We start from the raw sequence: 72,089 nt of genomic DNA, 5'->3' as shown, positions 1-72,089 counted from the left end.
TCATCTGAACAACACATAGACAGTGAATTCCAGTTCACTGCATTCACCCCTTCCTTCAGAATTGAGACTGTGGGTGAAAAACAAGAGGCCATTCATTCTAAAAAATTAATACTTTACAAATACTTACAAGTCTGTCAGGGGGTCTGGTGATTCTCGTCGAGCACTGCAGTACTGGAAGACTTTGGGCTTCTTGAACCCCCTGTGGGGGGTCTCGAAGGTTCCGAGTCTGGTCAAGGGGTGGATTGGACCACTTCCCGAGCAGTGTCTTCCAGGACCCTGAGGGGGGTACTTGGTAGTTCCTGATCAGATCCTCAGTTCCGGCGGGTGCCAGGTCTTTGATCGAAATGGTGTCCTCTCTGCCGTCAGGGTATGCCATGTTGGGCATACGTTGGGTGGGCGTGCAGCAGGTGCACCCTCTCGATCAGAGGGCCTGTTTTGCTCCTCCTCACGTGCCTTCTCAGCAGGACTAGACCTGATGCCATTAGCCAAGCTGAGAGGGTGGTCCCGGATGTGGCTTTCCTCTCGAACGTAAACATAAGCTCGTGAGAAGTTGCGTTGGTCACCATATAGAGGAAGGACCTTGTGGAATGGAGCGCTGTGGGTAGGACTTCTTCCCAGTGTGACTCTGGAAGGCCCTTAGACCGGAAGGCCAATTTCACTGCCTTCCATACAGACACATTCTCTTTTTCAACTTGTCTGTTCCCCTGGGGTGCAGAGAACAAAACAAAGGACTCTACATCACCTTTGTTGACCTCACCAAAGCCTTCGACACCGTGAGCAGGAAAGGGCTTTGGCAAATACTAGAGCGCATCGGATGTCCCCCAAAGTTCCTCAACATGATTATCCAACTGCACGAAAACCAACAAGGTCGGGTCAGATACAGCAATGAGCTCTCTGAACCCTTCTCCATTAACAATGGTGTGAAGCAAGGCTGTGTTCTCGCACCAACCCTCTTTTCAATCTTCTTCAGCATGATGCTGAACCAAGCCATGAAAGACCCCAACAATGAAGACGCTGTTTACATCCGGTACCGCACGGATGGCAGTCTCTTCAATCTGAGGCGCCTGCAAGCTCACACCAAGACACAAGAGAAACTTGTCCGTGAACTACTCTTTGCAGATGATGCCGCTTTAGTTGCCCATTCAGAGCCAGCTCTTCAGCGCTTGACGTCCTACTTTGCGGAAACTGCCAAAATGTTTGGCCTGGAAGTCAGCCTGAAGAAAACTGAGGTCCTCCATCAGCCAGCTCCCCACCATGACTACCAGCCCCCCAACATCTCCATCGGGCACACAAAACTCAAAACGGTCAACCAGTTTACCTATCTCGGCTGCACCATTTCATCAGATGCAAGGATCGACAACGAGATAGACAACAGACTCTCCAAGGCAAATAGCGCCTTTGGAAGACTACACAAAAGAGTCTGGAAAAACAACCAAATGAAAAACCTCACAAAGATTAGCGTATACAGGGCCGTTGTCATACCCACACTCCTGTTCGGCTCCGAATCATGGGTCCTCTACCGGCACCACCTACGGCTCCTAGAACGCTTCCACCAGCGTTGTCTCCGCTCCATCCTCAACATCCATTGGAGCGCTTACATCCCTAACGTCGAAGTACTCGAGATGGCAGAGGTCGACAGCATCGAGTCCACGCTGCTGAAGATCCAGCTGCGCTGGATGGGTCACGTCTCCAGAATGGAGGACCATCGCCTTCCCAAGATCGTGTTATCTGGCGAGCTCTCCACTGGCCACCGTGACAGAGGTGCACCAAAGAAAAGGTACAAGGACTGCCTAAAGAAATCTCTTGGTGCCTGCCACATTGACCACCGCCAGTGGGCTGATAACGCCTCAAACCGTGCATCTTGGCGCCTCACAGTTTGGCGGGCAGCAACCTCCTTTGAAGAAGACCGCAGAGCCCACCTCACTGACAAAAGGCAAAGGAGGAAAAACCCAACACCCAACCCCAACCAACCAATTTTCCCCTGCAACCGCTGCAATCGTGTCTGCCTGTCCCGCATCGGACTTGTCAGCCACAAACGAGCCTGCAGCTGACGTGGACTTTTTACCCCCTCCATAAATCTTCGTCCGTGAAGCCAAGCCAAAGAGTAGCTAGTCGTCCTGCTTGGGGCAATGCCCCTTATGAGCAGGTACTGGTATAGCTCTTCGCTCATAAGTGATGAGCCCCAGTCGCTATGGATATAGCTGGGATACCCAAACAGGGCTAAGATAGAGTGCAAAACCCTGATGACTGTGGTGGTGGTCATGTCAGGGCAGGGGATGGGCAATGGAGAACACCCACACTGTATTTCTTGCATCAATGTGCCTCGAAAAAGTTTTGGGAAGATCTAAACCAGGTATTAAATAAAATCACAAAAAGCAACAAACCAAAAAACCCAGAGATCTTCCTTCTAAGTAATATAAGAAATAAAGAATTTGGACTCGATTTGGATGGAGAACGAAAAAGATTTCTTATGATAGCCCTAGCTGTAGCAAAAAAATGTATTATGTCAACCTGGAAATTAGAAGACAACCTGAGAATACAGCAATGGTACATGGAAATGAATAAATGTATTCCATTAGAGAAAATAACATATAATTTAAGAAATAACATCACAATATTCAAACAAATTTGGGAATCGTACATGGAACACAATAGAGAAATCCTACCCGGACCTCCACCCCCTAAAATGACAGAAGGAGAAGAGAATGAAATGAACTGATCCAGTATTTTAAAGTAGATGACGCAAATTTCTTGTTTATTTTTATTAAATGACGACATTGTTTAACGGGTTTAATGTATCATATAGATTGAACTTTGAATAAATGGGGAGGGGGATGAGGGAAGGAGGGAAAGGAGGGGGGAAAAGGGGAGAAAATGACACTATATATTCAAGATAAAAAATGACTGTATGTATTTTGGTCAGTATGGTTCAGAGTGTGAAAAATTTAAAAAAATTAAAAAATGTGCCTCCCAAAGAGTGACACCATTGTACCAGTCTCCAGCACCACCCCCTGGCAAGGCATACCAGGCACCCTCTACTCTTTGTGTAAAAACATCTTACCCCTGACTTTTACCCTGGATGAAATTTTCATCCCCTCCCCTCAAACGGGTGTCCTCTGGTGTTTGCTACTCTGGCCCGATGAAGAAGATACTGACTGTCCCCCTATCTATGCCTCTCAGAGTCTTGCAGATTTCTATTGTCAACTCTCGTCCTCCTTCGCTCCAAAGCTCCAGCTCTGTTAACTTCACCTCCTCAGACAGGTTTGCGTGGCGGTTAGTGCAGTGTGCATGTGTTTGCATGTATGTCTATTTGTGTATGCGTGCTGGTGTCGCTGTAGCCCTTTACACATTGGCTAGTGGGTAAATTGGTGGGTTTAATGAACTGATTCAAGACAGCGGTTTTGCTGTTTGCACAGGAGCAATTTTAACTGCTTCTCTGCTTCCTTTCTCACTCACTACCCAACATCCCAGAACAGAGGGGCACCTATCCTCCAACGGTGAAGTCCTGCTACCCCCTATCCCTTTCACACCCTCACTCGCCGGTTCATCCCAGGGGCAATCTGACATCTGCGTGCCAGTTCGGAAGCGTACTCACTGGCACGTTAACCAGTAGACTGCCGGTTAATTACTGGGTAAAAGTGTCAGTGTGAATGTAGCTTATGTCTTTGCACACGTAAATATCTGAATATGTGTGTATATTGGTTTATATGTGTTTATGTGAATAAGTGTGTGTGTGTGTGTGTGTGTGTGTGTGTGTGTGTGTGTGTGTGTGTGCATGCATGCGTGTGTGGGTGGGCGTGTGTGTGTGTACATCCAGACCGACAGAAGTGAGAAGACAAAGTTATTTTCCAATTAATCAGAATTAAATCCTCATTAACAGTCCATCAGCCGTGTTGCCCACACTCCCCCTGGTGGTACGTAGTTTCCATTACAAGTGGCCTTCCTCCCTCTCCACTCCAGTGATGTCAACCCCACATCAGATCCCCAGCCCCTGCTAATCTTTACAATCTCATAAAACTGTCCATCAACCAATTAATTAATCACCAGCCCTGAAGTTTATGGCCCAACTTTTATTTTAAGAAGTCATTTCGCAATTATTTCTCCATTTCTGGACAGCAGGATATTCGAATACCAGATCTGATACAAAATGCAGAGCAGATATTACATAGTTGTCTTTCTCTGAATATTAATTTCACTTTGAAAGAACTATTTATATCCTTTTAACTCATATCCCTCTGTCTCAGAATCAGTACAAGAAGCTTGCAGGTTGAAAAAGGCAGATGCAATGTCGGCGTTCATTTCAAGAGCAGGGAGGTGTTGTTGAGGCTTTATAAGGCACTGGTGCAAACTCACTTGAAGTATTGTGAGCAGTTTTGAGCTTTTCATTTAACAAAAGATGCGCTGATGTTGGAGGGGGTTAAAAGGGGGTTCACTTGGATGATACCTGGAAGCGTTTGACAGCTATGGGCCTGTACTCACTGGAATTTAGGAGAATTGTGGGGGTGGGGGGTTGGGGGAGTGTCATCGAAGTAACATAGAACATAGAGAACAGCACAGTACAGGCCTTTTGGCCCTCAATGTTATGTTGACCCATATATTCCTAAAAAAAGTACTACCCTGAAACCCTTCATATTTCCTCTATTCTTGTGCCTAAGAGTCTCTTAAATGCCCCTAATATTTCTGCCTCCACTACCATCCCTGGCAAGGCACCCCAGGCATCCACCACTTTCTCAGCAAAGCATTCACCTCTGATGTCTCCCCTAAACTTCCCTCCCTTCTCTTTGTACAGATGTCCTCTGGTGTTTGCTATTCCTGCCCTGGGAAACGGGTGCTGTCTGTCCACCGTATCTATGTCTTTTAGAATCTCGTAGACCTCTATTAAGTCTCCTCTCATCCCTCTACGCTCCAAAGTGAAACGGCCCAGCTCTGCTAAACTTACCTCATAGGACTTGTTTTCCAATCCAAGCAATGTCCTGGTAAATCTCCTCTGCCCCCTCTCCATGGCTTCCACATCCTTACTCTAATGAGGTGACCTGAACTGAACACAACATTCCAAGAGTGGTCTTACCAGAGATTTGTAGAGTTGCAACATGACCTCTTAATTCTTGAACTCAACCCCCTGTTAATGAAGCCCAGCATCCCATAGGCCATCTTAACTATCCTATCAACCTGACTGGTGACTTTGAGGGATGTATGGATTTGATCCCAAGGTCCTTCTGTTCATCTAAACTCTTAAGTAACTGACCGTTAACCCTGAATTCAGCCTATTTTTAAGAAAATTCTATAGATCCCTTGCTTCAAGACTTTCTGAATGGGTTTCTCATGGGGGACCTTGTCAAATGCCTTACTAAAATCTATTTAGACTGTATCTACTACCTTACCTTCATCAATTTTCTTTGTTACCTTCTCATAAAACTAATTTAGACTTGTGAGGCCCGACCTTCCCTTCACAAAGCCATGCTGACCATCCTTGAATAGATTATATTTCTCCAAATGCTCATAGATCTCATCCTTAAGAATCCTCTCCATTAGTTTACACACCCCTGACATAAGACTCACTGGTCTAGAATTCCCAGGATTCTTCCTATTACCATTTCTAAACCTCTCTATCCCTGCCTTTGGCTCTAAAAATGATCTGGAATTCATCCAGATTCCCATTCTCCAATCCTTTGGCACCTCCCCTGCAGCAAAAGAGGATTCAAAGATCAAAACTACTGCCCCAGCTACCTCTTCCCTCACTTCCCACCAATCAATGTCTTTAAGAAGGTCCAACACTTCCTCTTCCTTAATCTCCACCTTGTCCAGTCCACAGTCCTGTTCAATTTTGACCTCACCCTGATCAAGGACCTTTTCTCTTGTGAATACTAATGAAAAGTATTCATTTAGGACCTCCCCAAACTCCTCCGGCTCCAGGCAGATGTTAGCTCCTTTATCCTTTAGCAGCCCCACCTTCATTTTCCTCATCCTTCTGCTCTTAACATATGCCTAGAACGCCTTTGGGCTCTCCTTAATCCTACATACCAGGGCCTTCTCCTGCCCCCTTCAAGTTCTCCTAAATCCTTTCTTAAGCTCCTTCCTGGCTGCCATATATTTCTCATGAGCCCTTCCTGTTTCCTAAGTCTAATGTCTGCTTCCTTCCTCCTCTTGACTAGTTGCCTGACCTGTTTCATCAGCCATGTTTCCCTTTTCCTACCATCTTTTCCTTGTCCAAGTGGGACAAACCTAACCTGTACCCAGTACTTGGTTCCCAAACTTCCTTGACATTAGTTCTATGCTTTCACCCTTGAACATTTGGGGGCCTATAGGCTACTCCCAGCACAGTGAGAGCTCTCTTCCTATTTCTGACTTCCATCCACTCCGACTCAGTGGACAATCCCTCTGCAACATCCTCCTTTTCTATTTCCTGACCAGAAATGCTACACCCTCCCCCCCTACTTTTCCTACTTCCCATCCTATTAAAACACCTAAACCCTGGTACCTGCATCAGTCAATCTTCCTCCAGCCAAGTTTCTGTAATACCCAAAACATCATAGTTTCACATATTGGTCCACGCTCTGTTCATTCCCTTTATTCCTAATACTCCCAGCTTTGAAATAGACATATTTCAGCCCCTCTAACTCCCCTCTACATTTATGTTTTGTCCCCTATCCGTCCTTCCTCACAAACTCAGAACACATGGCATCCTGCTTTTGATCTTTTGCCCTAATTTCTGCCCTCACATCTGGTTCCCACCCCCCACCAAACTAGTTTAAACCCTCCCCAACAGCTCTGGCCAACCTACCTTCCAGGATATTGGTCCCCTGCCAGTTCAGGTGCAGCCCAACCTTTTTGTACATGTCAAACCTTCCCCAGAAGAGATCCCAATGATCCACAGACATGAACCCTTGTCCCATGGTACCAACTCCAACCACACATTCATCTGCCACAACTTCCTATTCCTACCCTTTCTGGTGTGTGCCACAAGCAATAATCCTGAGATTACCACCCTTGAGGTCCTGGTTTTTAACTTCTTTCTAACTCCCTATATTCCCTCTTCAGTTCCTGAGCCCTAATCCTATCTACGTCATGGTCCCCACGTGAACCACAACATCTGGCTGCTCACCCTCCCTGTCCAGAATGCTGTGAACTCGATCAGGGACATCCCTGAACCTGGCAACTGGGAGGCAACATATCATCTGGGAGCCTCAATCTCATTCACAAAACCTCCTATCTGCTCTCTTCACCAACAAGTCCCAAATGTCCATAGCTCTCTTCTTCTCCCCCCTTCCCTTCTGAGCTGGAGGCCAGCCATGTGACCACTATGGCTTGTCCCTGATAGATTATCCCCCACAATGTTATCTACCTGTTGTGGAGGGGAACGGCCACAGAGGTGCTCAGCACTGTCTGCCTCTTCCCTTTCCCTCTCCTAACAGTCACCCAGTTACCTGTCTCCTGACATTTAGGAGTGACTGTCTTCCAGAAACTTCCTCTCTGTCACTGCCTCTGCCTCTCGAATGATCCAGAGTTCATCCAGATCCAGCTCCAGTTCTTTAACTTGGTCTCCCAGGAGCTGAAGCTGGATGCACCTCTTGCAGGTGTAGTCATCAGGGACAATTGTGTTGTCCCACATTTCCCACAATTAGAGCATTCCACTACCCGAGCCGTTGTCTCCATTAGCTCTTCTTAATTTAAATTCAAAGATCTTACCTCATTGAATTCAACCTTGTCCTCAGCCTCTGCTTGCTCAAGCCTTGTGAGCCAAAGCGTCTAAGTCCCACTCCTACCCTGAGCCACTCACACACTGGCTGCTCTCTGCTTCAACAGTGTGAGCACAACCTGGGACACAGAGACTGGAAACATTTCCATCGTTCAAAGGCTTGGACAAAGTAGACGTAGAAAGGTTGGTTCTCAGGGTGGGATGGTCGAGGACAAGAGGGCAAAACTTCAGGAGTCAAGGCTGCTCTGGAAAATTAGATCACAGAACAGATTGAACAGATTGAAACTTGGCTTCATGGAAGAAAGCAGTGGGTGATGGATGGGAGGTTGTTTTTTGCAAGGAGACCTGTGGGATGCCACAGGGTTTGGTGCTGGGCCCATCTAATAAAGAGTGTCAAGCAACCTTCTTTGGCTGGACCCTGGATGGAATCCATCTCACCTGCCAATCAAGGTCATGTCCACCCACTTGTGAGGGCACACGTTACAAACGGCTCTCTTTAACACCTAGCCTTATTTGGGCACACCTGAACCGGCTCCACTAGCTGGGTTGCAATATAAAGTCCGCCACATGGAGCAGCTCTCTCTCTTTTGCCCCTGGGAACAAACCAGGTTTCAAGCCATGGGCGATGCGGGATAGTCAATTGTAAGGTGAGTGCCAGTATAGGTTGGGGGGGGGGCTATTGTGGTGCACACCTGGGAAGGACTGTTGTGCCTTACCTGTTATTATCAGTGTAATGGCATTCTGTAGTTAATCCAGGTGCCATGACTACAAGTGAGCAAGTGGTGGTGGGTACTGTATGTTTCATCCTCGTGTTTAGCTGTGAGAATCGTGAATTGTAGCGAAATGTCGGGAGTAGAAGGTATCAGTTGTTTAGCTGTTTCAGATGCACATGAATTGTGTGTGTGTGTGTGTGTGTGTGTGTGTGTGTGTGTGTGTGTGTGTGTGTGTGTGTGGGTGTGGGTGTGTGTGTGGGTGTGTGGGTGTGGGGAGCTATGGGTGTGTGTGTGGGGGGCTGTGTGTATGTTTATGTATATGTGTGTTGGTGTGTGTGGGTGTGTGTGTGGGGGGGACTGTGTGTGTGGGTGTGTGGGTGTGTGTGGGTGTGTGTGGGTGTGTGTGTGGGTGTGTGTGTGTGCACACATGTCTGTGTATATGTGTATGTCTGTGTGTGTGTTTGTGTGTGTGGGTGTGTGTGTGTGGGGGGTCTGTGTGTGTGTGTGTATGTGTGTGTGGGTGTGTGTGTGTGTGTGTGGAGGGGTTGTGTGGGTGTGTGGGTGTGGGTGTGTGGGTGTGGTGTGGGGGGGCTGTGTGTATGTGTGTGCGGAGGGGCTGTGTGTGTGGGTTTGTGTGTGTGGTGGGGGCTGTGGGAGTGTATGTGTGGGGGGGTGTGTGTGGGGGGGCTGTGGGTGTGTGTGTGGGGGGGGCTGTGTGTATGTGTGTGTGTGGGTGTGTGTGGGTGTGTGGGTGTGGGTGTGTGTGTGTGAGGGTGTGTGTGTGGGGGATGTGTGTATGTTTATGTATGTGTGTGTGGGTGTGTGTGGGTGTGTGTGGGGGGGTTGTGAGGGTGTGTGGGTGTGGGTGTGTGGGTGTGTGTGTGGGGGGCTGTGTGTATGTGTGTGCGGAGGGGCTGTGTGTGTGGGGGGGGCTGTGTGTGTGTGGGTGTGTGGGTGTGTGTGGGTCTGTGTGTGGGTGTGTGTGTGTGCACGCATGTCTGTGTATATGTGTATGTCTGTGTGTGTGTTTGTGTGTGTGTGGGTGTGTGTGTGGGGGGGTCTGTGTGTGTGTGTGTGTGGGTGTGTGGGTGTGTGTGTGGGGGGGCTGTGGGAGTGTACGTGTGGGGGTGTGTGTGTGGGGGGGCTGTGGGTGTGTGTGGGGGGCTGTGTGTATGTGAGTGTGTGTGGGTGTGTGTGGGTGTGTGTGCGGGGGGGCTGTGTGTGTGGGTGTGTGAGTGTGTGTGTGTGGGTGTGTGTGTGGGGGATGTGTGTATGTGTGTGTATGTGTGTGTGTATTTGTGTGTGTGTGGGTGTATGCGTGTGGGTGTGTGTGTGGGTGTGTGGGTGTGTGTGGGTGTGTGGATGTGTGTGGGTGTGTGGGTGTGTGTGGGTGTGTGGGTCTGTGTGTGTGTGTGGGTGTGTGGGTCTGTGTGTGTGTGTGTGTGTGTGTGTGTGTGTGTGTGTGTGTGTGTGTGTGTGTGTGTGTGTGCAATCCCTGTTGTGACATCACCTCACGTGTGAATACACATCCTTGTTTATGATTACATTGTGTTCAGACTCGTCAGTACTTGAACCCTCTGAACTTGTTCTCCTCATCACAGCCCGTTGGTGTTTGTTATCGATATCAATGATTTACACGTTCGGTGATGATGTTAGTGCCTGGTATTGTTGACAGTGAAGATGGTTGTCAACATTTGGAGTAGAGTCTTAATCGGTTGGGCAGGTGGGCAGAGGAGTGGTTGGTGGAGTTTAATACAGGGAGATGTGAGATGGAGCACTTTGGGAAATCTAACATGGTAGGACCCTCACAGTGAATGGTATGGATCCGGGGAGTGTTGTAGAGCAGGGGGATCGTGAAGTACATGGCCCCTGTAAAGTGGTGTCACAGATGGATAGGATGGATGAAGGAGCTTGTCCATGAGCCCTTGGCTCATGGTCTTCCATCAGAGAATTGTGTATAGACGGGTGGTCTTGCTGCAGTTGTATAAGACTGAGCAGAATGAGGCCATTCAAGACTGTTTCACCATTTAAATCATGGCTGATGTTTTTTTCCTTCAACCCCCTCTTCTGCCTTCACTTATAACCTTTGACACCCTTACTAGTCAAAAGCATCAATCTCTGCTTTAAATCTACCCAATGACTTGCCTTCTGTCTGTGCCAACGAATTCCACCACACTCTTGCTGAAGGAATTTCTCCTCCCCTCCATCATTTTAAACTGAAGCAGTGCTCTCTGGTCCTAGACTCTCCCATGACTGGAAACATCTTCTCCATGACCAATCTTTTCAATGCTGTTATGATTAGATCTGCCCTCATCGTTGTAAACTGCAGTGAATACAGACCAAGGGCCATCGAATATTCCTTCTCATCCTAGTGATCATTTTCTAAACCCTCTGTGGACCTTCTCCAACACTGGCACATCCTTCCTTTAATATGGGGCCCAAGATTGCTCACAATGCTCCAAATGTGGTCTGACCAACGCCTTACATTTTTGCCTCTATATTCTACCACTCAATCTACAAGTTAACCTTCAGGGAATCCTGCATGGGGACTTCTAAGTCCTTTCAGACCTCCAGTTTCTGAATCGTCTGCCCTTTTAGACAATAATCTACTTCTTTATTCCTTCTACCAAACTCCCCGATGCTGTAGTCCACCTGTCACATCTTTGCCTATTCTCCCAAGTCCTTTTGCAGATTCCCTGCTTCCTCAACACTTCCACCCATCCCGGGTCACCCGCAAACTTTGCCACAAACCCTTCAATTCTGTCATCTAAATACGTTCAGTGTGAAGAGTAGCGGACCGCATACCAACCCCTGCGGAACACCACTAGTCACCGGCAGCCAGCCAGAAAAGGTCCTCTTTATTCCCATGCTTTGCATTCCACCGGTCAGCCAAGCTTCTCTCCATGCTGGTACTACCATGGGTCCCTATCTTGTTTTGCAGCCTCACATGCAGCACTTTGTCAAACATTTTCTGAAATTCCAAATAAAGAACTGCATCTCCATCGTTTGTTCTTCTTGTTACTTCCTCTGGAAACTCCCAACCAATTTGTGAGGCAAGACGTCAGCCTATTTTATCTTGCGATTTCAAGTATCCCAAAGCCTCATGCTTAATAATGGACTTTAGAGTCTTGCCAACCACCGATGTAAGGATAATTAGCCTATAATTTACTGTGATAGATTATGTTGTGTTTGTATTGGATAATAGATATAATTTGGGGAGATAAATTGGGGCAGATTTTTTAGTGAAGGTCACATACAGAAACTTCGAAACAGATCTCGTTTAATATACTCAAGCCAGACAGGGCAGCTCCTGGGGGCCTTTGCAAAAACATTGGGGAGTGCCCAAGGGACTTCACTAATGGATTGTTGTTTTGAAAAGCAACAGAGGAAAGAGATTGGAGGGGCAGTTTGGAGCCGCAGGGTGTCTGGAGTGCAGCTTGCTGTTCTAAGAGGGTCATGTGGTTTTTCAATTAGAGAGAGTAAAACAGACTTTTTTCTCTGAGAGAGAGAGAAAGGGGGGGGGATCAGTTCTGCAGTTCTACAGTTAGCAGCAGCAACTGGGACTGGAACAGGACAAGCTGGCAAGCTTGTGGAAAACCCCATTTGGAAGATGGGTTGTGGGTGCTTAGTTCAGCCTGGACAAAGCCCTTGTGGTTTATACAAGAGGAGAGGACTGGCTGTCTAACGTTTCACTTGAAATAAGAGAAACAATAAGGAACTCTGTGGTGACCTGAAAGAAAGAGGTCATCATCTGGAGAACCCTGATGGTGCAAGTTTCTTCAGCAAGACACTGAAGGGGCTGATTAAAACGGAATCAGTTTGTGACCAGCAAACAACAAATATCTCTCTGAAAACTGATAAGAACCTTTCTGAATGGTAACCATTTACCTTTCAAGTGCCAAAGCCTGGTGAACTTCATAAATGTTAAATTCTGTGCATAGTCTAAGAATTGCCTGCAACCAGAGAACTGGGAGGAATGAGAAGTGAGATTGGACTGTGAATGAAAGAACTTTCCTGAACTTACACACACATTACACACTCATGAGCTTAGAATTAGAAGGGGCTTGTTAGGTTAGATAAGTTAAAGTTTGGTCTTGTTTTCATGTTTAAAGATAATTAAAATCACTTTTGTTTAAGTAACCATTTGTCTTGGTGAATATCTATTGCTGCTGGGTTTTGTGGTCCTTTGGGCTCATAACAATGTGCAGCTCCTTATCAAACGTCTTCTGAAAATCCAAATAAAGAACTGATCCCCTTTGTCTGTTCTTCTTGTTACTTCCTCTGGAAACTCCCAACTGATTTGTCAAGCAAGACCTCCCAAGAAACCATGCTGACGTCAGCCTATTTTATCTTGTGCTTTCAAGTATCCTGAAGCCTCATGCTTAATAATGGACTTTAGAGTCTTGCCAACCACTGAAGTAAGGATAATTAGCCTAACTTTATTGTCTTTTACCTCTATCTCTTTTTAAAGAGTGGAGTGACATTAGCAATTTTCCAGTCCTCTGGAACTATTCTCAGCTCTGGTCATTTTTGACTGATCACTACGAATGTATGCACAATCTCTTCAGCCCTCTCGCTCAGAATCCTGGGGTGAAGTTCATCCGGTCCAGGTGACTTATCCACCTGTGCCCCCCCCCCACTTCATCTTCCAAAGCACCTTCTCCATGGTCGTAGCAACTGCACTCACTTCTGCCCCTCTGATGCTCTCAAAATTACCTCAGAGTGATGCAAAAATACCTGTTCCAATCGAGCAGACATTCCTTTTGGTGGTCCTGGTTAGAGTCAGGGTTGTACAGGGAGGGTCAGGATCCTAAATGGTACACAGTGTCTTTGACCCACTACCATCAGGAAGGAGGTGCAGGACGGCCAGGCTGGGAAATAGCTTCTTCCCATAGGCTGAGAGTTTGATGAACTATTTCCTGTAACTGAGCAAATCACCCCAAATGTTTAGATACATTTATTTTAAATTGTATCTAGGTAATATAGTCATTTATTTCAATTTTTATGCATATATGTGATTATTATGTACTGTGTATTTTGTGTGTGTGTGGTCTGTGGTCTCATTGTGGGGGAGTCTAGGACAAGTGGACACAACTTCAGAATTGAAGGGAGCCCATTTACAGCGGAGATTCAGAGGAATCTCTTTTTAGCCAGAGATCGGTGAACCTCTGCAATTTGCTATCACAGGCTGCTGTGGAGTCCAGGTCGGGGTGGGGGGGGGGGGGGGTGGGGTGGGGTGTATTTAAGGCAGAGATTGATCGGTATCTGAATAGTCAGGGTATCGAGAGCTATTGGGAGGACCTTTCTTGGTTTGTCCTTCAACACGTTGCACTTGTCTTCATTAAATCCCATTTGCCATTTTGCAGTCATTTATTTTTCCAGATCCCTATGCAAGCTTTGAAAGCTTTTTTCACTGCCTACCAAACCTCCAGTCTTTGTGTGATCTACAAACTTGCTAATCCAAATGACCACATTATCATCCAGAACATTGATATAGAAGCCAAACAACAATTGATCCTCGAGGCACAGCACTAGTCATGGGCCTCCAGTCAGAGAGGTGATCATCCACTGCCCACCCTCTGGATGAGGACATGGGTGAAGGGTGAAAGGAGCAATGTTTAAAGGCACCATTAAGTAGGCCATCTTCATGCAGGAAGAGTGTGGAATGAGCTACCAGATGAAGTAGTGAATGCGGGCTTCATTTTGACATTGAAGAACAATTTGGAGAGGTGGATGGATGGGAGGGTTATCCAGGTACAGGTCAGTGGAAATATGCAGATTAATAGTTCAGCACCTACTATATTGGCCAAAGGACCTGTTTCTGTGCTGTTATGTTCTATGGTCAGAACCCTTCGTCAAGACAGGGAGATGGCTGGCATAATAAAGACAAGGTGGCAGGCATGGGCAGGGGCCAGTGGAGGAATGGTGATCCAGAGAGGGGTCCTTTCCAATCCCAACATTTAATTAGAACAGTACAGCATGGGAACATGCCCTTCGGCCCACGTGTCTCTGCTGAACACAATGTCCAAATCAAACTAAAACTCTTCTGTTTGCACTTGATCCCTATCCCTCCATTCTTTTCACATTCATGTGTCTATCTCAAAGCCTCTTAAATGCTACTGTTGTACCTCCTTCCACCACTACTGCTGGCAGCCCATTCAAGTCACCCATTACTCTGTGAAAAAAAATTCCCCAACATCTCCTTTGAATATGCCTACACTTTTATATTGTTACATTCTAAACCAGCAGCCATGTCAAGGGTATTTTCAAAACCAATCAGTTTTATTAACATCTATTAATAACATAACATTTCTCACTTACCTCTAACTTTAACTCTAACAACTCCACTATGAACAAATGTGTGTGAGTGTGTGTGTGTGTGTGTGTGTGTGTGTGTGTGTGTGTGTGTGTGTGTGTGTGTGTGTGTGTGGAAACCTTAACCAATACAGTTTAAGCTTGATTCTGAAGAGATGATTTTTAAAGTTGTCTCAGAAAGGTTTTGTGTTGAAACTCAGTCTTCACTATTGTTCAAAAGCAATTATGGAGTAAATGTGAGGCATCAGATTTCTTTAAAATGTTGCTCAAAAGCAATTGTGAAGTATTTTGAAGCATCATATCATCAGACATCTTTAAAACTCACAAATTTCTTGTACAGTGATTGTCAGAGCAATGTTTCTTCATACGAACGATTTTCTCTCTCTTGCAAGGTAATTTCAGAATCTGTGTCCCACACGATGAATCCGTCCTCTTTTCAAAGTGACTGTGAAGTGGCTATTCCCCTTTCATAAACCCAGACAAGGGTTAAACGAAGTGCCAAGATCGAAAAGGACACCTTAACCTTAAAGAGACAGTCAGAAGTGGTCTTCCTTCTTCTAAAGCCATTTATTCTATCTTCTACTTTGACCAGAAGTAACATGTAACAGTATTTTTTGTGGTATTTCAATCCTGTTTTACTCACAGGATGGCCCAGCAACTGCTTCTGATTTCAAAATATCTCTGGTTCAAATAATATGTTTCTCCGAAAAGTCGCAACACATGATGCGTGATATCTTTTCTGTCTTTGAAGTTCCTAATGGTTTCTTCAAAAGTATGAATCATATGTCTATGGACTCTGATCTGTCTGCTAAAGTTCCTTCAATCATTTCACATCTATACGTTAAAAGTGTCTCTGCCCATTTAGACCCATTTCAAAAGTAAATGAACCATTGTTCTGATTCCATGGAATGTTTCCACTGAACAATTTCCACAGACAACTCGTCTTCAAGATTTTCCAGTTGCAATTTCAAAGGATTCTCTGAGAGTAATTGTATTTGTAAAATGAAAATGTCCCTGTCCACCCAAAAAATAACTTTATCATGAAATATATATGTATATATATATATATATATGTGTGTGTGTGTGTGTGTGTGTGTGTGTGTGTGTGTGTGTGTGTGTGTGTGTGTGTGTGTGTGTGTGTGTGTGTGTGTGTGTGTGTGTGTGTGTGTGTGTGTGTGTGTGTGTGTGTGTGTGTGCATTTTAATTTTAAAGATTAATGCTAACAATAATACAATTCCGTCACATATTAGGAAAATTGCTAATGTCACTCCACTCTTTAAAAAGAGATAGAGGTAAAAGACAATAAATTTAGGCTAATTATCCTTACTTCAGTGGTTGGCAAGACTCTAAACTCCATATATCTTTCATTCACAATTGCAATCAGCCACAATTCTTTTTAACCCCTCTTCCACTTGTTTCACAAGTAAATGCACATGCTCCAGCATTGTGTTATTACTTCAACCACAGTGTTTTCTTGTTTTACTGCTTGTTTCCAACGCTAATTGACCTCATCAGCAACACTGATGAGTCTCAACGTGGACAAGACGAGGGAGATGATCGTGGGCTTCAGGAGGACCAGGAACGACCACCCTCTACTGCACAACAACAACTCTATAGTGGAGAGAGTGGAGAGCACTGGGTTCTTTGGAATTTACTTAACTAGTTGGCTATTGTGAACACTCAACGTCTCCTCACTTGTCAGGCAGTCACACCAAACAGCGGCTGCACTTCCTCAGAAGACTGAAGCGGGCACCATTATGTCAACCTTCTACAAGAGCTCTACCGAGAGCGTCCCGGCCAGCTGCATCACAGTGTGATTCGGTTGCTGCCGAGAAATGGATCGGAGGTCAATCCAAAGGACCATAAAAGCAGCTGAGAGGATCCCTCCTCTTCATCTCATATTCATGAAACAATATTTATTTGTTTATTTATTTATACATATGAATACTTATCCTGCATATGCATTGTAAGTCTGTATTATGTCCAGTTGTGTGTCTGCGTGTTATGTGTCAAGGACCAGAGAACACTGTTTCTTCGGGTTGTACTTGGACAATTGGATGACAAGGAACCTGACGACTTGATGTTCAAAAGACATCTGGACAGGTATATAGAGAGGAAGGGTTTGGAAGGATACGGACGAAATGCAGGGAAATGGGAGAAGCTAAGGATGCCAACCGCGAGTGTGGACAAGTTGGGCAGAAGATCCTGCGCCGTGCTATCTGATTCTACAACTGTTCCTCCTGGAGGTTCCAGCCGCGCTGCTGATTTACCAGAGTTTTCAGAACATCTCGTGGCCGGGTGGCCAGCCCAGGGCAGGGCAGGCCCTGCGCTAGGAAGGTGAGGCCTGGTTTCGATTCTCCATTTGAGGAAAGGGCAGTGAAAGGACAGACTCCGATTGAGGAGGTCTGAGCAGGAAGGAAGAAAAAGGGCTGTATGAGGTGGAATCCTGCAGAAAATGACGGGGCTTTGGCCCAGATGTCTGACACAAGCGAGGGAGAGGTGCAGGCTCAGCCCTTGGTGGGGCAGTGGAGGGGAGAGACTGAAACCTGGAGCAATTAAACACTGTTTACTTAAAGTCTTTGAGGAGATTTCCACCTGTACCAGAAGCCTGATATTGCAGCAAACAATTCAGAAAGAGCATCATAAATATGCCACTGATTCTGAACAGGATATGGAGTTTATTAGGGCCAATTATACTACCAACATAAATAAATCCCCTAGTGAGCCAGTTTATGGATATAATTGCATGGATACTAAGGGCTCGTGACATTACACATGGAAATCTCAGCAGATTCAGTTTCCTTTCAAAAGTGCTGGCTTTGCTGTTAACTCTTCAATTGCCAGGTGAAAGCCTGGTAATATGGTCAGTAAATGAATGAGGATCAGCCTTTGTTCACGTCGAACATCGAACATTACAGCACAGTCTAAGCCTTTCAGCCCTCAATGTTGTAAGCCTTCTCAACGATCTAAACCTTCCTGACACAACCACCCTAACCTCTATTGTTCTTGCATCCATGCGCCAAAGAGCCCAGCCTCCGCCACCACCTCTGGCCATGCCTTCCAGCTACCCAATACTTTGTTCGAAAAGTTTATCCCTGATGTTTCCCCCAACCTTTCTCCCTTAATCTTAAACAGATGTCCTCTGGTATTTGCTGCCGTCACCCTGGGATAAAAAGGTGCTGGCTATTCACCTTATCTGTACTTCTCATAATCTTGTAGATTTCTATTAAGTCACCTCTCATCCCATTTCGCTCCAAAGGGAAAAGTCCCAGCTCTGTCAACATTGCCTCAGAAAACACATTCTCCAATCCAGGCAACATACTAGTAAATCTGCTCTGCACCCTCCCCATATCTTCCACGTCCTTCCTGGAATGATACGACCAGAACTGAACACAATACTCCAAGTGTGGTCTCACCAGAGTTTTATACAATTGCAACATCACCTCATGACTCTTGAACTTAATCCCTGACTAATGAAGCCTTCTTAACTACCCTATCGAACTCCGAGAAAACCTTGAGAGATCTCTGGATTTGGACCCCAAGGACCTTCCACTCTTCCACATGGTTAAGATCCTAACATTAACCATGTACTCAGCCTTCAGGTTCAACCTTTCAAAGTTCATCACTTCACATTTATCGAAATTGACGTCCATCTGCCATTTCTCCACCCAACTCTGCATCCTGTCTATATCCTGTTGTAACCTATGACAACCTTCTACACTTTCCACAACACAGCCAACCTTCGTGTTCTGGGGCATCGCTGCCTAAGAAATATATGCACTGTTTGGACAAGGGGGGATTTCTGATGGAAGCAATGTTTGATGTGACTTTGAGTTAAAAAAAAAACATAGAAAATAAATGTAGGAGTGTAGGAGTAGGCCTGATTTTCAAGGCTGTTGAGGAACTGAGTCACAGGGAAAGGTTAAACAGGTTAGGACTTCATTCCCAGGAATGTCGAAGAATGAGGGGACATTTGATAGAGGTATATTACGATGGGTATATAATAGGGTAAATGCAAGCAGGCTTTTTCCACTGAGGTTAAATGAGATAAAAACTAGAGGACATGGGTTAAGTGTGAAAGGGGAAATATTTAAAGGGAAGCCTTCTTAACTACCCTATCGAACTCCGAGGAAACCTTGAGAGATCTCTGGAATGAACTGCCAGCTGAAGTGGTGAATCCGGGCTCAATCTCAACATTTAAGAAAAATGTGGCTAGGTTCATGGATGGGAGGGGTATCGAGGCTCTTTGGTCCAGGTGCAGGTCAGTGGAACTAGGCAGAATAACAGTTTGACGCAGACTAGATGGGCCGAAGGGTCTGCTTCTGTGCTGAAGTGTCCTATGGTCCCATTCGAGCCTGCACCATCATTCACTGTGATTTTATTTTGTGGCTGATCACCCAGCCTCTGCTTTCTTTCCACACCCCATGATCCCTGTAGTCATAAGGACCACATCTATTCCTTTTTCAGTATAATAAACTGGCCTCACCAACTTTCTGTGCTAGAGAGTTCCACAAGTTCACCACACTTTGATTGAAGAGGTTTCTCCTCATCTCAGTTCCAAATGGCTTCCTTCCTTATCTTTACACTGCAATCCCTTGTCCTGAAATTCTCCAACATCTGGAACACACTTCCTGCATCTAACCCATCCAGTAATAGAGTTGTGCAGAATGAAGCAGTTCCTTTGGCCCAACCTGCGCATGTTGACCCAACAAATCCTATTTGCCTGCGTTCAGCCCATATCCCTCTCAACCCTTCCAATCAAGGTTCAACAGTTGCATTTATTGTCACAAAATAATGTAAAAATGTAACATGCATGACATATTTTAACTTTTGGATGCTGGAAAGCAGACAAAGAATTGCCTTTAGTGTTGCTGGGTGCCTCTTATGGTCATTGGGTGTCCGAGGATTCACCTCCTGTGCTCCCACAGCCTCTGCAGCCGCACAGATCCATCAGTGACTCGAGCTCCAGATCCAAACGATCAGGAAATCTACAGGGCCTGAAGCCCTTCAGGAGCCCTTTCTGCCCTCAGCACCCTCTCGAATCCCGGTTCTGATATCTGGTCCCCATGAGCCAGGCTCCAGCTGCCCACCCTATCCATGTACACGTTCAAATATTTTCTAAATGATCCCATGTTTACCACTTCCTCTAAAAGATCCTACAACCCCCTATGAGAAAATGTTGTCACTCATCTCTTTTACTGAAGTGTGCAGGGGTACTGGCCACCATCATGTCAAACTTCTACAGGATCTGGCCGGCTCCATCACAGTGAAGAATGGTTGCTGCAGAGAAATAGATCAGAGTTGAAGCCCAGGACCATAAGGGTAGCAGAGAGGATCACTCCCCTTTCCCCCATTGACGTGATGTGCATTGTCCGCACAATCATTGAACATCCCTTGATTCACACGCAGCGTTCTTCAGCTGCTCCCTCAGACAAACAACATCTGCAGGACAAGTATATAAAAATAAATAATATTAATTTTGTACAAATGGGAGTCTCGAATGGTTACTGTGAGCAGTTCCTTCGGTCGTTCAGCATTCTCACTGCCCGAGGGAAGAAGCTGTTCCTCAGCTTGGTGGCGCTAGCTCTGATCCTCCTGTATCTCTTCCCCGATGGAAGCAGCTGAAAGTGTGTGGGGTGGAAGGGTTCCTCAACAAGTTGGCGTGCCCTATCCAGATAATGAACCTGGTAGGGGCAGGGAGACTCCAGTGATCCTCTCTGCCACTCTTATGGTCCTGTGGATTGATGCACGATCCATTGCTCTACAGCAACCATACCGCAGTGTGATACGGCTGGTCAGAACTCCCATAGAAGGTGGCTGGTAGCCTTGCCCACCTCAGTCTTCTTAGGAAGTGGAGTTGCTGTTGTGCCTTCCTGACAAGTGAGATATTGGGTGTCCATAATAGGTCACTAGTTAAGTGAACTCCAAGGGACTTGGTGCTCTCCACTTTCTCCACTACAGAGTTGTTGATGTGCAGTGGAGGGTGGTCGTTTCTGGTCCTCCTGAAGTCCACAATCATCTCCTTCGTCTTGTCCATGTTGAGACTCAGGTTGTTCCTCTCGCGCCGCATCACCTGATTTCCCGCCTCTTCTCTGTCGTGCGACTCCTCATTGTCGCTGATGAGGCCGACGACTGTTGTGTCAACTGCCAACTTGATGGCCCTGTTGGAGCTGGGTCTGGCGTTGCAGCTGTGGGGCAGTAGCGTGAACAGAAGCGGGCTGACCAACCGGCCCTGAGGTGCTATGTGCACATGTTGATGGTACATGTGATCTGCCAGATGTTCCTTCAATATGAAGGAATACAATTCAACAGCCAGGCAACACTGACAGAATGTCCCAAACCCATGACCTTCAACACCAAGAGCAGCTTTTGGGTCCGGAAGGTTTGAGCTGTATGGAGAGGCCATACCTGGAATGAAGGAGGCTGAGCAATGACCTCAAATAAAGGTATATAAAATCAGGAGTGCCATAGACAAAGTGATTCGTCTTTTCCCCAGGGTAGGGGACTCAAAGACTAGAGGGTATGGATATAAGGTGTGAATGGAAAGATTTTAACGAGCACCTTCTTCACACAGAGGGTGATGGGTATGTGGAATGAGCTGCCAGAGAAAGTGGTGGAGACAGGTGACAATTACAATGTTTAAAAGACAGTTCGACTGGTGCATGGATGCTGTAGACCAGTGCTTCTTTTCACTCACAGACCACTTGATGCAATTCCTATGCCATTGGTGCTCTGTGATTAGTAAGGGATTGCTTAAGGTGCTATGTGATTGGAAAGAAAAAGTTTGAAAACCATTGCTTTAATTGACTCGTTAGGTACACGGTTTCATAACTCCAAAGGAAATGGGTCAATAACCATTTTTCTCAAGCCAAACATTTCAGTAACAATCGGGTGTAGAGCAGAGATTCTCAACCTTCCCTTCCCCACTTACATCCCACCTTAAGCAATCCCTTACTAATCACAGAGCACTGATGGCGTAGGGATTACTTAAGGTGGAATGTGAGTGGAAAGAAAAAGGTTGAGAACCACTGCTCTAGACTAATCATTCTCAACAGTGACCCTATGTCCCCCCCTCTCCCCCATTTGGGGGGGGGGGGTAAGTCACAGCAGATTAAGCAAAAACTCGGGAATGCCAGAAGAACTCAGTCAGCCTCAGTATTACCGACATCTCAGGCCTGAGCCCTTCTTCAAAGTATGAGACAAGGATGTGATGAGACCACTTGAGTTCCTCCAACATTTCTGTCTTTTTACCAGCATCAACAGACTTTCATCTTTTACTACATTTAAGTGAAACCCTTGTGTTCTATTCACCTTGCGTTTCATACATTTTTTATTTTTTTTTTATAGATGGTCAGAGAGAAGAACAAAAGAAACCAATTGAACTTGACTGCTTCACCATAAACAGCTTGATGCTATTACAGTGAGCGCCAGCGACCTTGGTTCAAATCTGGCACTGTCCATAAGGAGTTTGGGCATTGCTCTACATCTGCATGGGTTTCCTCCAGGTTCTCTGGTTTCTTCCCACCCTTAAAAGCATACAAGGTTGTAGGTTAATTTGGACGGCATGGCCAGAATTGGCTTCTACCGTAGCGTAATTTTTTTTTTAAATTGAGATGAATTCTAAGGGGGTCATAGCCTACAAAAGGCTGAGAAAGGCTAGTTTAGAGAGATGTGAACCCCAAAACCCAGCAGCAACAGAAATTCACCAAGACAAATGGTTACTTAAACAAAAGTTGCTTTTAATTGTCTTTAAACATGAAAACAAGATCAAACTTTAACTTATTATTATTAACTTAACTTAACCCCCTTCTAATTCTAAGTGCAAATGTATGTAATGTGTGTGTAAGTTCAGAAAAGTTCTTTGATTCACAGTCCAATCTCACTTCTCACTCCTCCAAGTTCACTGGTTGCAGGCAATTCTTATACTGTGCACAGAATTTAACATTTGTGAAGTTCACCAGGCTTTAGTACTCGAAAGGTAAATGGTTACCGCTCAGGAAGGTTCTTGTTGGCTTTCAGAGAGAGATTTATTGCTCGTTAGACACAAACTGATTACTTCCGATCAGCCACATCATTGTCCCATCAGGGTTTTCCAGATGATAACCTCTTTCTTTCAGGTCTCCACAGAGTTACTTTTTGTTTCCCTTATTTCAAATGAAACATTATACAGCCAGTCCTCTCCTCTCCCTACAAGGGCTTTGAACAGGCTGAACTAAGAACTAAAAAGCTGTCTTCAAAATGGAGTTTTAAACATGTTGGCCAGCTTGTTATGCTCCAGTCCAAGCTGTAGAACTCTTTTCTCTCTCTCTCTCTCTCTCTCTCTCTCATTGTTCTTGTGCATTCCCCAATCTTGTTATGTTCATGGTTTTAGAACTCCAAAGCAAATGAGTTAAACACAATTTTTCTCAAACAAAATATTTCAGTAACAATTGGGTCTAGAGCAGTGATTCTCAACCCTTCCTTCCCACTCACATCCCACCTTAAACAAGCACTGATGGCATAGGGATTACTTAAGGTGGGATGTGAGTGGAAAGAAAAAGTTTCAAAGCCACTGATCTAAAGGAAGGATGTGGTTATTGTGGTTAACAGGGGAGGACAAGGAAAGCATAAAAACAATAAGGCAAAAATAAATGGGAAGCTTGAGAATTTGGAAGCTTTTGAAAGTCATCAGAAGGCAACTAAAAAAGCAATAAGGAGAGAAAAGATTAAATTTGAAGGTAGCCTAGCCAGCAACCTAAAAAAAAAGTGATTTTTTTTTTTTCCCCGGATATATAAGTAGCAAAAAAATGGCAAGGATGGAGATAGGACTGTTGGAAAACAATGTTAGGGATGTAGTAATGGGGTAAAGAAATGGAGGACAAATAAATATTTTTGTGTCAGTTTTCACTTTCTGGTACTGAGGTGCCAATGCTCAGGACAAAACTCCAGAGGTTGAGAACTTGGTCTACGACATCATGGGCACTAGACTCCACTCCGCCAAGGGCATCTACAAGAGGCTGTGTCTTAAGAAAGCAGCTTCTATCCTCAAGTACCCTCACCACCCAGGCCATCCCCTCTTCACTCTGCTACCAATGGGGGGAAAAGGAACAGGAGCCTGCAGGCGAGCACTCAGCGGCACAAGGACAGCTTCTTCTCTGCAGCCATCAGGTCCCTGAATGATCAATGAAGCCCGGGCACTGCCTCACTTTGACTTTTCATACATTATTTTTAGTTATTTTTGTAAGGTGGTTTATATGAATGTTTGCACTGTGACACTGCCACAAAACAATGAATTTCGTGACATGTTCATGACAATAAATTCTCATTCTGGAAAATGCCAGGTAAATGTCAGATAGAGTATAACCAGATAACAGTTACAGCACAGACACAGGCCATCTCAGCCCTTCTAGTCTGCACCAAACCAAGTCCTCTCCTCTAGTCCCACCTACCTGCACCCTGCCCTTAACCCTCTATTCCCCTCCCATCCATATATACCTAACCAATTTTTCCTTAAATGACAAAACGGACCCTGCTGCCACTACTTCTCCCGGCAGCTCATTCCACACGGCCACCACTCTCTGAGTGATGAAGTTCCCCTTCATGTTACTTCTAAACTTTTTCCCCTCAACTCTTAACTCATGATCTCTTGTTTCAATCTCTCCTGCTCTCAACAAAAAAAGCCTATCCACATCAACTCTATCTATCCCCCTCATAATTTTAAATAACTCGATCAAATCCCTCCTCAACATTCTACGCTCCAAGGAATAAAGACCTAATCTGCTCAATCTTTCTTTGTAATTGAGATTCTAAAACCCAGGTAACATTTTAGTAAATCTCTGCACTCTCTCTACCTTGTTGATATCCTTTCTATAATTCGGTGACCAGAACTTAACACAGTATTCCAAATTTGGCCTCACCAATACCTTGATCAATCTCAACATCACCTCCTATAATCTATGCATTGATTTATAAAGGCTGCATACTTGAGATAATACCTTCAGGGAATGATGCACCGTTATTCCTAGATCTTTCTGCTCCACTGTATTCCCCAATTCCCTCCCATTTACTACGCGTGTCCTGTTTTGATTATTCCTACCAAAATGAAGCACCTCACACTTATCAGCATTAAACTCCATCCTCCCACTCTTCCAAGCAGTCCAAATCCTTTTGCAATCTTTGAAAACCTTCTTCTTTATCCACAATTCCAGCTATTTCAGTATCATCCGCATATTTACTATCAAGTGGCAGAAATGTGTGCCATTGCTATTCCTCAGGAGAAGGTTCTGGGATAGTTGCAAAAAAGTCTGAAGGTAGCAAAATTTAGTGGACCAGGTGGACTCCATCACTGAGTTCCTAAAACGGTAGCTGGGGAGATTGTGGAGGCTTTGGCGGTGGTCTCTCCTGAAGCATTCGTTTCCAGAGTAGCTCCTGAGAATTGAAAATTTGCAAATGCGACTCCACTGTTTAAGGCGGGAGGGAGATAAAAGACCAGAAATGATAGGCTAGTTAGTTTGACTTCAATGGTTAGAATCTATTGTCAAGGATGAGGTTCTGGAACACTTAGGAGCGCAGGGTAAAATAGGCCAAAGTTAGCGTGGTTTTCTTTAGGGGAGATCTTGCTTGACAAGCCTGTTGGAATTCATTGAGGATATAACATGAATGACAGACAAATGAGATTCAGTGGATATTAACCTCCTTTGATTTTCAGAAGACTTTTGACAAGGTGCCGCACACAAGAAAATTTTTTAAGTATCGCAATAGCAACTGCAAAGAAATATATCGCAACATCAAAGAAAAAAGTAGATGGTATAATGAGATGTGAAATTGTAGACCTTTGTAAAAATTAGGTATAGTTTAAGGAATCGAGTTGAAAATTTTTATAGTATTTGGAAACCATAGATGGATTTTATGGATAATTTTCCGTCCACCTCTTCTTCCATATCCACTTCTCAATTATTGATGGTAGGTGTTTCTTTCATTTCTTCCCTTTTCTTACTTTTGGGTGGAAGGGCGGAATGGGGAGAAAATATATAAAAGCACCTTATTTTGTATCATTTGGCCATGGATATTTGATCAATGTTTTATTCATTTTTTTCCTGTAATGATGCAAACAATGAAATAATTTTTTTTTTAAATCCTGTCAGACGAGATAAGAGCCCATGGTATGAGGGGAAATATATGGAAAATTGGCTGAGAGGCAGGAGGCAGAAAGTGGGGATAAAAGGGGCCTTTTCTGGTTGGTCCTTGGTGGCCAGTGGTGTTCTGCATGGCTCAGTGCTGGAACCGCTTCCCTTCATGCTGATTTGGATGGCGGCATTGATGGACTTTGCGGCTGCGTTTGCAGGCGATACAGAGATAAGAGGAGGGGCAGGTAGTGCTGAGGAAACCTCAAATCTGAAAAAGGACTTAAACAATAGTCAGGCAAGGAAACGGCAGGTAGATTACACTGTAGAAAGGTAATCATATGCGTTGGCAGAAGGGTTAAAGAAGTAGACTAAGTGGGCAACAGTTCAGAAATCTGAGGAGCAGAGGGACTTAGGCAGCTTCATGCAAAATTTCCTATAGGTGCAGGCAGAGACAGTGGTAAGGAAGGGAAATGCAATGGTCGAATTCATTTTGAGAGGGGTAGAATATACAAACAGAGATATAATGGGCTTGACGAGGCTTTGTTCAGACTTTAATTGAAGGTTATGGGGAGAAGGCCGGGCAGTGGGGTTGAGTGGGAAAATGGATCAGCTCATGATTGAATGGTGGGGCAGACTCAATGGGCTGAATAGCCCATTTCTGCTCCTCTGTCTCATGGTCTTCTAAAACATTTGGACAGTAATGTGGACATGAAAAAATTTAGTAATATACAGGCCAAGGCAGGCAAATAGGACCGACTTAAGGAGACATCTTGGTCGGCAGGCAGGAGTTGGGACAAAGGGTCTGTTTCAGGTCCTTAGAGCTCGATGCGTCTTATCTGTTATAAACAATGCATGATAAATTCTGATGGGGGGGTCGGGCGAGAGGGAGAAACAAGAAATGCTGCTGTCAGTAAGTAAGGTTCGACACTAGTGTCACTAGGGGGGTGCGGACCACACCGGGTGACACCATCAGAGGAGGTGACACCAAAATGACTGTCTGTAAAATTTTTGTGCAGTTCTTCAGCAGTGGCGCCCCCCCACCCCCAACCTACCCAGCGCCGCCTACGCTGCCGCAACTCCAGACACACAAGGAACACACACCTGTTTCTTTTACGCTTGATACCCTTGTTCTAACGTTTGGTCTCAACCTGTACAATGCCACATACAACATGGCGGCCAGTTCTCGCGAGACAACCTTGTCACTGTTTATCTTAATGCATTGACCACCACTGCCGTAGGCACTATATTGAGTGATATGCCCCTGGGAAGGAGAGAGTGACACCATGAGTTACGGCACTAGATGACACCAACCCTAGTGACGCCACTGAAGGGCAATCCTGGCCTCAGGAGATGTCTGTATGGAGTTCTTCCACGTACCCTTTAGATGCTCCAGTTTCTCCAAAGAGGTGTGGACTGATAAGTTCACTGCTTGTGAATTGCCCTCAGGAAAGGTGTATTTTTTTTAACTTTAGAGATGCAGCCTTTCTGGCCCACGAGTCGGTGCTGCCCAACACACCCCCATGTGACCGATTAACTTTCTTTGGAATGTCGCAGGAACCTAGAGCATCCAGAGGAAACCCACTCAGACATGGGGCAGACATACAAGCTCCTGACAGACAGTGCTGGACTTGAACCCCGTTGTTATGGCGTTGCGCTAACCACGGCACCCTAAGTGGACATTGAGAGAGAGAGAGTAAGGTGCAAAGTTACACTCTGGGAGGAAAAGTGTAAGGAGGGTGTACATTAGAATCATGGTACAAAGGGATCTGGGGGCTTCAGGTCCAGAGGTCAGTGAAGGTGCTCACAAGTGGAGATAGAAGGTATGCAGCGAACTTGCCTTTGGTGGGCCGGGCAGTGAGTATAAAAGTAAGGAAATCCTGTATGAATCTTTGCTAGGCTACACTTGGAGGCTTTAGAAAGGGTAGAGAAGAGCTTTACCAGGATGTCCAGGGCATGTGTCATTTTGACCAGCTTGGAATGTTTTCTCTGATGGATGAAGGGAGACCTAACAGGGGTTCATAAGATTTTGAAAGGCGGACAGTCAGAATGTTTATTCCAGGTTAAAGGGAGGTCATGCGTTTAAGGTGAGGGGTGAGGAAGGGGAGTTTAAAGTAGATGTGTTTTATTTACACAAAGAGTGTTGGGTTCCTGGAACTGCCTTCCAGGAATAGTGGTGCAAGCAGATAAAAGAGTAATGTTTAATACTTCGAGGTAGATAGGGAGGGATGTGGATGCTGTGCAAGCAGTGATTTCAGTTTAGCTTGGGCATTGTTGTTTAAAGGCCCTGTTCGCAATGTGCCATGCAACATGGGTGGCACGGTTGACGTAGCGGTTAGCTCAACGCCTTCACAGTGCGATTCCTCGGGATCGGGTTTGATGTGGGTTTTCCCCGGGATCTCTGGATTATGGGGTATAAATTTGGCAGCGTGGGCTCGTGGACTGAAATAGTCTGTTACCATGCTGTATGTTGAAATAAATCTTTTGAAATATATAAGGAGAAGGGGTAAGGGACAGTTAGGCGGAGTCTGTTGCAGAACAATTGGCTAAACGTTCTGACGGTTTGCAAAAATGAAATGTGACCAATGTTCAAAGTTTAAATTTATCATCGAAGTACCTTTGACATCACATATAACTCTGAGATTCTTTTTACGAGGGCCAGGCAAAATTTCTAATTACCGGTAACTGTAAACTGTATTCTTTCCTGATGGTAGGGGTGAGAACAGGGCGTGTGCTAGATGGTGTGGATCCTTGATGATCGCTGCTGCTCTCCGACGGCTGCGTTTCCTGTAGATGTTCTCGATGGTGGGGAGGGGTTTGCCTGTGGTGTCCTGGGCTGTGTACGTTACCTACGTCAGGGCTTTCCATTGAGAGGCATTGGCCATCCCCAAACCAGACCATGATGCAACCGGTCAGCGCGTTTTCCTGCAGAAGTTTTCCAAGGTTTCCCTGTCATCTTGAACTTCCACAAATGTCTGAGGAAACACCATGGTTCCAGATTCCTTCCACTACCCAAAGATTTGCAGGTTTATAGGGTAATTTGCTAGTGTTAAGTTACTCACCTATAAGGTGGGTGTGTAACGGGCCCAGAGGACCCCAAAACCCAGCAGCAATAGATATTCACCAAGACAAATGGTTATTTAAACAAAAGTTGCTTTTAATTATCTTTAAACGTGAAAACAGAATCACACATTAACTTAACTAACCTAATTTAACCCCCTTAAGCGCACGTGTGTGTAATGTGTGTGTAAGTTCAGAAAAGTTCATTGGTTCACAGTCCAATCTCACTTCTCATTCCTCCAAGTTCACTGGTTGCAGGCAATTCTTAGACTGTGCACAGAATTTAACATTTATAAAGTTCATCAGGCTTTGGTGCTTGAAAAGCAAATGGTTACCGCTCAGGAAGGTTCTTGTCAATTTACAGAGAGAGATTTGTTGTTGCTCTTTAATCAGCCACTTCAGTGTCTTGCTGAAGAAACTTGCCCCCTCAGGGTTCTCCAGATGATAACCTCTTTCTTTCAGGTCACCACAGAGTTCCTTTTTGTTTCCCTTATTCCAAGTGAAACATTAGACAGTCAGTCTTCTCCTCTTGCATGAACCACAAGGCCTTTGACCAGGCTGTCTTCCAAAAGGCCTTTCTACAAGCTTGCCAGCTGGTCCTGTTCCAGTCCCAGCTGCTTCTGCTGGCTGTAATACTGTACAGTGATCACTGTGTTCCCCCCCCTTCTCTCTCTCTCTCTCTCTCTCTCTCTCTCTCTCTCTCTCTCTCTCTCTCTCTCTCTCTCTCTCTCTCTCTCTAACTCACTCACATACACACACACACACACACACACACACGAACGCAGAGAAAAGCCTGTTTGACTTTCTCTGCTTGTAAAGCCACATGACCCTCTTACAACAACTCCAGTCAATCTGGTGCTCCAGCAAACTCTTCCATCTGTTGCCTTTTCTAAACAACGGTCCATTATTGAAGTCTCTTGAGCACTCTTCAAAGCTCTTGCAAAAGCTGTAAGGCCCTGATATGTCTAGCATGGGGTAGAGCTGTTTTAAAGTGTTTCTATATGACCTACTCTAGCAAACATTTCCAAATTTATCTCCCAAAAACATTTCTATATACTCGGTCACAGGTGGGAGACTCTCGGGGAGCTGATGGGAAAACTCCATGACCTGGGATGCAACACTCCACTGTGTAACTGGATCCTGGATTTCCTCACTCCTAGAATCCAATCAATGAGGATTGGTAAGAATATCTCCTCCACAACCTCCATCGTTATCGGAGCACCACAGGGTTGCATTCTTTGCCCCCTGCTGTACTCACTTTAGCCTATGACCATGGCTCGTTATGACAATAACACCACCTACAAATTTGCCGAAGATACCACAGTAGTGGGTTGTATAAAAAGGGGCGATCAGTCAGCATACAGGAAGGAGACTGAAAACTTGGTCAAATGGTGCAGCAACAACAACCTTGCACTTATTGTCACCAAAACCAAGGAGCTGATTGTTGACTTCAGGAAGGGAAAACCAGAGGGGTACGATCCAGTGATCATTGGGGGATCAGAGATGGAGAAGGTGAGTAAACTTATGTTCTTGGGAGTCACTATCTCAGAGGATCTTTTCTGGATTCTTCATACTAATGGCATCGTGAAAAAAGCACCTCAGCACTTCTACTTCCTCAGGAATTTGCGGAGGTTTGATATGACACCAGAAACCCTGGCAAATTTCTACAGATGTTTGGTGAAAAGTGTGCTGACCAGCTGTATCACATAGTCTGGTGTGGGGACACCAATACCCCTGAGTGTAAAGCCCTGCAAAAGGTAGTGGACATCACTCCCGACCATCGAGAACATCTACAGGGAAAGCTGCTGTCGGAGGGTAGCAGCAATCATCAAAGATTTTCTTTGCCCTCTCTGTATGGCACAGTCAGTTTACATTTCTTTATTTGTTTATATTTGTACAGTTTTGTTTTGCACTACCAATAAGTTATTCTGCTTCACCTGAGGAAAAGGATCTCAGGGTTGTATGTGATGTTATGTACTCTGACAATAAATCTAAATTCTGAAGTAAGCCGCAGAGAAATGCAGAGGATTGGATGGATGGGTTTGGTCTAAAAGTCTGGACAAAATATCCGAGCCATAAGCTTTCCTTCCAAGCATTTATGTGAAAGTACAAAACGCTCTGGATATTTCATAGAATGAGTGCCACAAAGTCTAATCGTCCAGCTGAGAGGTCAGTCAGGGACTCTTTGGTGCTTTCACACTGCAGACTCCAAAGCACTCCATAATTCCAGTCTGGTAGAGACCTTCAAACTCAGAAGCAAGAGTCTGATGTCAACTGAAATCTTTCTTTAAATTAATGTCTCACCAAACTATCTCCACGCCCTCTTCTATCAATTAAACATCTTTCATTTTAGCTTCTTAAAAAATATATGATTTTGAATGTTCAAGCCAACCTGGCGAGACTTAAACACAAATGGTCTTGATTATTTTGGTGAGGCCTCTGGATAGCTAAACCAGAAACACAAGTATTCTCTGTACAGATTACATCCCATGAGTGGGCCAACATGAAAACTCTGAGGTGATAAAGTTTTTATCGACTGTGTCAGAATCAAAGTATCAGTTGCATCCCAGGAGGCTTCATCATACCTTCTGTTTCCACCACACATTATGCAATTAAAATTACTCATGAAAAAAAAAGATCAAAAAGATTTATTTGAAATGCACGCTTTCCGTTTCAATTGGAACTTGGAGCGGGCACCGGGTAGACGGCAAGAGTGGCATCTTTCCATGAAAGCCAGAGATCTACGAACAGCTTCTTCCTGAAGGTTAGGCTTCAGAAGCGACCTGCCATATTGATGAGGGAAGTGATCGCCCTGGAAAGATTTTCGTGATGGAGGATTTCAGTTCTGAGGAGGGGTTGAGAAGGCCACATTTGTTTTCTTTGGACAAGACGAGGCTGGGAGGGGTGGGGGGGGGTGGCTGTGGGCAGAGGGCTACAAAATCCATCTGAAGCATAGAAAGGGCCAATTATGGTTCCCCACCGAAAGGGCATTAGTATCGCTGTGTTTTTTTTAAAATTAGGCATGCAGCCTGGTAACGGGCCCTTCCAGCTCACAAGCCCGTGCCGCCCGGCAGTGTAGGTTGTGGAGGGCCGTGTGTCTTCTCCGTCTGAAACTTGGTGGGAATGGAATTGTGGGGGTTCACGTGACCTCTCCATCTGGAATTTAGGCGGAAGCCGCGTCACCTGCCGATCAAGGTGAGACTCTGCCCCCCCCCCCCCCATTAGTGCACACCTGACCATTGGCCCCTTTAAATCACTCACTGATGACCACTGGCTACTTACTGATCACCTGGGGCGGACTCCCCCTCGAACTGCATTCTAAAAGCACACTCTGTTCTTTGCACGCTGCCTCGGTTGCTTGGTCCTGACTACGAATGCTGCTCTATGCCAGGTCGCTCAACTGTGGACATCATCGGAGGGAGCCATTGGTAAAGTGTGCACTACACTTAGAGCGGGACCGCAGCATTGGCAGTACCTCACATTGAGCTGCACCCTGAGGTACAGGGATGGGGAGTGTATGTTTAAATCCCTGTCTTGTTAGATTGTGTTAGTAAATCATATTGTTTTGTACCTTCCCTGTTACGATATCCCCATGTGTACAATAAAGTTTAATCCCTGTTTGTCAGCCTCTCTGTGAACCCACTGAACCTGACTTAAATCTCACGTAACACGGCCAAATACCCCAATTAACCTACAAACCCCCTTACATTTTGAAAGGTGGGAGGAACCCAAAATGGCCAGTGAAAACCCACGCAGACATGGGGAGAGCCTACAAAGTGCTGACAGAGAGCGCTGGATTCGAACCCAGGTCGCTGATGCTGTCAGTATGTGTGTGTGCTCCGTGGTCCGGAGAAATGCTCTTTCGTCTGGTTGGAAATGAGCAGTCAGACGTTTAGTGACGATCTGAGGAAAAACTTTTTCCACTCAGATAGTGGACGGAGTCCAAAACACCAGACCTGAATTGAATGTTTACACAAAAACTGCTGGAGAAACTCATGAAATCTTGCAGGGTTTTGCAGGCGGCAAAGAAAAGGATGCTTAACCAACGTTTCGGTCTGAGCCCTTTGTCGAGGTATAAGCAAAAAGCAGGCAAGTGTCTGAATTAAATGGTCAGGGGAGAGGCAGGATGAGGAGCACAGGCCCACAGGCAAGAGGTGGATCTGGGCAGGAGGGCGCAAAGATGGGGAGTGGTGGGGGAAGGGATAGCTCTCTGAATGGAGAGGCTAGGGAGCGTTGGGAAGGAGGTGAGGAGTGGGAAGAAAGGAAATGGAAGGATAGGGAAAGGAGAGAGACAGAGGAGGGGTTTGCGGACAGTGGGGAAGTCATTAAACATTAAAACACTACACCACAGCACAGGCCCTTCGGCCCTCCTTGTTATGCTGAACCATATGATGTCAATGCCATCAGATTGGACAGTGTCCAAACAAAATGTTGCGTGTCTTTGCTGCATTAAGAACGCTGTGTGACCTGCTGAATTTCTCCAGCACTTTTAGTGCATCTGAAGGCTGGATGTTGGAAAAGTCACAAGAAGATTGAGATCACATGGACCTAATCATGCCACAACGTGCATTTCTGTGAAGAATGCACCGCGCAAGAGTTACTGGAGAAACTCGGAGGGTCACGCAGCAAAGGGTCACCTACATTTCGGGCCTGAGCCCTTCGTCCGGTGTATACAAGAGCTGAGGGGGAGGGGTGAGGAGGGAAGGAGGAAGGAGCAGGTAGAGGAGGACAGGCCTTCGGGTAAGACGTTAGTACAGGTGGGAGGGTGGAAGAGAGACCAAAGCTGAGGAGTGGCGGGGGGGAGGGGGGTGGGGGGAGGGGGTATCTCTTTCATAGTAGGTGAAGGGTGTGGGGATGAGGAGATAGAGGAAAGGAGAGAGTGCCAAAAGGTTGCTACTAGCTGCGTAAGCTGCTGAGTTTCTGCAGGAAGTGTACACCACACCCGAGGAGACAGCAGTTCTCCAAGCCGCGGTACACAAACATACAGACACTATTCACAATGCATATATAATTTGAAATAAATATACATAGATATTTTGGGATGATTTACTCGGTGACAAGATACTGTTCATCAATCTCACAGCTTGCGGGAAGAAGCCATTTCCCAGCCAGGTCGTCCTGATTTTGATTCTCCTGTACCTCCTTCCTGATGGTAGATACTGGATGGAAAGGGTCCTCAATAATCTTTCTGCCCTGTTTAAGGAATGCTCAAGGTAAAATGCCAGCAAAGGAAAAGGAGGCCCCCAGAGATCTTTTCAGCCATTTTGATGACCCTTTGTACTGACTTCCAGTGCGATGCTTTACACCTATTGTGACAGGACGCACTCCACTGTCTTCCTGTAAAATGTTGTGAAGATGGAAGCCCCTAGCCTTTCCCTCCTCAACCTCCTCAGGCAGAGTAGATGCTGCTATGTCCTTGTAAATAATGAGGAGGTGCTGTGGGTCCAGGATAGGCAGTCCTTTTAATGCACATCAGAGATCTTGGTGCTCCACGATGGAATCATGGAGAGTGGTCGGCCTTCGTCCTCCTGAAGTCCACAATCATCTCCTATGCGCTGTTCATGTGGACACTCACATTATTGTTCACACCATTTTTACGAGCTGCTCAACCTCCTCTCTGTTGCCATTGAGACCAACGACTGTTGCATGAAACAGTTATTCTGTTGGAACTTAATCCAGCAGCGCAGACATGGGTTAGCAGCCCGAACAGGAGCGGGCTGAGCACTTAGACCTGAGGTGCGTCAGCGCTCTGCGTAATGGGGATTGAGACTTTGCTGCCAACCCGGACTGACCGTGGTCAAGAAGACCAGAATCCAGTTGCAGAGAGGGGTGTCGAGTCCCAGCGAGGACACTTTGAGGCATGTACTCATCTTGTTCCATACACCCACCACCCTCTGTAAAAAATAATGGGTGCACCCTTTTAATCTGATTCCGATTTCGGATTTATTGTCAGAGTATGTACTTTTTATATAACACTGAGATTCTTTTTCCTGTGGGCGAGGCAGAATTACCCTTTAATTATAGTCGAAAAAAACTACACAATGTACACATGAAAACAAATAAAGAACTTTGTAATATAGAGAGAATTATAAAAAAAAATCAATGAAGGGTAGCGACCACTCCAGTAGAGCAGGTGTTGTCCTGTCCCCTTACACTCCTGCAGGTACAAAGGCTGCTCCCTGCAGTAGGCTGGTGGTGGACCACCACACTGACCCCCTTCTTTAAAATTGTCCCAGGGTGGGGGCAGTAACAAGGAATCGCACCCACTATGTACATACGATATTTACAGGTCGTGACGTTTCGGCGGCCGCCAGGGACTCCATGACTGTCATAGGACTGGCTCCTGGTCACTGGTCAGAGGGGAAGTGGGGGGGCTGGCAGCAGGGTTGAGTGTGGCTGGTGTGGTGCCGCATGGAGGGGTGGCCAGGGAGGCCAGGGTCAACATATGTGGGTCCTATTGGATGGGTGGGGGGGCAGGTTCATCTCCTAAGACTGAAGCAGGCCCCTGGTGGTCAAGGAGGCCCTGAGTGCCCCATAGCTGCCTGGGGATGGGGATGTATGCCTGGTCAGCGTCGTCCTGGGTTGGTGGGTGGTGTGGTGTGGTGGGTGCTCCTGCTGGTGCCAGGTCCCTGGTTGAGACGGTGTCCTGCCTGCCACTCCCGAACCTAATGTAAGCGTAGTTATGGTTTGCATGAAGGAGGAAAACCTGCTCTACCAGGGTTTTGGCCTTGTGTGTCCGTACATGCATAAGCAGAAGCACCAGTCCCAGGGACTTGAGCCATGCTGGGAGTGACATTCCCGTCATCGACCTCCTGGGGAATGAGAACAGGCGTTTGTGAGGGGTCTCGTTGGTAGCCGTGCACAGCAGTTACCGAATGGCATGGAGCGACTAGGGCAGGGTGTCCTGCCAGAACTCAACGGCCCACCCTTTTGACCTCAGAGCCAGGAAGACTACCTTCCAAACCACCCCATTCTCGCGTTCCACTTGCCCGTTGCCTCTTGGGTTATAGCTTGTCGAGTGACTGGTCGTGATACTCCTCACCATCAGGTACTGACGCAGCTCGTCGCTCATAAAACTAGATCCCCGGTCGCTGTGGATGAAGGCGGGGTAGCCAAACATAGTGAAAATCTGCCTCAAAGCCCTGATGACGGTGGCCATGGAGGTGTCCGGACAAGGGATAGCGAAAGGGAAGTAGACGTTTTGGTTCATGGAAGGCAGGGGCCCTTTGAAGTCCACGCCGAGACGCTCGAAAGGCCGAGTAGCCTTTACAACGTGGGCCGGGGGGGGGAGGGTGGGGCGGAAGTAATGGGGTTTACACTCTGCACAGACCCGACAGGCCTCAGTCATGTCCCTGACATCCTTGATGGTGTATGGCAGATTTCGGGACTTAACAAAATGGTACAACCGGGTGACGACCGAATGGCAGAGGGACTCATGCAATGCCTGCAACCTGTTGTCATGCATAGATGTGCAGGTCCGAGAGTAAGCATCAGGGGAATCGTTAAACTTCCCGGCGCGGTACTGGATGTCGTAGCTGTAGGTTGTCAGCTCGACTCTCCAGTGCAGGATCTTGTCATTTCTGATATTGCTCTTGTGGGTAGAGTTAAACATGAACGCCTCAGCCCGCTGCTCCGTGAGGAGCGTGAATCTCCTGCTGGCTAGATAGTGATGCCAGTGGCGGACGGCTTCCAGAATTGCCTGGGCCTCCTTTTCAATGGCGGAGTGCCCTCGCTTAGAGCCGTGGAGGGTCCTGGAGAAGAAGGCAACAGGTTGCCCCCCTTGGTTGTGGGTAGCCATCTCGGAGGCATCATTCTGCACCTGGAAGGGGGAGTCCTCATCCACAGCCTGCATCGTGGCATCCGCGATGTCTTGCTTGATGCGGGTGAAGGCTGCCTGTGCCTTAAGTGGGAGGGAAAAAGTTGTGGCTTGGGACAGTGGGCTGACCTTGTCCGAGAAGTGAGGGACCCACAGCAAGTATTAAGAGAACAGGCCCAGGCACCTGCGGAGGGCCTTTAGTGTGGGGGGGGGGAGGAGTAACTCCATTAATGAGTGCATCCTTTCTGGATCTGGGCCGACTACTCCATGGGCCACGATGTACCCCAGGATGGTGAGGCGGGTGGTGCTGAACACACACTTCTCCTGGTTGTAAGTGAGGTTCAGCTCCGCAGCCGTATGGAGGAATTTTTCCAGGTTAGCATCATGGTCCTGCTGGTCACGGCCGCAGATAGTGACGTTATCCAGATATGGGAACGTCGCCTTCAGCTTGTGCCAGTCTACCATGCGATCCATCTCCCACTGGAAGACGGAGACCCCGTTCGTGACCCCAAAAGGAACCCGGCAGAACTGGTACAGGCGCCTATCTGCCTCAAATACAGTGTAGGGCTTGTCTTTCAGGTGGATAGGGATTTGGTGATACGCCGACTTCAGGTCAATCGTAGAGAAAACCCAATAGTGGCAATCTCATTGACCATGTCAGCGATCCTCGGCAGGGGGTAGGGATCCAGCTGGGTGTACCGATTAATGGTCTGGCTGTAATCCACGACCATCCTCAGCTTCCTTTCCCCTTTGACCACCAGGACTTTGGCTCTCCAATGGCTGTTACTGGGCTCTATAATGCCTTCCACCAGGAGTCGCCGCACCTCCACCTTGATAAAGTCTCTGTCTGCAGCATCATAGCGCCTACTTTTGGCAGTGATCATCTTGCAGCCTAGCGCAAGATGTGGAAAGAGCGCCATTGGGGTTACGCGCAGTGTAGACAGGCTGCAGGTTGGCCGGGGCTGGTAGGTTGGCGTGCTGTGCAATGTGAGTGGAAGTTGGGGCCCCCCAAAGGCAAAGGTGACACTCTACAGGTGGCACTGGAAATCCAGGCCCAGGAGGAGTGGTGCATAGAGTTTGGGCATGACCAGGAGCCTGAATCCTGTGTAAGTCTCCCCTCCCACCATTATATCGACCGAGCAGCGCCCGAGGGTACCAACAGTTTTATCCTTGGTGCTGAGGGCGATTGAGCAGTTGGTGGGGTGGAACTTTAACCTTAGGGAGTGGGCCATGCTTGGGTGAATGAAGCTCTCGGTGCTGCCACAGACCAACAGACACTTTGTTACCTGCCCATTGACTTGCACGTCCATCTTCGAGCACCCGTGATCATAGCGAGTGTCCCTGGTCAGCGTGGTGGTGGCCAGGACAATCTCAGAGTCGTCGCTATCCAGAGGGATGGGGAGCATCAATAGGGTGGCTTGGTCATTGCCCATGTTGACCACGTCGACATCAGTCATGAGGAGCAGCATGCCGTAGCCGATGGCCTCCGGAGGCGTGGGGAGCATCAGTAGGGCAGCCTGGTCATCGCCCTTGTTGACCACATCATTCTCAACATCGTCCGGGGACCTCCATGTCTGGCGCTGCCTGGCTCAAGATGACGGCGGCACATGGGGAGCCGCTGCATGGCTGCCCTCCTGCCCCAGACATGTCCGCTGCACTGGGGGAAGTAATATCCTCACTGCTGGCGGCAGTGATGTCATTACGTCAGCCGGAAGTGACATCACGCCGTGATCCAGAAGTGACGTCACTGTGGTTCTCAGCGAGGGCAGGTGCAGATTCTCGGGGCACACGCTGCGACGGCTGCTAGCGGGGCCATATGTTGTGCGGTCAAAGTTGGGGAAGGTGGAATACATCATGGGGACAATGGCGCACGCATGTGGGGGATCCGCAGGGAAGGTAGGGGGGTCATAGAGGGCCGCTGAGCTGCCAGCAGGTTTAGAGAGGCATATTTTTGCAAAGTTGCCTTTCTTGCCGCATTGGGAACAATACTGGTTCCAAGCTGGGCAGTTTTGGTGCGATCGTCGAACTGACCTACACCAGGACCCACAGTACTTATAGGGGCGCTGGGCGCCTGCTGCAATGATGTTCTCCTCACCAGCTCGGCCTAGGGCTGCAGCTTCAGTGTGAGAGGGCCATGAGGGAGCCTGGGGGAACCTGGAATCAAAGGTTTCGACATGCAGGGCTGCTGCTTCCAGGGTTTGGACCACTTCCTCAGTCCTGGTTAGGGCATAGATGTTGTCTTCCAGCAGCTTCTGCCAGATGGCCCTCAAGCATAGCCCTCAGATGAAGGAGTCCCGGATCAGCCTCTCGACCTCTTCTACACCTACCCTGGATTCAGCCAGACGCGGTCGGGCCAACTCTCGCAAGTGTCCCAGGTAAGACTCAGCTGTCTCCCCGGGTTGCTGGGCTCGGGTGTTGAGGAGGTACCTTCCACAGACCACATTCATGGGGGGCTTGTACAAGTTCTTGAGCGTGTCCATTGCACTCTTGTATGTGGAGCAGCCTTTAGTTACCTGGAAGGCACAGGGACCCAGCTTTGACCAACCTCTTCCAATCGGTTGATTGCCTCAACCGCGTGTTGCCATATCTCGAAGCGTGTCTGTGCTTCCGGGTGGCGTGGGTCGATCTCGAGGCTCCCTGCGTTCAGGAGTTTTTCCATGCAGCCGTGGGAAAATTTTGTGGTGTGGTGTTAGACAGAATCAGACACACACAAGGTAAAGACTGAACAACAGGCTTTAATCCACAAAGACTTCCACAGAGCCAGGCTGGCTGTGGCTGCAGCAACTCTGAGTGAGGCCTCGGGAGGCCGGTGTAGGCTTATATCCCGGAGGGCGATTGACACCCGACCGGGTGGGGTTTGATCCATTCAGGCCAACTGATTGACAGCCGGCCAGGTGTTGTCCTGTCCCCTTACACTCCTGCAGGTACAAAGGTTGCCCCCCTGCAGTAGGCCGGTGGTGGACCACCACAAGGTGGCAAAAATAAAGATGTATAACCAGCGTTTCGGGCCTGAGCCCTTTGCCAAGATGTGGCCAAATAGCAGGCAGGGTAGGCAGAGAGGGAGGGATAGGCAACGCAATGAAGGACATTTAAAAGACTCTTAGGTGGGCACATGGATGTAAGAAAAAAGGAGGTTATGGGCTGTGGTGGGGGGGGGGGAGAAATTATTATAATGATCTTGGAATAGGTTTGTAGAGATCAGCACAACATTTTAGGCCAAGGGCCTATGCTCAATGGTCTAACTCTCCAAGAGAGGGAATGCTAGAGATTCTGAGATGAAGATTTATTTTTATTTGGGCATCACTTACAGCACAGACATATGGGCTGAAGGGCCAGTTCCTGTGCTCTTCTGCCCTCTATATTCAGCTCAAAATAGCTAGTTTTTTAAAAAACCAACCATCCAGCACACACCCACAGAAGATAACATCTGGAGCTAGTTACTTCAACGTGTCACTGCCACGTGACAGTGTGAATAGAAATGATGAGGTGGAGGATTAACACGTGGCTGAAGGGGTGGAGTAAGGGGCAGGGTTTTAAGTTTCTGGATAACTGGGACCTTTTTTGGGGGAGATGTGACCTGTACAGTAAGGACGGGTTACACTTAAATCCCAGGGGGACCAGAATCCTGGCAGAGGTATTTGCTAGGGCTACTCAGGATCCTTTAAACTAGAATGGTTGGGGGGAGGGAACAAAATAGTACAGAGCAGTAAGGAGAAGGTTAGAATGAAAACAATGAAAGTTTGTAGTAAGTATTTGAATATGGATGGGCAGGTGATAGAGAAGGGAAATGCTCTGGAAGAAGATGAAGGGCAATTGTCAGGAAAAGTAAATAATGTTGTTCTTAAAGATGAGGGAAAACAGGGATTAAAAATTGGGAAATCCCTGAAATTCATATATTTTAATGCCAGGAGTATTGTAAAAAAGGTGGATGAGCTGAAGGTGTGGATTGATACTTGGAAGTATGATGTGGTAGCGATTAGTGAGACATGGTTGCAGGAGGGATGTGATTGGCAACTGAATATCCCTGGGTTTCGTTGTTTTAGGTGTGATAGAGTCGGAGGGGCAAGAGGAGGTGGGGTTGCATTGCTTGTCAGGGAAAATATTACAGCGGTGCCTAGGAAGGATAGATTAGAGGGCACATCCACGGAGGCTATTTGGGTGGAACTGAGGAGTAGGAAAGGAGAGGTTACACTTGTAGGGGTGTATTATAGACCACCCGGAGGGGACCGAGGCCTAGAGGAGCAAATCTGTAGGGAGATAGTAGATATTTGTGATAAGCACAGGGTTGTAATTATGGGAGATTTTAATTTTCCACATATAGATTGGGAAACACATTCTGTGAAAGGAATGGATGGGTTAGAGTTTGTGAAATGTGTGCAAGATAGTTTTTTACAACAATATGTAGAGGTGCCGACCAGAGAAGGAGCAGTGTTAGATCTACTGTTGGCAAATGGGATGGGTCAAGTGACGGAGGTTAGTGTTGGCGAGCACTTCGGGTCCAGTGATCATAATGCCATCAGCTTCAATGTCATTATGGAAAGAGAGAAATCAGGGCCAAGGATTGAGGTTTTTGATTGGGGAAAAGCTAGATTTGAGGAGATGCGAAAGGACTTGCAGGGTGTGCATTGGGACAATTTGTTTTATGGGCAGGATGTAGTAGAGAGATGGAAGTCTTTTAAAGATCAGATTTTGAGAGTGCAAAAGCTTTATGTTCCTGTTAGGTTAAAAGGAGGGGCAAAAGGTTTGAGAGAGCCGTGGTTTTCAAGGAATATTGGAAACTTGGTTCGAAGAAAAAGGGAGGCGTACATTAGATATAAGAAGCATGGAGTTAAGGAGATGTTTGAAAGATACATTGAATGTAAGAGGAATCTTAAGAGAGGAATTAGGAAAGCTAAAAGAAGGTACGAGAAAACTATGGCAAGCAGGGTGAAAACAAATCCAAAAGAGTTCTACAAATATGTTAATGGTAAGAGGAAAGCTAGAGACAAAATTGGTCCCTTAGAAAATCAGAGTGGAAAACTGTGTGTGGAACCTAGAGAAATGGGGGAGATATTGAACAGTTTCTTTTCTTCGGTATTCACTAAGGAGAAGGATATTGGGAGATGTGGGATAAAAAAAGCAAATTGGGTAAATATGGGGAATATAGAGATTACAAAAGGTGTAGTTTTAAGGCTTTTGAAGAATATAAAGGTGGATAAGTCTCCAGGACCAGACGGGATCTTCCCCAGGACATTGAGAGAAGTGAAGGAGGAAATAGCAGAGGCTCTGGCGGTAATTTTTCGAATGTCATTAGATATGGGGATAGTGCCGGAGGATTGGCGCATTGCGCATGTGGTTCCGTTATTTAAAAAGGGTTCAAGGAGGAAGCCTGGCAACTATCGGCCTGTAAGTTTGACGTCTGTGGTAGGTAAATTAATGGAGAAAGTTCTTAGAGATAGTACTTATAAACATCTGGATAGACAGGGTCTGATCAGGAGTACTCAACATGGATTTGTGGGTGGAAGGTCATGTTTGACCAATCTGATTGAATTTTTTGAAGAGGTGACTAGGAATGTGGATGAGGGTAGCGCAGTGGATGTTGTCTATATGGACTTCAGTAAGGCCTTCGATAAGGTACCACATGGAAGGTTAGTTAGGAAGGTGCAGTCTTTAGGTATAAATTTTGAGATAGTCAAATGGATTGAACATTGGCTGAAAGGGAGAGGCCAGAGAGTGGTAGTGGATAATTGTCTGTCAGGTTGGAGGCCGGTGACCAGTGGTGTGCCTCAAGGATCTGTATTGGGCCCATTGTTGTTCGTTATATACATTAATGATCTAGATGATGGGGTGGTGAATTGGATTAGTAAATATGCAGACGATACTAAGATAGGTGGAATAGTGGATAATGAAGAAGGTTTTCTAGGATTGCAGAGGGATTTGGGCTGCTTAGAAAAGTGGGCTGAAAAATGGCAGATGGAATTTAATGCTGATAAGTGTGAGGTGCTTCATTTTGGTAAGAAGAATCAGAATAGGACATATGTGGTAAATGGGAGAGCATTGAGGAATACAGAAGAGCAGAAAGATTTAGGAGTGACGGTACATCGTTCCCTGAAGGTAGAAACTCACGTGAATAGGGTGGTGAAGAAGGCTTTTAGTATGCTGGCCTTTATCAATCATTGCATGGAATATAGGAGTTGGGAGGTGATGTTGAGATTGTATAAGACGTTGGTGCGGCCTAATTTGGAGTTCTGTGTGCAGTTCTGGTCGCCTAATTATAGGAAGGATATAAACAGAGTGGAGAGAGTGCAGAGAAGGTTTACCAGAATGTTGCCTGGGTTTAAGCATCTGGAGTATGGGGAGAGATTGGACAGATTGGGTCTTTATTCTTTGGAGCGTAGAAGGTTGAGAGGGGATTTGATAGAAGTATTTAAGATTATGAAAGGGATAGACAGAGTGGATGTGGATAGACTATTTCCGTTAAGAGGAGGAAAGATTAAAACAAGAGGACATGAGTTAAGAATTAAGGGGCAGAGGTTTAGAGGTAACATGAGGGGGAACTTCTTTACTCAGAGAGTGGTAGCTGTGTGGAATGATCTTCCGGGAGAAATAGTGGCGGCGGAGTCAATTGTATTATTTAAGAAAAGGTTGGACAGGTATATGGATGAGAGGAAGATGGAGGGTTATGGGCATTGTGCAGGGAGGTGGGATTAGAAAGGGGTGTTTGGTTCGGTGCGGACTAGAAGGGCCTAATGGCCTGTTTCCGTGCTGTAATTGTTATTATTATATTATATTATAATGGCAAGGATATGTTGCTCAAACTCAACTCAGGGTCACGTCCGACTCAGACTGCAAACAGCTGAGTCCAGTCATGAAAAATGAGGGAATGTCTTGCTGTTGCACTCCGTGACTTGCTGTTCACACAAAAAAAATCTGCACCTTTGAGAACCAAGTATGTTACTTCAAGATTTTGCAGAATTAATTAAAAAAGGAGGGACCAGATGTTAAATCGTACTAATCTGGGGCTGAAAGATCAAGTGCAAGAGCTCAAATGTCGATGGGTGGTCTCTGAATCTGATGACGAGCTCAAACATCTGGACCAAGACAGTGAGATCACACTGTTCTGCCTCAATTAGTGTTCATGGATGAACTGTTAAACTGTGGCCCGACCTCTCTGCTCAGAGGAGACAGAAGATCCCATGGCTCCCATAGGGCCTTGGGCACTGAAGGCATTGAAAGATGTGGTGACATTGGATAGGTTTCATGGAAGATTTAATAGAATGATATCTGTTGGACTGTACTCGCTAGAATACAGAAGGAGGGGGATATCATAGAGACATTTTGAATATCTTGGACAGAGTAGATGTGCCAAGGTTGTTTCCCATGGTAAGGGAGTCCAGGGCAAGAGGGAACAACTTCAGGGTAAAAGGGCATCAATTTAAAACACGAACGTGGTAAACTTTCTTCACCCAGAGGGCCATGAGTCTGTGGAACTTGTTGCTAAGGGAGGCTGTGGAAGCGAAGTTATTGGGTGTATTTAAGGTTAAGATTGGCAGGTGATTGAAAGGCTGGGAGGAACCCGGAGCAACTGGGATAAATCCACGCAGACACATGGAGAGCTTACAAACTCCTTCGAACCTGGGTCACTGACACTGTAATTGTATGTGCATGTGGGAGTCAGGACATTAGTCTTAGTCAGGGCATTAAGGATTACGGGGAGAAATGTGGTTGAGTGGGAGGACGGATCAGCTCACGATAGAACAGCAGAGCAGACTCGATGGGTTGATTGGCCTACTCTGTTCAGATATCTTGTGATCAGAGGTTTGGATCTCGGGTTGTCGATGGATTGAACAGGAGCCTGCACAGGTGCAGAGGCTGCGGGAGCACAGGAAGCAAATCCATGGACCCTCAGTGTCTCCGAAGGGACACTTTTGCTTTTCTTTCTCTTGTACTGTAAGAGACGAAGGGCAACACTTATGGCGACTCTTTGTCTGCCTTCAGCAGGCAGAAGGCAATTTCATGCAATATTATATGTTCTGTACAATAAATAAATCTAGAATCTATACTGAGGAACGAGAAAGCATTTCCCCAGGGTTCTGTCCAATATCACTTCCTCACTCCCTATTAATCACAGGATGAATCAGAATCAAAATTTATTATCATGATCAAGTCATGAAATCCATTGTTTTGGAGAACATCACAGGGCAAACATTTACATAAACCATCTTACGAAATAAACAAAAATCGTGCGCGAAAAGTCAAAGTGAGGCAGTGTCTTTTCTTGATTGATCATTCAGGAATCTGATGGCAGTGGGGAAGAAGCTGACCTTGTGCCCCTAAGTGCTCGTCTTTAAGCTCTTGTACCTTTTCCCTGATGGTAGCAGAGTGCAGAGGACATGGAATGGATGGTGATAGAGGCGACTTTCTTAACACACTGGCTCTTGTAGATGTCCTCGATGGAGTAAGTCTGGTGTCTGTGATTTCGCAGGCTGAGGTAACAACCCTCTGGAATTTTTTTTTTGCCATGTGCTATAGATCCGACAGTGATGCGTTGCATACGGTACACCTGTGGAAAGTCTCCAGTGACGTGCCTCATGTCCTCAAACACCTCAAAAAGTATAGCCGCTGGTGAGCCTTCTTCATGATTGCATCGACATGGAGGGTCCGGGACAAATCCAGGACAGGATGACCTGATGATTATCCCACTGTTGTGAGTGGGAACTTCTTGTGTGTAAGCTGGCCGATACGTTTTCTACACTTGCTACACTGGGTGTAAAGATGCTCAGAAACCCCCTCTAAGAGACATAAGAGGTGCTGTATATGCGCAAAGTGTTCTTTCTCGAAAGATTTGACGCAGGACTGAGCATTCAAGCATTTGTGCAGTCCTTCCTTGTGGCTCTGCAAGAGTCGTCTGTTGTATCCATTGCTCCTGTTGTGGTCTTCTCTATGGGTATAGGACATTTTGGTGCCTACGTTTTGGCGCCTGTCATTCTGGCACTAACAGTTAGGACGTACCGTAGTTAGCGGATGGACAAACTCCCCACACGGACGGTATCCAAGGCCGGCTCCTTGCCCGCCCCACTCACCATTCGCTGGCCGACTCCATCCCACTGCATTGCCTGCTGGGAGATCGAACCTGAAACTCCCTCCCCACCCCTTCCCCAGCAAACAGGGCTTTTGGTAAAATTTCCCCCCCCCCTCTTCCAATGAGATTATGACCCCCAGTAACACTCCCCTCCCCAGGGTAACACTATCCCTCCCGCAAGGAGAGGATGCATGAAATTGGGAGGTTTATACAGATGCTGGAATCAATCAGCAGGTCAGCCCATTTTTACCTATTACCTATTATACTGGGATTATACCAGAAATCAATTATGACAATCAATTAATATTTTTTGTTATATTTAATTAAAATTATAATAAATTAAATGCCATGTCCATCATCAAATGAGAGCGCTAAAATATTCAGCGCCAAACTGCAGAATGCCAAAATGTCCGATTCCGCTCCTCTATATCGGCGGGACTGGGCGCAGACTGGGAGATCGCTTCATTGAGCACCTTGCCTCTATCCAACATAATAGTGTGATCTTGTATTGGCCACCCATTTTAATTCCCTACCCCATCCCATGCTGACATGTCTGTCCGTGGACTCATGCTCTGCCATACTGAGACCACCCGCAAATTGGAGGAACAGCATCTCATATTCTGTCTAGGCACCCTCCAACTGGGTGACATTAACATCGATTTCTCTGGTTTCTCATAGCAACCCCCTTCTCCATCGATCCCTATGTCTCCTCTCCTCTAGCTCTGTCTATCTTTCCCTTTCTCCTCTCTTTTCCCCCAGCTCTGCATTCACAGAGCCAACAATCAAATCTCACCTTTCCTCTCTCCTATCCTATATGTGCCCATTAAGCACCTTTTGTCTGCTGTTCTGTTCACCTCCTGCCCTTTTCTTCTCCCCATTTTTAATTCAGGTGCCTGCCTGCCTTTCACTCATACCTTGAAAGAGGGCTCAACCCCGAAATGTTTGTTATAGATCTTTACCTCCTATGGATGTTGTGAGACCTGCTGAGTTCCTCGAACATAGAACACTACAGCACAGTACAGGCCCTTTGGCTCTTAATGTTGTTCCTCCAGCATTTCTGTTTTTTTACATCAAGGCATATACCAAGGCTATCGATCTAATGCAGATGAATTGTATAAATGTAGACCAGGGTGACAATTTGTGTGGACCTGCTTCTCTGCTCTGTGACCCAATGACTCCACAAAACATTCCTTGATCTACATAGAACATGCATAGAAACATAGAACAGGGAACAATACAGCACAGTACAGGCCTTTCGGCCCATGATGTTGTGCCGACCTACATAAACCTACTCAATAACTGAACCTTCCCTAGCTCACACCCATAACCCTCCATTTTTTCTTGCATTTGTGTGCCTGTCTAAGAGTCTTTTAAATGTCCCTAATGAACCAGCCTCCAGCACCATCTCTGACAATGCATTCCAGGCACCCAATGCTTCTCCGTGTAAAAAAAATCTTACCCTTGACAACTCACCTAAACTTTCCTCCCCTCACTAGTGTTTGCTAGTCTCGCCCAGGGAAAAGGGTGCTGGCTGGCCTCCCTATGTATGGCTTTCATAATCTTGTAGACTTGTGACAATACCTGAGAGGTGGAGATGCTCAATCCTTTTTGGTCTAAGGCCGACTTGGTTCTGGCCTAATGTGCTATGGCCCATGAAGAGCCTGTACTGTGCTGCAGTTCAACATCCTACATTCTAGGAACTCAGCCAGGTCTTGCAGCATCCATTACAGGCAAAGATCTATAACTGACACTTTGGGCCTGAGCCATTCTGCAAGGTACAAGTAAAAGGCAGGCAGGCACCTGAATTAAAAGCTGGGGAGAAGAAAAGAAAGGGCAAAGCGAGGAGAACAGACCAACAGACAAAAGGTGTTCATTGAGCAATATTTTCAGGTCAAAGGCCGCTCTGTAAAAAACACATCTTTATCTTATTTGAAGCATTTTATTTAACATGTTTGAAGAACTAAAAACACTCCAAACATACACTGAACATAAAAACGCCCAAACAAAATTGCTGCTCAGGCTACTTTATCTATTTAGCCATACAACACGGTAACAGTCCATTTTGGCCCACGAGTCCGTGCCGCCCATAATTTACACCCAATCAACCTACACCCCCGGAACGTTTTTGAATGGTGGAGCCCCCGGAGAAAACCCCCACAGAGAAGGGGAGAACGTACAAACTCCTTACAGACAGGGCAGCATTTGAACACTGGTCCGGTCCCGATCCCTGGCACGGTAAAGGTGTTGCGCTAACCGCTACGCAAACCATGCACCCTTAATGTGAGCCCTTCTCCTGAAGTTTTTTCACCAGTTTCCATGTCCTTGGTCCTTTTGTAGATAATGCACACCTGTGACCTGCCATGATTTCAACATGGTTTCATGCCTTTATCTTCAATTATAACCCCATTAAATGCTATTCAGTTGCTTGCAATAGCCAATAGACTTCTTACACAGTGGTTCTCAACTTTTGTCTTTTCACTCACACACCACTTTAAGTAATCCCTATGCCATTGGGATTTTTGTTTGAAGAACTCAATAAAATTTTACATTGAAATGCTGGAGGAACTCAGCCGGTCTTTTCAGCGTCTAGAGGAGACAAAGATATGTTGCCGACATTTCGGGCCTGAGCCCTTCTTCAAGGTAAAATCAGAAAAGGGAGAAGCAGGAGATATCAGAGAGGCTCAGAATTCCAACTATCCAGACCTGACAAGAAGGATGTGATAAGACACATTATATATATAAAATGTGTCTTACCTCATAAACAGGAGCCTCTTGAGCCTTGACTGAATTAAAAAAAAACAACAATTCTCTTCGTGCAGAGAGCGGTGGGAGTGGGGAACGAGCGGCTGGTTGAACTGGTGAATGAAGGCTCAATTTTAAGAAGAATTTGGACAGGCACATGGATTGGAGAGCTATAGTCTATGTGCATGTCAGTGGGACTATGACAGAATAATAGTTCACCACGGACTTGAAGGACCAAAGAACCTGTTTCCCTGCTGTAATGTTCTATGGTTCTAACAAGCAGTAAGAAAACACTTCTGCATCAGTCTGAATCTGATTTGTGTGGAGGTCTGATAGGGACTGTGACTGAGTGTTGAGTGCCAAGCTTCTTATATTGAGGGACAGCCAGATGGCCTCACTGACCACACTGGCTGATTGCTCGCCACACCACCCAAGGTCACCTGGGAGGATTGAGACATGACTTCAGACCCACCCTGACCTCAATGGATTGAGGGGTCTCTGTGGCCTACATGGAAACAAGCTGAGGGAACCACTGGGTGAGTGGATTGGTGTTACGGTAATAAGCTCTCCCTCAATATGGTTAATATCAGCAAGACAAAGGAGCTGGTTATAGACCTCCTGGAGGAATGGAGCTCACTCACTTGTTCACATCAATGGTGGTGAGGAGGAGATCGTAGATAGCATTCCATACTTCGATATCAGTATCTCCAACGACCTGTCCTGGTCTAACTGCATTCAGCATGTCACCTGTGTGTCCCTCAATAACTTTTACAGATGCATTGTCAAATGTATCCTGGCAGGGTCCATCACTGCCTGGTACAGGAATTTCTCCACTCAAGACTGGAAGTAACAGCAGAAGGTTGTGAACGCAGGTCTGGCCATCATACACTCAGCCTCCTTCCCTCCAGCTATTCCGTCTATCTTTCCCACTGTCTTGGAAGAGCAGCCAACATCTTCAAAAACTCACCCCACACTCTCTTCTCCCTCCTCCCCTCAGGAGGCAGATTTCTTTGGCTTGGCTTCACGGACGAAGATTTATGCAGGGGTAATGTCCACGCCAGCTGCAGGCTCGTTTGTGGCTGACAAGTCAGCCAGACACAGTTGCAGCGGTTGCAAGGGAAAATTGGTGAGTTGGGGTTGGGTGTTGGGTTTATTCTCCTTTGTCTTTTGACAGTGAGGTGGGCTCTGTGGTCTTCTTCAAAGGAGGTCGCTGCCCGCCGAACTGTGAGGCACCGAGATGCACGGTTGGAGGCGAGATCAGCCCACTGGCGGTGGTCAATGTGGCAGGCACCAAGAGATTTCTTTTGGCAGTCCTTGTACCTCTTCTTTGGTGCACCTCTCTCTCAGTGGCCAGTGGAGAGCTCGCCATATAACACGATCTTGGGAAGGCGATGGTCCTCCATTCTGGAGATGTGACCCACCCAGCGCAGTTGGATCTTCAGCAGCGTGGATTCGATGCGATGACAGATTTACAAGTGCGAGATCAGACACCAGATTCAAGGACAATTTAATTGCTGCTGTTTTCATAATCCTGGAAGAACCTCACATGAGCAAAATAAAGTTGCCATTGCTCCGTTCTGACCTCTCTCTCAATCTCTCTGTCCCTATGCATTCTGTATTATGTTTTACTTGCTCTCCAGATGATTGCGTTGACTTGCTGGATAGCGCGAAAAAAACCCAAACTTTTACACTATATAACCTGCTACGTGACAATAAATGTGAACTTGAGATTTTCCCAGTGATTGTCACAGTTTGTTAAAGAATAACCTCCAACCAGTAGTGCCTCGTCCGTCTCACTCTCTCTCTCTCTCTCTCTCTCTCTCTCTCTCTCTCTCTCTCTCTCTCTCTCTCTCTCTGAAAGGTGGCATCTTAGATGGTGCCACATTCCCTCTGCACTGAGCAATGGTCCTCAACATTTTTCCCCACTCATATACCACCTTAAGTAATCCCTTACTAACCATGGAGAACCTAAGGAATAGGATTACTTAAGGTGGTGTGAGAGTGGAAAAAATGGGTTGAGAACCATTGGCGTAGAGCATGTCAGCCTTGATGAAATTTCTGAACCCACAGATATCTGACTTCTGAGAGGGAAAGGATGAGAAAAAGAACCCAGGAGTATTGATGACAGCTCAGACATTGATTAATTAGGGCAAAAGCAAATTGCTTACCTTAATGGTTCTTTCTGGCACTGTAAGGAAGTTGTTTAGCTGTTCCAGAGGGGTAAAGCATTTTGCAAACTGAGGGAACTGGAGTTTCAAGTAAAAAAGTAAATTGATCAAATCACTGTGCATAATACTGACATTTGTCTGTGAATCTTGCATGAATTGCATCTTGATTGCTTTTTTTTTCAAACATCTGTGCCTTTAGCCCAGCTGTACACAGGCATCAAGCCACATCTGCTCAAGCTAATGCCAAAGGGAACAATGCTGTAGATCAGTGTCAGATTGGTTCATTCTGTCACCCTGCGCATTCTGAGACAACGCCTGGAACCATGCGTGTAATCTGGGCTGGCACCGCAGTGTGGTGCGAAGGGAGGGGCTGCCTGCTTACAACATAGGAACAATAAATTGGAGTTGGCTCCCTGGCTCTTCGAGCCCTCTCCACCATTCACAATGTCAGAAAGTGTACGGTCATGTACTTTGTTAGAAAAAAAATGAACGGGCTGACTACTTTCTAAATGAAAATACCCAGATCAAGTCAGGTCCAATCATCTGATTGTACAAGTTACAACTCGACAAAACGGTATTCTCCAGTCCTCAGTGCAAAACATGCAGATACACAACCAGACATAACACATATACAGACAGACAATAAATATACAGGACTATCATTCACATATACAAATAAATAAATATAGTTTAGTAAAGATGAGAATCTCGGATGGTCAGTGTGAGCAGTGACTTTGGTCGTTCAGCATTCTCACTGCCCTTGGGAAGAAGCTGTTCCTCAGCCGGGTGGCGCTGGCTCTGATCCTCCTGTATCTCTTCCCCGACAGGAGCAGCTGAAAGATGCAATGTGGAAGGGGTCCGCAATGATTTTGCCTACCCTCTTCAGACAACGATCCTGGTAGATCATGTCAACGGGGTGGGGGGGGGAGGGGGTGGGGGGAGGGAGACCCCAGTGATCCTCTCTGCCACTCTTATGGTCCTGTGGATTGACCTCTGATCCATTTCTCTGCAGCAACCGTACCACACTGTGATGCAGCCGACACGGGTGCTCTCGATACTGCTCCTGTGGAAGGTTGACGGGAAGGTGGCGGCTTCAGTCTTCTCAGGAAGTACAAAGGGACCTGGGTGACCTCGTGCAAGATTTCCTGAGGGTAAACTTGGAGATGGTGGAGAAGGCAAATACAATGCTAGCGTTCATTTCAAAAGGAATAGAATTTAAGAACAGGGATGTGACATTAAGGGTTTATAAAGCACTGGTGAAACCTCACTTGCTATATTCTGAGCCTTTTTGAGATCTTAATTTAACAAAGGATGTGCTGAAGTTGGAGATGGTTCGGAGAAGGTTCACAAGGATGATTCTGGGTATTAGAGGGTGATCTTATGAGGAGGGTTTGACAGCTCTTGGTCTCGTTGGAATATAGGAGAACGGGGGGGCGGGGGGGTGGATCTCATTGAAACATTTCAATTATCGAAAAGCATCAACAAAGTAGAAAGGTTGTTTCCCATGGCAGGAGCATCTGGGGCAAGAGACCACAACTCCAAGATTGAAGGGTGTCTGCTTAGAACAGAGATGTGGAGGAATTTCCTTGGCCAGAGCATGGTAAATCTATGGGATTATTGCCGCCGGCGGTTCTGGAGTCATTGGATATATTTCAGGCAGGCATCAATGGTTGTGGGGAGAAGGCCGGGCAGCGGGCTTGAGTGGGAAAATAGATCAGCTCATGATTAAACAGCGGAGCAGACTCGATGGGAGGAATGGCCTATTTTTGCCCTTCTTATGGTCAAACGTCTTCTCCCTGCTAAGAAGCCTGCAGTCCACTTTCTGTTATCTTCAATTTCCAGCACTCGAACCTCCCCTTGTTATTCTGACACCACAAAAACACAACTGTACTATTGAGTCTCCACATTTTCTCCTGCACTGAGGCAAAGCAGAGTATTTATTTCCATCTGTCTTTAGTATGTACTACCTCGAACAAGTCATAGTCCTTTTTTAAAACTTTATGAGGTACCTGTTTGACTGTAGCAAGAATTTGGTGCACTATGTACATTGTACAAAGTGCATACTGTGCGGAAACAGGCCATTCAGCCCATCTTTACCACTGCAACCAAAATGTCTCAGAGAAACACGAAAGGCTGCAGACGTGGTGATTGAAGTAAAAACATCGAAATGACACAAATGATATGTTTTCCTGCCATGTTTGTTTCCATTTTATGGATTAGTTAATGTTTTTTAACTCATGATTTACATAAACTTTAACACTGACTCAAGGGTTTGGGGAGACTTTTTGTTTGAAGAATTCAATAAAATTTTACATTGAAATGCTGGAGGAACTCAACCGGTCTTTTCAGCATCTATAGGAGACAAAGATATGTTGCCGACATTTCGGGCCTGAGCCCTTCTTCAAGGTAAAATCAGAAAAGGGAGAAGCAGGAGATATCAGAGAGGCTCAGAATTCCAACAATGGGGGAGGAATCAAGACCAACAAAAGGTGTTAATAATAAGGGACGAGGTGGAATTTATCATGTCCGTGTGAAAAGGAGACAGAGAATGGAGAGACGATGGAGAAGCAAGGGGGTGGGGTTTAACGAAAGCCAGATAATTCAATGTTAATGCCATCTGGCGTTGCCCCTCCAATTTGCGGATGGTCTCAATCTGGCAGTGTATGAGACCAAGGACAGACATGATGGCAAGGGAATGGGATGGAGAGCTGAAACGGGTGGCCACTGGGCGGACTGGGCAGTGGACTGAGCCGAGGGGCTGGACAGAGCGATCTCCTGGTCTGCGTCCGGTCTTAATAATGTAGAGATCGCAGCGGGAGAACCAGACGCAGTTGACGACCCCTGCAGATTCACAAGTGAAATGCTGTTTCACTTGGAAGGACTATTTGGGGCCCCGAATGGTGCTGAGGGAGGAGGTGTGGGCGCAAGCGAAGCATCTCGCCCACATTCATCCCACAGGCCTGCGTTTGGCCCAGGTCCTATCCATGTATCTGTCCAATTTTTTCTTAAGTGTTGCAATAGTGCCTTGCTCAGCCAACTCCTCTGGCAGCCCACTCCTTACACCCACACACTCTGTATAAAAAAAGTAACCCCTCAGATTCCTGTTAAATCACAACTCCCCCCCCCCCTCACCTTACCTTAAACCTCTGTCCTCTGCTTTCTAATTCCTCTGCTCTGAGGAAAAGATTCTTTGCATTCACCTATCGCCATAAGTAGTATCATACCACCATATTTCTTCTTTTCTGCATTACAACATCATCGTGGAGTGCAGCACAGGTACAGGCCCCTCAGCCCATGTGACTGAACTGAATCTGCTGGACAGAATATTTGTGCTGTTCAGATTCAGATTTAGATTCAGATTTATTGTCAGAGTACGTACACCACATACAACCCTGAGATTCTTTTACCTGCGGGCCAGGCAGAATTACCACTTATTCGTAGTACAAAAAGTGTATTCAAGAAGATACGTACAGTATACATGTGCAATACAGAAAGAGAGAAAAAAGCAATAAAGTGCACGAATCCTTAAATGAGTCTCTGATTGAGTTTGTCATTGAGGAGTCTGATGGGGGAGGGGGAACAGCTGTTCCTGAGCCTGCTGGTGCGAGTCTTGTAGCACCGACACCTCTTGCCTGATGGCAGCAGCGAGAACAGAGCGTGCGCTGGATGGTGTGGCCCCCCCACAATGATTGCTGCCGCTCTCCGACAGCAGCGTTCCCCGTCGATGTTCTTGATGGTGGGGAGGATTTTGCCTTTGATGTCCACTACCTTTTCCAGGGATTTCGGTGTCCTCATACCAGACCGTGATGCAGCTTTCCACCACACCTCTATGGAAATTTGCCAGGGTTTCCAATGTCAGACCAAACCTCCGCCATCGCCTGAGGAAGTAGAGGCGCTGACGTGCTTTATTCATGATGCCGTTCGTGTGTTGGGTCCAGGAAAGATCCTTTGCAATAGCGACTTCCAAGAACTTTAATTTGGTGAAGAAGACATATTATGAGTTGGCCTTCATTAAGCTTGTGATCGAGTTCAAGAGCCGTGAGGTGGTGTTGCAGCTACACAAGACCTTAGTTGCACACCACTTGGACAATGGTGTTCAGTTCTGGTCATGCCTCTACAGGAAGAATGTGGGTGCTCTAGAGAGGGTAAAGATGGTTGTTGCCTCAATCGGAGAGCATGCCTTATGAGGATAGGTCGAGTGAACTTGGTCTTTTCCCCTTGGAGGATGAGGATAGAGGTTATCAAGATAGTGTCCATTGAATGGCCAGAGGTTTTTTTCCCAGGGCTGAAATGTCTAACACCAGGGGGCATAGTTTTAAGATGCTTGGGAGTCAGTACAGGGGGTGGATGTAAGAGGAATGTTTTTCACACAGAGAGTGATGGGTGCATGGAATGCGCTGCTGGCAACAGTGGTGGAGGCTGGTACAATAGGATCTCTTAAGACTCCATTAGATAGGTACATGGAACTGAGAAAAATAAGCCGCTTTCAGGTGCATTCTCTGCCAAGAATGCACCTGCAGAAGCGAATACAGCCCTGTGGAATGATGTTTCAGGTGGCAGCCCTGAAAGCGCTGCGCTGTCCACCTGAAAGGGACAGCTGCAGGAGAGGAGCCTCGGAGCGCACTCAGGCTCCTGTCGGCGTGGGACGTTGGGGCAGGGGCGGCCAGCACGGGACGTCGCGGCAGGGGCAGTGGGGAGGGGGACCGTCAGGCAGCGGGGAAGGGGGTTGCTGTCAGGCAGCGGGAGGCGCGGAGAATTGGGTCGCCGGCTGATTGTCATCAGCCTGCCCCATAGCAGCCGCTTTCAGGCTGCTGTATTCAGGTGTCTCGGGGGACTGCTCGGATGTGGAGATTAAACCTCCCGAAGAAGGGTTGGTGAGTACTCCTCCGAGTGGCCTCCTGACAGCCACATTCGGGCAGAATATGCGGCTTCACATCGGGCTATTCTGGTCACCTGAAAGTGGCTATAGAGGACAGGTCAGTAAGGAAATTCTAGGCAGTTTTTAGAGGAGGTTAGTAGGTCGGCACAACACTGTGGGCCGAAGGGCCTGTACCTTGCTGCAGATTTTAGGTTCTATGACCAAACTAAAGCTCAGCTCCTGGCACATCATCAACATCCCTTTTTTTGAAGCATATTTATGTGTCGATAGAGAAGCCTCTTCATTGTTATCATTTGTGCTAATTGATCTTCCTTTTCATTGCCATGCTGAACCCTGTAAACTGTGCTCGTTACACTGTGGTATGTAATGTCTGGGATAATTGCATGTGCTTCCACCACTAGCCCTGGCAGCCCCTTCCAGGCCCCCAAGGTTCAAGGTCCACGATTAATTTTAGAGTCACGTATAATAATACATTAAAAATGGACTCTGCACGATATGCTTCAACTTCTGTCTGCCACAAGGCAAGCAAAGGGATGCCATTAGCATTACCCAACGCCCCTAACAATAAGAGAAAGAAAAGGGAGTCCCTTCGGAGTCACTGAGTGACCGTGGATTCGCCTCCAGCCTCTGCACAGACTCCTGTTCAAACCTTTCACACTTCACCGCACGAGGCCCTTCAGGTGTCCTTCTTGCCCTCAGCACCCACTCAAATCCTAGTTTTGATTCCCGGTTCCCATGGGCCAGTCTCTGGCAGCCTGTGTGGGTTCTTTGGCCACAGAGCCCCTTGCTGGTGTGCTGCCGTGGTCACTGTCCTCTAGGGTCATCTCCTATGCTTCATCTTCTCAATGGTGCCCATGGTGTCTGCAGCCCCTCGTGGCTGCTGCCCAGCTCAGGCGGTGCCATTTTGGGCACAGACATGATAAAGACATTGATGAAGAAAAAGTTCCTTCTAAATTCATTTCTTTCCGAGATGCTCTCAAGTGGTTAGCTCCTTTAACAGGGCCATTTAAAGCCTGAATGGAACTGTCAGCATTAGGTTCGGGGTGGTGTCTCCGACCCGACCCACCCTCACATCCCCCTGTTCTCCTGGGTCCACACCAGCGACAGTACTGCCAGTAAATCCACCATGATTTTTTTCCACTCTCTGTAAAAACCTTGCTCCACATAACATCCACCTCCCCCTCCCCCATCCTCACCTCAAATGCAAGAACTGTGGTGCGTCATATTTTTATCCTGGGAAATAGATTCTGACTATCTACTCCAGTGGTTCTCAACCTTTTTCTTTTCACTCACACACCACTTTAAGTATTCCCTATTCCATAGGTGCTCTGTGATTAGTAAGGGATTGCTTAAGGTGGTATGTGAGTGGAAAGAGAAGGTTTGAAAACCACTGTTTTAATCGTACCTAATTGACTCGTTATGTGCACGGTTTCAGAACTCCAAAGGAAATGGGCCAATGACAATTTTTCTCAAGCAAAATATTTCAGTAACAATTGGGTCTAGAGCAGTGATTCTCAGTCTTCCTTTCCCACTCACATCCCACCTTAAGTAATCCCTTACTAATTACAGAGCACTTATGATATAGGGATTACTTAAAGTGGGATGGTAGTGGAAAGATAAAGGCTGAGAACCACTGATCTACTCTATCAATGCAACTAAATTTTATAAACCTCTATGAGGTCTTCCCTAAACCTCCAGAGAAAACAACCAAAGTTCATCCAAAATCTCCCGATAGCTCATATCCTCTAATCCAAGCAGTAGCTTGGTAAACCTCCTCTGAACCATTTTTCAAAGCCTCCACACCCCTCCTATAATGGGGCGACTCGAATTCCACACAATACTTCCAGGTGCAGCCAAACCAGAGTTTTAAACAGCTGCAACATGACCTCCTCAATGTTATATTCAATGCTTTTCACACTGAAGGCAAGGATCCTTGTCCTCTGTCGGTCATGATCGACCATGGGTCCTACGCCTCGGGTAGTCACTGGTTTGTTAAGCAGTGTCGATTGGAGCTATGGAGGCCGATCCTGTAATGGCAGTTGCTGCAAATATAGGGCATCATTGAATTGGTGTCCGCTGTGCTCTTCGCTCCTCAAACTGACGCAAGATCACTCTTGCGCCTTGCCCTCGTCCTTGGTTGCAGGCTTCTGCTGCATCTTCCCAGTGCTCCATATTTATTTTTTACGGCGTTCGTGCCACACTCGGAGAAGTCCTTGAAGCGATGCTGGAGAAAGAATAGCACATTGATATCCTTGCTTTTGTTTTGACTTAGAGCATTGGAGTCTAAAGGGGGATCATGTAGAGGTTTATAAAATCTTGTAGCCAATATAAGATGAATAGTCACAGTCTTTTTTTTCCCCTTGGGTAGACTAGAGGGCATTGCTTTGAGTGACGCTGCGAATCAGAAGGAGTTCCATCGGGGGCGCATATGACTGGGGTCTGGCCCAATGACAACGCAACCGAGAATGGTCAGGCGTGATGTACAGAACACACACTTTGCCTTGTTGTAAGTGTGGTTGATGTGTTTTGGCCGTCTGGAGGAATTTCTCCAGATTTTCATCGTGGTCCCGCAGATCATGGCCGCAAATGTTCACATTATCCAAGTATGGGAACTTGAGCCCGTGCTGGTCAACTATCCGGTCCATTTCCCGTTGGAGCAAGGAGACCCCATTGGTGACCCCGAAAGGAACCCTTAGGAAGAGGTAGAGGTGATGGAAACGGGAATGGGAATCTATCAAAGAGCTTGATTGATATTGGGATTAAAATCAATGGGGCTGTGAGCTGATTTAGACTTATCATTTTACGAATCCAATTGGGGGAAGGGAGGTCATTGAAGCTTTCTGAAGTCGTCTGCCACCTGTGGGGGGGGGGGGGATTTATTTCTGTCCACACCCAGTTAAGTGGGTGCTTTATACAATTTTTTTTGTTTGAATACATTTAATTTTGTTAGGGGGGGAGTTGGGAATTGTTTAGTGATTATTTATCAAGGGAAGCTTTAAGATTAATTTTTTAAAAAATTATTAGAAGGGATAGAAAGAAAGTGGGGCTTTTAAAGGGAATTTTAAGGTTTTTTTGAGTTAGTAGAAGGGATAGAAAGTTGTTTGAGTTTTACTTTGATAATAACGTCTAATATAAACTTTGTAAGGTTTAATGTTCAGGGTTTAAATAATCCGATTAAGAGAAAACATGTTTTATCTTATATAAAAAAGATGAAAGTTGATATTGCTTTTTTGCAGGAGACTCATTTAACTGAAAAAGAACATTTGAAATTGAAGAGGGACATGTAATTTCATCTTCCTTTATTTCAGAAGCAAGAGGAGTGGCAATTTTGATTCATAAGAAAATATCATTTGAACTTGTTTCTTTGTCGGAATCAGTTGGTCGTATTTTAATAAATTGTTTGCTGAGTCATGGTTTTTATTGAACGTGTATGCACCTAATGTTGATGATGAACATTTTGTGTCTGAAGCTTTCTTAACTTTAAGTCAAGCTAAGGAGAATGTTTTGATTGGGGGGGAGACTTCAATTGTGTGTTAGACCCATTATTGGATAAATTTCCAAAAGTTGTGAAAAAATCAAAACCAGGAGTTCAGTTGGTTTCCTTGATGAAAGACCTGAATTTGATCGAGGTCTGGAGAAGATTAAATCCTACTGAGGAAGATTTTTCATTTTATTCTTCATGTCACGATTCATTTTCTAGGATTGATTTTTTTTTAGCATCAACATATTTGCAAGCACATTTTATTCCAGCTGAATATAAAAGTAGGATCATTTCTGACCATTCTTTGCTGTTTATCTCCTGTGTGGGGCCAGAAGTTATTCCATCAATTTTTCGCTGGAGGTTCAAGGCAATGTTATTGAAAAAACCGGAATTTGTAAAATTTATTAAGGATCAAATTGCTATTTATTTAGATTTGAATAAGAATACAGTCAGGTGTAATTTTATTGTAGGGGATGCTTTAAAGGCATTTTTATGAGGTCAAAGGAAAAGAAGAAATTTCTGGTAGAGTCTCAGTTGTTGGAAAAACAAATAGCAGAGCTGGAAAAGGAATTCCAGAGGAATTGTACAGAAGATAATAAGGCTTTTTTTGACAAAATTGAAGCTAAAATATAATATATTGCAAACTGACCAATTTGAACATTTGATTCAAAGATCTAAGCAACGAGTTAGGTTTACAGAACAGAAAAAGTCTTGGCATGGCAATTGAAAACTGAACAAGCTTCAAGGATTATTAATGCTGTGAGGAAGGACAATTCAGTTCAATTTCCTTTAGATCCAAAAATTTTTTTGTTAGGTTATTTTATTCCGTTAGTGGACTTGGGGTTAGACAAGTTTCAGACAGCGTTTATTCGTCTAACATTGGCGATTGCTCGCAAATGTATTGCTATGTCCTGGAAAGATGAAGTGGAGTTAAATGTAATTCGATGGCAGAATGAGTTGAAGTCATGATTCTATATGGAGAAAATAACATTCAATTTACATAATAATTATGATTTTTTTTTGTTAAGGTGTGGACACCTTACATGAAGAATATGAATTTAGTAATATTGTAAATTACTGAATGTTTTTGTTTATTTTTAATGCTTCCCTTGAGGGATCTTTTGTGGGAGGGGGAGGGGCGGGTTTGTTTTATTGTTTTATTATTATAGATTACTTATTCTGTAAAAGTCTGTTTATTTTTTTGAAAAAATACTAAATAATTTTTTTAAAAAAAGAGAATGGCTGGTCTATATCTACCCGTCCTTGCACTCATAACCCTCTAATTTTCTTGCACCCATGTGCCTTTCCAAGAGTCTATTAAATGTCTGTATTGTACCAGCCCCCACCATCCACCCTCAGCAATGCATTGCAGACACCCATTACTCTCTGTATTAAAAAAGATTTACCCCTAAACTTCCCTCCCTTCACTTTATGTAGATGTCTTCTGGTATTTGCATTCTTCTTGCAGAAGCGGCAGCGCTATCTGAAGAGCGAGGGTTACAGCCAGTAGTCATGGTGCCTTCAGATACCAAGAACGTAGGTAAAAAATGGGATGAGATCCTACAAGCTGAATTTCTTGGAACGAGGATATAGAAAGGCAAAATTATGAGGGAAATTGATAGAGTGAGCTTTTCCCATTGAGTTTGGATGAGACAAAAACTAGACATGGATTAATGTGGAAAGGTGAATTGTTTAAATGGAACATTAGGAGGGGAAGAGTGTGGAACAAGCTGCCAGCTGAAATGGTGAATGTAGGCTCAATTTTGACATTTAAGAAAAAAATGGATGGGAGGGGAATGGAGGTCTATGGTCCAGGTGCAGATGAGGCAAAATAATACTTTGGCAGACATTAGATGAGCCAAAAGACCTGTTTCTTTGCTGCAGAGTTCTGTGGTTCTGTGGATTCAGGAGATAATTTTAACAGCAGGATTTCAAAGGTAATAATCTCAGGATAACTACCAGTGCTGTGTGATGATAAGAGAGGAAATACCAAGCCAGTTAGGATGAAGATATGGCTCGAGTGGATGGTGCAGAAGGCATGGATTTCGATTCCTGACGTTTTCTGTGGATTGGGACCAATACAGACCAGTCTCTCCACTAACTGAGCAGGTCTGGAATCAAGCTCAAGAGGGGTGGGGGGGGGGGGTGGTGGTGTGACAGGTTGGGGGGGAGGGTGGCGATTGTTTGCTGGTTCTGAGTGGAGGGTTTAAACTAACATGGCTGGGAGTGAGAATCTGTGCATAAAGACAGAGGGAAGAAGGCAATAATCAAATATATAACTAAGGCAGTTATCTTTGGGGGAATTTTAATCTTCATGTTAATCTGACAAATTCATCAAGACAGCTCATAAAATGCATCAAAAATAGTTTTCTTGAACAGCAACTCGCAAACCTTATAAGGGAGAAAACTATCTTGGATCTTGTCCTTTATAATTTAATTTTTTTTAAAATATAAACATAGCATAATAACAGGCCATTTCAGCCCATGAGTCTATGCCGCCCAATTTTTTTTTTCTTTCGCTTGGCTTCGCGGACGAAGATTTATGGAGGGGGTAAACGTCCACGTCAGCTGCAGGCTCGTTTGTGGCTGACAAGTCCGATGCGGGACAGGCAGACACGGTTGCAGCGGTTGCAGGGGAAAATTTGTTGGTTGGGGTTGGGTGTTGGGTTTTTCCTCCTTTGTCTTTTGTCAGTGAGGTGGGCTCTGCGGTCTTCTTCAAAGGTGCCGAACTGTGAGGCGCCAAGATGCACAGTTTGAGGCGAAATCAGCCCACTGGCGGTGGTCAATGTGGCAGGCACCAAGAGATTTCTTTAGGCAGTCCTTGTACCTTTTCTTTGGTGCACCTCTGTCATGGTGGCCAGTGGAGAGCTCGCCATATAACACGATCTTGGGAAGGCGATGGTCCTCCATTCTGGAGATGTGTCCCACCCAGCGCAGCTGGATCTTCAGCAGCGTGGACTCGATACTGTTGGCCTCTGCCATCTCGAGTACTTCGACGTTAGGGATGAAAGCGCTCCAGTGAATGTTGAGGATGGAGCGGAGACAACGCTGGTAGAAGCGTTCTAGGAGCCATAGGTGATGCCGGTAGAGGACCCATGATTCGGAGCCAAACAGGAGTGTGGGTATGACAACGGCCCTGTATACGCTTATCTTTGTGAGGTTTTTCAGTTGGTTGTTTTTCCAGACTCTCTTGTGTAGTCTTCCAAAGGCGCTATTTGCCTTGGCGAGTCTGTTGTCTATCTCGTTGTCGATCCTTGCATCTGATGAAATGGTGCAGCTGAGATAGGTAAACTGGTTGACCGTTTTGAGTTTTGTGTGCCTGATGGAGATGTGGGGGAGCTGGTAGTCATGATGGGGAGCTGGCTGATGGAGGACCTCCGTTTTCTTCAGGCTGACTTCCAGGCCAAACATTTTGGCAGTTTCCGCAAAACAGGACGTCAAGCGCTGAAGAGCTGGCTCTGAATGGGCAACTAAAGCGGCATCGTCTGCAAAGAGTAGTTCACGGACAAGTTTCTCTTGTGTCTTGGTGTGAGCTTGCAGGCGCCTCAGATTGAAGAGACTGCCATCCGTGCGGTACCGGATGTAAACAGCGTCTTCATTGTTGAGGTCTTTAATGGCTTGGTTCAGCATCATGCTCAAGAAGATTGAAAAGAGGGTTGGTGCGAGAACACAGCCTTGCTTCACACCATTGTTAATGGAGAAGGGTTCAGAGAGCTCATTTCTGTATCTGACCCGACCTTGTTGGTTTTCGTGCAGTTGGATAACCATGTTGAGGAACTTTGGGGGGCATCCGATGCACTCTAGTATTTGCCAAAGCCCTTTCCTGCTCATGGTGTCAAAGGCTTTGGTGAGGTCAACAAAGGTGATGTAGAGTCCTTTGTTTTGTTCTCTGCACTTTTCTTGGAGCTGTCTGAGGGCAAAGACCATGTCAGTAGTTTCTCTGTTTGCGCGAAAGCCGCACTGTGATTCTGGGAGAATATTCTCGGCGACACTAGGTATTATTCTATTTAGGAGAATCCTAGCGAATATTTTGCCTGCAATGGAGAGCAGCGTGATTCCCCTGTAGTTTGAGCAGTCTGATTTCTCGCCTTTGTTTTTGTACAGGGTGATGATGGTGGCATCACGAAGGTCCTGAGGCAATTTTCCTTGGTCCCAACAAAGCTTGAAAAACTCATGCAGTTTGACATGCAGAGTTTTGCCGCCAGCCTTCCAGACCTCTGGGGGGATTCCATCCATACCTGCTGCTTTGCCACTTTTCAGTTGTTCGATTGCCTTACATGTCTCATCCTGGGTGAGGACCTCATCCAGCTCTAGCCTTAGGGGCTGTTGAGGGAGCTGGAGCAGGGCGGAATCTTGGACTGAGCGGTTGGCACTGAAAAGAGATTGGAAGTGTTCTGACCATCGGTTGAGGATGGAGATCTTGTCGCTGAGGAGGACTTTGCTGTCTGAGCTGCGCAGCGGGCTTTGGACTTGGGGTGAGGGGCCTTACACAGCCTTTAGAGCCTCGTAGAAACCCCTGAAGTCGCCAATGTCCGCGCTGAGCTGGGTTCGCTTGGCGAGGCTAGTCCACCACTCATTTTGGATCTCCCGGAGTTTGCGCTGAAGATGGCTGCATGCACGACGGAAGGCTTGTTTCTTCTCTGGACAGGACGGCTTTGTAAGGTGAGCCTGGTGGGCAGCTCACTTCTTTGCCAGCAGCTCCTGGATTTCCTGGCTGTTTTCGTCGAACCAGTCCTTGTTTTTCCTGGAGGAGAAGCCCAGTACCTCTTCAATAGATTGCAGTATGGTAGTCTTCAGCTGATCCCAGAGGGTTTCAGGGGACGGGTCCGTGAGGCGGATTGCATCGTCAAGCTTTGCTTTGAGGTTTGCCTGGAAGTTTCCTCTCACTTCGTCTGACTGCAGGTTTACAACATTGAACCTCTTTTTGGGGGCTTTACTGTTCCTGGGCTTTGGCTTGAAGTGAAGGTTGAGCTTGCAGCGAACCAGCCGGTGGTCAGTGTGGCATTCCGCGCTAGGCATGACCCTGGTGTGAAGCACATCTCGTTTGTCACTTTCTCGCACCAGGATGTAGTCCAGGAGGTGCCAGTGTTTGGATCGGGGATGCATCCAGGTGGTCTTAAGGCTGTCCCTCTGCTGAAAAAGGGTGTTTGTAATGACAAGCCGCTGTTCTGCGCAGAGCTCCAACAGGAGGCGCCCATTGTCGTTGCACTTGCCGACACCATGCTTGCCCAGGATTCCTGGCCAGGTTTCTGAGTCTTTGCCGACGCGAGCGTTGAAGTCGCCAAGGATGACAACCTTGTCGGCTATAGGGGTGCGTTGGATGAGGTTGTGCAGGTCAGTGTAGAACTTGTCCTTTTCTGCTGGTTCTGCCTGGAGGGTTGGAGCATAGACACTGATGAGGGTGATGCGACGCCTGTTTTGAAGGGGGAGTCGCATGGACATGATCCGGTCCGAGTGGCCTGTCGGGAGGTTTTCGAGTTTGGAGGCAATGGAGTTCTTGACCATGAAGCCTACACCAGATAGGCGTCGTTCGTCCATAGGCTTGCCAGACCAGTAGAGTGTGTAGCCCGCGCCGCGTTCTTGGAGGCTGCCTACATCTGCAAAGGGGACTTCACTGAGAGCGACTATGTCGATGTCAAGTCTGAGGAGTTCATGTGCAATGAGGGCAGACCGACGTTCAGGTCGGTGGCTGTCAGCCTTGTCTAGCATGGTTCTGATGTTCCAGCATGCTAGCTTGAGTTTGTGAGCATCTTTTGAGGGGGGGGGGGCGTGGAGGGGGAGGACGTGGAGGGGGAGGACGTGGACCTGTTCTCGGGCCTGCGCAAAGGAGCTTTTAGGTGGAGTGCAGTGCGTGCAGTACTGGCCCCACCCTTTACACCCATGGTTCGTGTGCCGTAGCCAAGAAGCTGGGACGTGGCAGCAAGGTCCTTGGGTCATATGTTTTATAACGGAGTGGCCTTCTCCTATGCAGGTTTCTTACCCGGGCTGGAGGGGTCTGCCTCCCCTCCTAGGTCAGTCCATACTGCCCGGACCGGGGCCGAGGCCGCCGCTGCTCTCCCTGTGCCCTGACTGTGGCCACCGCCTCCACCTCTCTCGGCGGCGGCCCCGATCCGGGCAGGAGCAAGGGGGAGGTGGCGGACCCGGCTTCGGGCGAGTGAGGCAGGCGGAGGCCCCGGTCCGGGCAGAGAGGTGGAGGCGGCGGCCCCAGTCCGGGCACAGGGAGAGCAGCGGCAGCCCCGGCCGCAGTCCGGGCAGAGGGTAGGCGGCGGCGGCCCCGGTCCGGGCAGGAGCAAGGGGGAGGCGGTGGCCCCGGCCTCGGTCGAGTGAGGCAGACGGAGGCCCTAGTCCAGGGGGGGGGCGCCCAATTTACACCCAATTAAACTACACCGCCTGCATGTTTTGAACAGGTAATTAAGCAGGTAAACTTGCATAACTCCTAGGAATTTATAGGCCAGTGAGCCTAACATCTGTAGTAGGTCCATTTTTGGATGCTGTCTCAAGAGATAGGATCTACACGTATTTGGAGAGTCAGAGATTGATTAGAGATAGTCAACAGAGCTTTGTGAATGGTAGTTTAATCAATCTTAGTGAGTTTTTTCGAGGAGTAAAAGCACACAATGCTGGAGAAGCTCATCAGGTCAAATGGTGTCCTTTATGTAGCAACACCAAAGGTACATAACTGACGATTCGGGCTTGAGCCCTTCAACAAAGTAAGAAGGTCACCTGGGAATTTGATCAGGAAAAGGCAGTGGATGTTGTCTACATGGACGTGTATGGCCTCTGACAAGGTCCTACATGAGAGGTTAGTCAGGAAGGTTCAGTTACTTTGATCTCACAGTGAGGTAGTAGAGTGGATTTGACGGTTCCTGCGCGCGAGAAGCCGGTTCTGCTAATAGATAATTACTTCTCAGACTGGAGGTCTGTGATTAGTGGTGTGCCTCAAGGATCAGTACTGGAAGCATTGTTGTTTGCTGTCGATATCAATGATCTAGATGATAAATTGGTAAATTGGATCAGCAAGCTTGCAAGTTGCAGAATGATTGGAGATAGAGTGGACAGTAAGGGAGGCTCTCAAGGCTTACACTGGAATCTGGACCAGCTGGAAAAGATGGAATTTAATGCTGACAGGTGTGAAGTGTTCCATTTTGAAAGGTCAACCAAGACAGGACATATGCAGTAACCGGTAGGGCATTCCCAAATGGAGTAAAACAGGGGAATCTGGGAATACAGTTCCACACTTCCCTGAAAGTCATAGGTAGAGAGTTTTATGAAGAGAGCTTTTGGCATATTGGTCTTTATAAATCTAATTGAGTACAGGAGTTGGGATGTTATGGTAAAGTTGTATAAGTCATTGAGGAGGCCAAATTTGGAGTATGATGTGTAGTTTTGGTCCCCTAACTACAGGAAGGATGTCATAAAGATGGTAAGAGTGCCGGGAAAATTCACTAGGGTAGTGCCCGGACTTCAGAAACCGAGTTACAGAGAAAGGTCAAGAAGTTTCGGACTTTATCACCTGCAGCGTTGATTTCATATGAGGGGGACAGTCAGAGTAAATGTCGATCGGCTTTTTTTTTCCACTGAGGGTACGTGAGACTCAAACCAGAGGACGAGGGTTAAGAGTGAAAGGGAAAAAGTTTAGGGGACCACGAGGGGGAACTTCTGAGAGTGGTGGGAGTGTGGAACGAGCTGCCAACTGAAGTAGTGAATTTTAACGTTTAAAAAAAAATCTGGACAGGAACATGGATGGGAGGGTTATGGAGGGCTATGGACAGGGGGCAGGTCAGTGGGAAGAGGCAAAAAAATAGTTTGGCACAGGCTAGAAGGGCCAAAGGGACCTGTTCCCATGCTGTAATTTTGTATGGTTCTATGGTTCTATTGAATGCTACAGCCAAAAAAAAATAGGCCATTCAACCCTTCCATTCTGTGCCGACCAATAAAACTAGCTAGTCCCACTGACTTGCTCTCGTTCCATAACCCTCCAGACTTCTCCTATCCATGTATTTATCCAATTAATTTTTAAAATTCAAGATTGAATCTGCATTCACTACATCAGATGGCAGCTCATTCCACACTTTGACCACTCTCTAAGTGAAAAACTTTCCCCTAATGTTCCTCTTATACCTCTCCCCTTTCAGCCTAAAGCTGTGACCTCTTGTATTTATCTCCCCCATTCTAAGTGGAAACATCCTACTCACATCAACTCTGTCTATACCCTCCATAATCTTATAAACCTCTATCGTCTCCCCTCATTCTTCTTCATTACAAGAAGTATAGTCCTAACCTGTTTAATCTTTCCTGGTAATTCAACTCCTGAAGACCTGACAACATCTTCGTAAATCTTCTCTGCACTCTTTCAATATTATTCATATCTTTCTTGCTGCTGGGCGACCAGACCTGCACACAATATTTGAAGTGTGGTCTCACCAATGACTTGAATAACTTCAATATAACATCCCAACTTCTATACTCAATACTTTGATTTATAAAGGCTAAGATGCCAAAAGCTTTCTTTACAACCCTGTCCACATGTGACACCACCTTCAGAGAAAAATGTATATGTATTCCCAGATCACGTGGCTCCTCCACACTCCTCAATGACCTACCATTTACTGTGCACGTCTTACCCTGATTTGCTCTTCCAAAGTGCAACACCTCACACTTGTCTTCATTAAATTCCATCAGCCATTTCTCTGTTTTCTTCCACCAAGCCAATTTCAAATCCAGTTTGCAACCTCTCTATGTAGACCTAGTGTCCTAACCTTCTGAACCAACCCCTCATGTGGAACCTTGTCAAAAGTCTTTGTAAAGTCCATATAAACAACACCCACAGCCTTTCCCTCATCAACATTCTTGGTAACTTCCTCAAAAAACTCTACAAGGTTTGTTAAACAAGACCTATCACAGATAAATCCAGGCTGACTGTCCTTAATCAGCTAATGATGGTCCAAATATCTATGTATCCTATCTCTTAGAAATCTTTCAAATAATACTAATATCAGGCTCACTGGCCTATAATTGCCTGATTTAATTCTGGAGCCCTTCTTTAAGAACAGGACAACCTGAGCTACTCTCCAATCCTCTGGCACTTCCCCTGTGACTAAGGACATTTTGAATATATCCGCCAGGTACCCTGCAATTTCAGCATTTGTCTCCCTCAAGGTGCGGAGGAACATCGTAGATATAGCAAGGGGCGGGGGAATGTCATAGATATAGCAAGTGCAAGTAGGCTTTTTCCACTGAGGTTAGGTGAGTTACAAACCAGAAGATATGGGTTAAGAGTGAAGGGGGGAAATTTGAGGAAGAACACGAGGGGGAACATCTTCACACAGAGAGTTGTGGGAGTGCAGGCTCAATTTTAGCATACAAGAAAAATTTGGGCAGATATATGGATGAGACAGTTATGGAGGGACATGGAATCATGCACAAATCAGTGGGACTAGGCAGATTAATAATTTGACAGTGACAAGAAGGGCCATTGGGACTGTTTTCTGTGCTTTAATGTTCTGTGGTTCTGCAGTTTGGGATCTTCTCAGAAAAAATGATCACAGTTCTAATACTGATGGAGGGTGAGAAATTAAGATCCCATACCAGTATCTTATCTGTAAACAAAGATGGCAACAATGGAATGAGGGAGGGTTGGCTAAAATGGACTGGGATCTCAGACCATATGGTGGGACAGTTGAGGACTTCCTAAGAGATTTTTGACAGTGCCCCACGTAAGTGTATTCAGATCAGGAAAAGCCATGAAAAGAAATAAAGAGAAGAATCAAATTAAAAACTTTTGTTTAAATTTCACATTTGAGAAAGGATTTGGTTCACCAAGATTTGGAGGTGGTTCACCAGGATTTGGAGGTGGTTCACCAGGATTTGGAGGTGGGTCACCAGGATTTGGAGGAGGTTCACCAGGATTTGGAGATGGTGCACCAGGATTTGGAGGTGGTTCACCAGGATTTGGAGGTGGTTCACCAGGATTTGGAGGTGGTTCACCAGGATTTGGAGGAGGTTCACCAGGATTTGGAGATGGTGCACCAGGATTTGGAGGTGGTTCACCAGGATTTGGAGGTGGTTCACCAGGATTTGGAGGTGGTTCACCAGGATTTGGAGGTGGTTCACTAGGATTTGGAGATGGTTCACCAGGATTTGGAGGTGGTTCACCAGGATTTGGAGGTGGTTCACCAGGATTTGGAGGTGGTTCACCAGGATTTGGAGGAGGTTCACCAGGATTTGGAGGAGGTTCACCAGGATTTGGAGGTGGTTCACCAGGATTTGGAGGTGGTTCACCAGGATTTGGAGGTGGTTCACCAGGATTTGGAGGTGGTTCACTAGGATTTGGAGATGGTTCACCAGGATTTGGAGGTGGTTCACCAGGATTTGGAGGTGGTTCACCAGGATTTGGAGGTGGTTCACCAGGCTAATTGCTGAAATTATGGGGTTAGTTTCTGAGAAGAAATTGAAATGCCTTGGAATATGTATTTTGGAATTTAAAATGTTTAAATTTAATTATGTTAATCTTTTAAAAATGTTGACATACAGCACAGTAACAGGCCCTTCCAGCCCACAAGCCCGGGCAGCCCAATTACACCCAATTAACCTACAACAACCCCCCCCCTCCCCCATACAATTTGAAAGGTGGGAAGGAACCGGAGCACCCAAAGGAAAATCACACAGACACGGGAGGGATGTACAATCTCCTTACAGACTGTATTCGAGCCCTGGTTTCTGACCCTGTAACAGTGTTGGACTAACCATTATGCTGATGTGCCACTCCCACGGTTGAGAAGGATGAGGGGGAAACATTACATAATTATGAAAGGAATAAATAAGATTGAAGTGGGGAGGTAGCTTCCATGAGCATGGATTATTAGAATGAGGGAACACAGTTTAAAATTTTAGGGAGTAGATTTAAGACAGAGATTAAGGCAGAGATTGATAGGTTCTTGTTTAGCTTGACGCAGTGATTCTCAACCTTTTTATTTCCACTCATGTACCCTATGCCATAGGTGATCTGTAATTAATAAGGGATTGCTTAAGGTGGGATATGGGTGGACTGAAAAAGTTTGAAAACCACTGTTTTAATCATCCCTAATTGACTCGTTATGTGCACAGTTTCCGAACTCCAAAGGAAATGGGCCAGTGACAATTTTTCTCAAGCAAAATATTCCAGTAACAATTGGGTCCAGAGCAGAGGTTCTCAAACTTCCCTTCCCACTCACATCCCATCTTAACCAATCCTTTACTAATCACAGAGCACCGATGGCCTAGGGATTACTTAAAGTGGGATGTGAGTGGAAAGAGAAAGGTTGAGAACCACTGGGCTGGAGCATCAAAGGTTATGGGGAGAAGGCTAGGCAGTGGGGCTCAGCAGGGAAATGGACCAATAATTGGTGGAGCAGACTCGATGGGTGAATAACTTATTTCTGCTTCTATGTTTTATGAATTGAAGACCAGTGGGTCTCTTGCTTCTCAGTGCTGTATGACATTATGGAGATTGTTCTTTTCCAATAAACTGCATTCAACCACAGCAAGAAAGTATTTCAGTGCGTATCCGCATTATACAATGCACAGGACACTAAACTCATTAACTGTCCAGCCAGATAAATTACATGGCGACAAGAGCACGTTGGTGGCTTGTCCCTGTCGTAGCAAGTGTGTCTGTTCCTGATACCCCGGAGGTAAATGGTAAGGATTTCCCCAGAGAGAGCGTGTGCCTGACAGAGAAGCGTGCTGGAATTGTAGCAAAAACACAGAAATGCTAGAGGATTTAGCATGTCTTGCAGTGTCCATATATAACCAATATTTCAGTCCTGACCCCTTAATCAAGATATGGGTCATAGAGCTTGAGAGTAGCAGGGATGGCAGAAGGGGGAGCTCTTTGAAATAAAGTTGTGGAGGAATTCATCCAGCCAGAGGGTGGTACATCTGTGGAATTTGTCACCACGGGAGGTTTTGAGGCCAGGTCATTGGGTGTATTTAAGGCAGAGATTGACAGGTTCTTGATTAGCCAGAGCATCAAAGGTAATGGGGAGAAGGCCGGGCATTAGAGCTAAGTGGAGAAATGGATTAAATGGCAGGGAAGACTCGATGGGCTGAATAGCCTATTTCTGCTCCTATGTCTTATGGAACTATTTCTCTCAGAGAGTTGCAAATTTGTGGAATTCTCCATCTAATGAAGCCTCGCTCAAGGGATTTAAAACACAGAGCAATATATTTTAGAATAATAGGGGAATTGATGGTTATGGGGAAATGGGCATATAAGTGGAGCAAAGTCCATGGCTAGATCACTGTGATCTTTTAATGACTAAGCAGGCTCGACGAGCCAGATGGCTGACTCCTGGTCCTATGTCTTGTGTTCTTACGATACCTGGGTTGCCAAAGCAAAGAGTTGGCAGAGACACAAAGGCCTGACTTGCCTCTTGAGGATCGAGTGTGCTGTTCCAACGCTGGAAAATAAATGTCTCAGCTGCATCGACAATGAAGAACAGAAACGACAGATGAGCCAAGGGGTGGGACGCACACAGGAGAATGCAGGCGATGGAGCCACAAACAACGTGTCGGAGGAGCTCAGGGGCTCGAGCAGTGTCAGCACAAGAAGAACAACTGTGAACGTTTTGGATCGGGAACCCTTCATTGAGATTGCAAGCAGAGATAAGGTGGCTAATGGCTCGCCTTCCACCTGGTTCCAAAGAACCATCGAACATTAGTGCAGAAAGCAGACCCTTCTGGTCTGTGCTGTGCCTAGACCCTCTGGTTATGCACCCAGACCATGTCCCTCCACACTCCTCCCATTCATGTACATGTCCAAATTTTTCGTCAGTATTAAAATTTAGCTCGCATTCATCACTTCAGCTGGCAGCTTGTTCTATGCTCCCACCTCTCTCTGTGTGAAGTCGGGAAGTGCAATGCTGTAGGGCACCAGCGACTGGGGTCTGAATCCGGCGCTGTCTGTAAGGAGTTTGTACGCTCTTCCCATATGGGTTTGCTCCTGGTGCTCCAGTTTCCTCCCACCCTTCAAAACGCAGGTCAGTTGGGTAGATTTGGGCTCAAGGGCCGAAAGGG

The 72,089-nt window shown here is 46.3% G+C and overlaps 1 long non-coding RNA gene across 1 annotated transcript; it reads left to right on the top strand.

The window, feature by feature from the left end:
- The first annotated feature begins 48,795 nt into the window (after positions 1–48,795).
- Positions 48,796–60,063, top strand: LOC138756048 (uncharacterized). Its single transcript, XR_011352698.1, has 3 exons — positions 48,796–49,041; positions 51,686–51,824; positions 58,789–60,063. It is a non-coding gene; the product is annotated as an uncharacterized lncRNA (long non-coding RNA).
- The last annotated feature ends 12,026 nt before the right edge of the window (positions 60,064–72,089 follow it).

Source organism: Narcine bancroftii, chromosome 3 (genome assembly GCF_036971445.1).
Source record: "Narcine bancroftii isolate sNarBan1 chromosome 3, sNarBan1.hap1, whole genome shotgun sequence".
In the NCBI taxonomy this organism is placed as follows: Eukaryota; Metazoa; Chordata; class Chondrichthyes; order Torpediniformes; family Narcinidae; genus Narcine; species Narcine bancroftii.
Note: the sequence above shows the minus strand (reverse complement) of the source record. Positions and strands in the feature narration are given on the sequence as shown.